Source organism: Giraffa tippelskirchi, chromosome 1 (genome assembly GCF_054371585.1).
Source record: "Giraffa tippelskirchi isolate mGirTip1 chromosome 1, T2T-mGirTip1v1.2.pri, whole genome shotgun sequence".
Taxonomy (NCBI): Eukaryota; Metazoa; Chordata; class Mammalia; order Artiodactyla; family Giraffidae; genus Giraffa; species Giraffa tippelskirchi.
The window spans coordinates 151,100,117-151,172,205 of NC_137275.1; the positions used below are offsets into that span (position 1 = coordinate 151,100,117).

The window sequence follows — 72,089 nt, forward strand, 5'->3', positions numbered from 1 at the left end:
TAATCCATTCCCAAAGCACAATTCTTCTCTATGATCAAACCTGTGAAACTCAAGAAATAAATTATATGCTCCCAAAATAAGTGGTGGGGCATTTATAGGATAGCAGTAGTTTTGATATCTCTGTTGCTTTCAGTCCAAGCTAACAAAGGATTTGCTGGTATAAGATTATCAAGAACGTTATGAGTCGCCTGTGTATGTCACAGAAATTCATTCATTCCATTAGATAAGAAGCCCTTCCACAGTCCTTTCTTAGAAAATTCCATCTCTATTTTTGGCTTTCGCTCACATAGTTAAGGGAATCCGTTAGTCAATCACATGTCTGATCTCGTCAAAGAGACATCACTGTGCTTGAAAACTCAGAACTTTGGATTTTCATAAAGCATTAGAAAAAGGTTGTCCAGACACAATCTTGGTTTTCCCTCCAGAATATTTTTTCTCAACAGTGACTCTCCTAACAGTAGTGTCTTTTGCAATCTAGATGGCTAAGAACTCTCTATTTCATCAAGTCCTGACTTCCTTTTGACTAAACTCTTTCCTCTTCCTTACCTTTTTCCTCTTGCATTTTACTATAAGAAGCAGTAAGAAACCAAGCCATATCTTCAACATCTTCAACACTTTCCTGGGTTCAGAAAAAATACCGAAGTTCATCACGTAAAAGTTCTGCTTTCCATGTAACTGTAGGACACAGTTCTGCTAAACTTTCCGCCTCCGTATAACCAGAATTTTCTTAATGCCAATTTCTGGTAATGTTTCTCATTTCCTTTTGAGCCTTTACCAACAATGCTTTTACATTCCTTTCAAGAGCCAGCTTATGATAACTAAGTATTCTCTAAGAAAATACAGCTTTTCTCTACTTTTCTTCTCACTTCCAAGTCTTTACTAGCAGAGTCATTAAAATCCATATTTTTACCAACAGTCTATTCAGAGCAATCTTGGCTTTTTCTATCATGCTCCTCAAAATTCATCCAGTATCTATCCAAAGCCACTTCCACATTTTTAGATACTTCTTTCAGCAGCATCTCACTTTTTGTTATAAAAATCTTAATAGTTTCCTATTGCTACTTTAACAAATTACTACAAGCTTCATGACTTTAGTGACTTAAAACAACACTAATTTATTGTTTTATAATTATGGAGGTCAGAAGACCACAAGACATCTTACTGGGCTAAAATCAAGGTGTCAGTAGAGTTCTAGGTGATATTTATTCCTTTGTCTTTTGAAGCTTCTAGAAGCTTTGCCTATGTGGATAATCCAAGGACATCTTCCCATTTCAAGATTCTTACCTTAGTCACATTTGTGAAGTTTCTTTTTTCCATGTAAGGCATTCACAGGTTCCAGGGATTAGGACATGACGTCTTTGGGTGGTGGGAGTGAGTATTATTATTTCCTACCATGAAAATATACTACACAAAAGAGTTTCTTGAGATCAGGGTTTGTACCTTCCTTTTTCCATCACAAATCCCTAGAACAGTCATTGCCTGTTACCTAGAAGGCACTCAGCAAATTAATAATTGTTTCAGTAAAAATAAAAATGTATTTGGTATCTATTAAGAGACAGATTTTCTAGCTGATGGGAGATACAGAGATAGATGAAACATAGTTCTTGTTTTCCTAGAACTTATATTCTAGTGTGAGAAAGCACAGAATATACACAAAAAATAGGTATCAGATGATAATATGAAGAAAAATAAACCAGGGTAAGAACAAAATGTTCTAGGTGTGCTTTGTAAGAAATCCCTTGCCATTTGATTGGAGGTTAGAAAGAACTGGGTAATCAAGACTTATGAACATTTGGCAGACAAACATTTCAGAAAGAGGATATAAGAAGTGCAAAGATTCTAAGGTAGGAACTTGTGTAGATTTTGAAATTTTTAAAGAATTGTAAGACACTAACCTTATGGCAGAAAGTGAAGAACTAAAAAGCCTCTTGATGAAAGTGAGAGAGGAGAGTGAAAAAGTTGGCTTAAAACTCAACATTCAGAAAACCCAGATCATGGCATCTGGTCCCATCACTTCATGGGAAATAGATGGGGAAACAGTGGAAACAGGGTCAGACTTTATTTTGGGGGGCTCCAAATCACTGCAGATGGTGATGGAAGCCATGAAATTAAAAGACGCTTACTCCTTGGAAGGAAGGTTATGACCAACCTAGATAGCGTATTAAAAAGCAGAGACATTACTTTGCCAACAAAGGTCTGTGTAGTCAAGGCTATGGTTTTTCCAGTGCTCATGTATGGATGTGAGAGTTGGATGGTGAAGAAAGCTGAGTGTGGAAGAATTGATGCTTTTGAACTGTGGTGTTGGAGAAGACTCTTGAGAGTCCCTTGGACTGCAAGGAGATCCAACCAGTCCATCCTAAAGGAGATCAGCCCTGGGTGTTCATTGGAAGGACTGATGTTGAAGCTGAAACACCAATACTTTGGCCACCTCATGTGAAGAGTTGACTCATTGGAAAAGACCCTGATGCTGGGAAGGATTGGGAGCAGGAGGAGAAGGGGACGACAGAGGATGAGATGGCTGGATGGCTTCACTGACTCTATGGACATGAGTTTGGGTAAACTCTGGGAGTTAGTGATGGACAGGGAGGGCTGGCGTGCTGCGGTTCATGGGGTCACAAAGAGCTGGACATGACTGAGAGACTGAACTGAACTGAAGGATGTAAATAAGGCTCACAATGAGAGAGAGTGGAAAATAGTATAACGTGAGTTCAGACACTAGAAAGGTTAAAGACTGCGTAGGATTTTGTAGCCTATGGTGAAGAGTGGACTTATATGTAGATATGAAGTATAAAAATATTACAGCATTGGAATTCAGTTCAGTTGCTCAGTCATGTCCAACTCCTTGCGACCCCATGAACTGCAGCACGCCAGGCCTCCCTGTCCATCACCAACTCCTGGAGTTTACTCAAACTCGTGTCCATTGAGTCAGTAATGCCATCCAACCATCTTATCCTCTGTCATCCCCTTCTCCTCCCACCTTCAATCTTTCCCAGCATCAGGGTCTTTTCCAGTGATCCAGTTCTTTGCATCAGGTGGCCAAAGGATTGGAGTTTCAGCTTCAGCATCAGTCCTTCCAATGAATATTCAGGACTGATTTCCTTTAGGATGGACTGGTTGGTTCTCCTTGCAGTCCAGGGGACTCTCAAAAGTCGTCTCCAACACCACAGTTCAAAAGGAATAGAGGCTGGCAAAAATCCAACTTGTTTCTTAATAGATTACTCTTGTTGCTGTGATGAAAATTAACTGTGGAGAGGTAAGGGTAGAAGCAGTAAGACAAGACAGGGCTATTTAAATTATCCCAGGGATAAGTGACACAGACTTGATTAGAGTCATAACAGGGACACAGATGTAGAAAACAAACATATGGACACCAGGGTGGGGAAGAGGAGGGTGCAATAAATTGGGAGATTGGCATTGACATATTTACACTACTATGTATAAAGTAGAGAACCAATGAGAACCTACTCTATACCACAGAGAACTCTATTCAGTGGTCTATGATGACCTAATTGGGAAGGAAATCCATAAAAAGAAAGGGATTTGTAGTTGTTTAGACATTAAGTCATGTCCAACTCTTTGTGACCCTGTGGACTGTAGCCTGCCAGGCTCCTCAGTTCATATAATTTCTGAGGCAAGAATACTGAAGTGGGTTGCCGTTTTCTTATCCAGGGGATCTTTCTGACCCAGGGATTAAATCCATGTCTCCTTCTTGGCAGGTCTTCACCACTGAGCCACCTGGAAATTCTACCTAAAATGAAGGGATATATGTATACATATAGCTGATTCACTTTGCTATATGAAGCTAATACAGAAACTAATACAACATTGTAAAATAAGTGTACTTGGTAAAAATTTGAAAAAATCTATAGCTCATTCTGGATAGATTTCTAAGGTGGCTCTTGTATGTTTTACATGACAGATTGCATGTGGTAGATGTGGTGTGAGAGAAAGAGAGCACTTTAAGAAATGACTTCAAGGATCTGGACTGAGCATTTGGTAATTAGAGGAAGCATTTACTGAACTGGGGAAGATTACAGAACAAGAGCACAATTTCAGTGTTGGTTATGTTTTGACTGAGATGCTTATCAGAGATCAAGTAGAGATGCTGTGGGATCAGATAGATGCGGGAGACTGGAGTTCAGAAGGCAGACTGGGGCTAGAGATAGACTTGGAGGAATCTCAGCATGTAGATGACATTTAAAGCTATAAAACTGGATGAAATCCCCAGGGGAACAATTTCAGAAAATAAATCTTGCCAGAACTGAGCCAAGAGACACTCTTGTGTGTGGAGGTCAGGAGAATGAAGAAAATCTCACAACAGAGTATTCCAACAAGCAGGCAGCAGCAATGAGGGAATGCATGAGATAGGGATGTTCTAGATGTCAGATGAAGACAGTCTTTCAAGAAAGGAGTGATCAAATTTGTCAGTTATTGCTGAGATGTCAATGAGATGAGAACCTCATAATAACCATTCATTTTGGCATCATGGAGGCAATGGTGTTTTGATGGACTCAGGAATAAGAATACATATTGACAACATTAATCGTGGAACCCCAAGTACCTTTACTCAGCAACAAAGAATCATATTACATTTCTTGTTGTTCAGTTGCTAAGTCATGTCTGACTCTTTAGCAACCCCATTGACTGTAGCCCACCAGGCTTCTAGGTCCATGGAATTCTCTAGGCAATACTGGAGTGGGTTGCCACTTCCTTCTTCAGTGTATCTTCCTAATTTAGGCATCGAACCCAAGTCTCCTGCCTTGGCAGGCAGATTTTTACCACTGAGCCGTCAGGAAAGCCCACATTGCATTTCTAATGGTTGATAAATACCTAGAACTAATTGATGCTGTGTACGCAGTTTGGGGCTGACATAGTATAAATACTGGAGTTTCTTTGAAATTAAGACTTCTTAGTTGGTTATCTTGAGTTTCTTTATTTGCAAAACTCCAAATATGTACTAGCTTTAAATTGCCTAAATTCCTTACCTCCAATTGTCTTCTTCCCAATATAAGACAGACAAATCCATAGAACATAGAGGCTACTGTAACTGAGCATAATTCCATTTTTCTGGGAGAACACAACTCAATGCAGGCGGAATAGTTTGAAGGCACTTTAACTTTTTACCCCGTTTCCTCATGGTGCTGACAGAGACCAAGTATCAAGTGTTCCAGCTCACAGATTGGTTATGGGAACTATTTATTTGAAAATGCATCCATTCACTTGAGACCAGTGAATATGTCAATAATTAGTGTTTAGCTGCATATTCCCCTCTTCTTAGTAAAATCAACTATCAAAACATTGTTGGCTTATATGTGACTCCATATGTCTAAATCATAGACTCTATATTTGGTATCTTCTACAAAAAATAGGAATTACAGTCAAGTACATAAAATAGTGAAACTTATATAGCCAAAACATTTTCAAGTTTTCTGCCAGTGTTCATTATAGATCCCTTAAAATAAGATGCATAAATGAAAACTGTTCTACACATTTCATTCATATTGTATTCAGGCTTTTTCATTCCCTTTCTATAGAGAGGAAATTTATAGAGGGCCTGGGATGGACGGATAGCAGGGGAAGATGATTGGAAAAAGGAGCATGCAAAAGAAATTGGTCAGATTGAATTTACAAAGTGAAACAGTGATCTGAGGACAGAATTCATCTTTCCTGTGCCTGGCTTATTCTAGACAAATCTCAGGTTTTGAAGAGGTTAGAATTTAGCCTTGATGCCTCTTAAAGTTTCGCTGTCTCCTCATTTCCCTCTTGTTGGACATGTTCTTGTAGTGCTGTAGATGTATAGTTACAAATGTCATTACTCTGTTTGAAATCCGTTAGTCTTAGTTCTATCTACTAGATCATAAAGCGTGTTCTTGGATTTTAATCTGGTAAAAAAAAAAAAAAAAAAAAAACCTGTGCTAAAAATTGCTTGGTTTAATTCTACATTAAAACCAAACAAAATAGCCAACCCACCAGCCTTTACTAAGTTTAAAATGAAAGCAAGTAGAAAGAGGTAAAAAGATGGGAAATAGCTGGCACATGGCCAACTCCCACTTCACCTATAAACACAACACTGACTGTGGAGACATGTGATTTCAGGAATGGACTCAAAAACCTCATGATTTGAGCATGTAGGTCCTACTAACTTAGAAGAAAAATGATAGGTCACTTTTTGTCATGGGTTAAGTTTGCTTTCTCATCTCCACTTTATTATTTAACTTCCATAGGTACCAAGGTTTATTGTTAGAATAAGACAGACTCAAGTTTAAATCCCAATTTTGACACTTACTGGGAGATCTGACCCAGTTACCTACCTTCTTTGTGTTTCATTTTCCTCAAACACAGAAGGGAGACAATCCTGACATCCTGAGATTCTTGTTGATGATTTTATCTACAATTTATGAAAAAAGTACCAGTGTAAAATATAGACCCTGTAGATCTTAATTGGAAATTGAATAATATATAACGTGGAAATAATAAATTCAACATGTGTGTAATACATATACTAACAAAGGAAATTTGGGGGAAATTATTTCTGGAGTATGCCCATTTTTTAGTTACAAGTAGAGTTTTTGGTTCACACTGTCAAGTGTTTAGTGCAGAAACATATATCATTATAGAGAACAGTGTGAAATCTCAATTAGATTTACTCACGAGGAATCATCAAGGTAAAAGAAATGTAGAAGATTAATATCACATTGAAATTTTCAGTACATGAATGATATTTTCAGACGTAATTCCAGAAAACAAAGAAATTACTTATTCTTCTCAGAATGAAAGGATCTATTAGGTTTTGTAAGTAAATAGTGATTCTACTTCCCACTCCATTCATCCGTCATCCATCCATTGTATGAATCTATGTTTTTATATATTCTATAATTGTAAAATGCTTATAGTAAACATCAACAAAATCTCAGAATACAATAAATCTAGGACACCTTGACCTTTAATCACCTTCTTACTTAATTTCAATTATTCTTTGAAATTTGGGAGAATCATATATTTAATTACACAAATTTGTCTACAGCTTGAGTTAGAATCACTGATGACAAAATGGTCATCTACAGTATGAACACAAAGTTGAACTGAATAGATTACATAGAGTTGGGGCTTCCTCATGGTTGTCATGAGGAGTGTGTGGCTAACGGTATTATTGACTTCACACTAGGAACTTGTGGCCTCAAAATAATGCCTAGCTTAGTCCCAAGCATGTTGTTCAATTTAATATAAAAACAGTAATAAACCTCAGTGTCTTCTGGAAAACAAACCTTTGAATCATTTAAGAATACAGACAACAAAATCAGCTATTATCAGACTTTGGTTTATTGTAAAATTTAGCGAAGTTTATCTTGTAATCCCTGACCCCTTGCTCTGAAAACAAAAGCAAAGATATAATTATTGCTTATTCTTTTCCCCCTACTTTATTTGTGCCACTGTGAAAGAAGGGAGAAAAATCATCGTAATAAATAGAGAGACTTAAGAGAGAAAGAGGAATCAGTCCAGATGAGAAATACTAGGAGCAACAGAAATACCATCAAGCCATTCAAAATAAGCTTCCTTTTAAAAGGTTGTCGTACTAAAAAAAAAAAAAAATCACACCAAAAATATAGCAGCGGAGGAGGAGGATAAATACAAGTTAATTGCACACCAATCCCATGCAAAAATCTGGGGCATTAGCCAAAGCAGTAGTATTCAGAATCCAATTTGGGACGCTTGTACAGTGCGTGTGAGTCCCCTATGACTGAACTGTCACTGAACTGGTCCAAGTCTGAGGGGGTCTGGTGGCCTGGGACATCATCTGCCAAAGTGTCCAGGTAGCTCCCCACGGAGATGCCATCTAGCCCGTCACTGCCATCATGGAGGCTGTTGCAGCTGCCATGTAAGGAGGTGCTCTGACTCTCCAGTAAGCTGCAGAGGCTGCCACTCAGACTGCTGCCTCGGCTGGTGATGGTGGCTTTCTCTTCAATCATCCACTTGATGGACTCGATGCTCTCATTGATGAGGAGCAACTGGCGCATGAGCTTCCCATCTGTGGCTCTGAGGTTAACCTGTGGAGGGCAGGGAGAAGGGAGAGACCTGCCAGTTATTCTGCGTTCTCGAAAGACCCCAGAGTCATTTAAATTCTGTCCCCTGCGGTCCATCATTTTACAGTCAGAGAATAAAATACAAATTTACTTGAGTGAGGATCTTTTTGAAAACTGCTGGCAAAGGGTAGGAGTCATAATCAAAGAACTCACTTCCTGCCAGCCCTAACAGGCTCTGAAAGGGACTATAAACTCTCACTGCATCTCTGACCCTCACCAAGCTGCCTGGAAATATCTTATTGAATGACAGATTCTGTCAAGAGACTTGTTCTCTCTATGGCCAGATTGTTTGTTGTTGTTGTTTTAGTTGCTTAGTTGTGTCTGACTCTTTTGTGACCCCATGCACTGTAGTCCTCTATCCATTGGATTTCCCAGGCAAGAATACTGGAGTGGGTTGCCATTTCCTTCTCCAGGGCATCTTCCTGACCCAGGGATTGAACCTGTGTCTCCTGCATTGGCAGGCAGAATTCTTTATCACTGAGCCACCAGGGAAGCTCGGATTTAATAGTTTATCCTTGTTAATTGAGAGTATGTGTGTGGATATTGAGAAAAGGGGGGGATGGAATCTGTAGAAATTAGGAATCATCATCATCATTGGAGAAGGAAATGGCAACCCACTCCAGTGTTCTTGCCTGGAAAATCCCATGGACCTAGGAGCCTGGTAGGCTACAGTCCATGGGGTCAAAAAGAATCGGACACGACTGAGGGACTTCACCTTCACCATCCTCATTGTATCAGCTCCTATTTTTTGAGTGATTATGTGACAAACACCATTAATAAAAACTCAACACACATTATATTGGATTGGCCAAAAAGTTTGTTCAGGTTTTTCGATGTTACAGAAAAACCTAAGCAAGCATTTGGTCAACTCAATAATAACCCTGTGCCTAAAGTATTGTTATTTTTATGCCTCTCTTATATATGTAGAAACTGAAATCTGCAAATAAAAAATTAAGAGTACAGAAAAGGTCTGCACCTTTTATGACTATACTGACACATATGTTGTGCTGAATAATGCTTTCATGTTTTACAACCAAATTGTTTCAATATTCCTGAATCCAAAAGGCTGATAAATGAGGCTGATCCACTTTACACAATGAAGTGTACAAGTATTTTCTGTAGATTTCAGTATTTCCTTCAGATTTGTCAAGAGCAGCTCCAATCAAAACTGGGATATGAGACTCTGGGAAGGTTCCCTTAAATGACTTCTAGGTATGTAGTCTTTCTGATGGTTTTACTTCAGAGAAATCTGTCTTCTTAGTCACAAAGCAGAATTTCTCTGTAGGCCCTACAGTTCAACAGGATTATCTGTTAACATCAAGGGTGTTTCTGAAGGAAGCAGGGGGAGAGATGCTGCAAGACAGCCCTTGTTCTGGTTGGAATTGAAGAGATAAGGCTCCTACAGAGATTCCAGTGGACTGGACTGTGAGGCACGGACAGATTTAGCCACCAGAGGTCCTAGTCACATTCATCATGGTTTAAATGAAATTCCAGTTTTTTTCACCTGAGGTCTTTTAACCCAAGAGACTGGGCCTTGCTTATTCTCTCTTGAACTCCTAGGACTAATTCAGATTTGCGTGTTTCTAGAATTATCCAAGGGACTCAATTGTGAGTGACTCAAGTCAGAAGAGAGAAAGAAGCTTATATATGCATTCATATTGTAAACATATTTCTAGGAATCAACCCATCTCTGAAGGGGAACTTTGGATTGAGTGAATGTGACAGACAGCTTATTAGGAGAGATGAAATTTCTAGGATGACTTCAGAGATTTAAGATTGCAGGTAAACTCCATGTGTATATGTACAAAAATGCTTACATATGTATGTATAAAGTATGAAGTATAATTTAAAAACCATTAATCTGCCTAGGATATTAAATAAAGTGACTTAAGAGACTACCTTATCTTCTCTGAGAAATATACCAAAAATTCTTAGGGAGTCAGCAACGAAAATCAATTTTCTCTGAGATATTCATGAACAGAACTTAGTAAGTCTTGAGATGGTTTTCTATTTGTGGTGTCTCAGTGACCTTGCTTTAAGGTTGTGTGGGCAAAGGAAGTTTTGTGGCAATTTTTTATATTTGAATTTATCCCCACACCCTATGAGTCATCAAAATACTGTTCAAATTACAAGTAATACAACAAATATTTACAAATCATCAACAATTTGCTTACGTCCACAGAGGAGCCAGGAAAATCAATAGGAGTCAAAGTCTTACAAAATTGTTCAGTTAAGCATCTGCAGCCAATAAAACATGCTGTGCCCATCGTAGGCACAGTGCAATGTAAGTGTGACCATTTCCCAACAGCTCCCCAAATGAACCACAGCTGCATTTGTTCACGTCCCCACCCTGCCCTGTCAGAATGTTCCTGCGCATGCCCAGATCTGGACGTATTCCCTGTTACTCCCTTCACGTGAAATACTTGACTGTTTTCCCCTCCAAATCCTCCCCATTATTGAAGTTCTAATTCTTCCATGAAGTATCTCTTCTGCTGCCCTGTTTACCCTCTACTGTGTAGTTTGTATCTGACAGTCTACCTTAATTTTGTACACTTATATTGCTACCTATTATTGTGTCTTTTAGCTGTTTCTTCAGCTAAGTTTTCAGTTCCTTAAAAAAGCCGTGTCTTATGTTTCGTCCATCGCTTATGGTCTGTTTGAAGGATGGATTGATTTTGCGGAGGGGAAATAGTCGTAATTTTAGGATCTGAGAAAGTTCAGCTCTTAAGACAATAATAATGCACATTCCCAGCAATTGTGTCACTGGAGGGTTAAAACATACTTACACTTTTTTCCCCTAGTTTTTGTCTGAGCTACACAGTGGCTGCATCACATAAGAAGTGTTCAGTTTTGTTGAGCAATATGAATGAGAGGGGAGTAGACTCTGAAGTAACAAAAGCTTCCTTTGACCATGAAATGATTTATTTAAATAAAAAAATTCTTTTCTTCTGAAAGCAAACATTCACAGGCCATTGAACCACTGTAGGGGAAAATATGACGAAAGCAAGTCCCTAAGAACGTGTTGGTCAGGCTGATAATGATTACACACTTAACTGCATCTAACCCTGTGTCCTCCTGGGGAGAGAGCAAACAGCTTCCCACCGTGGGAGCCCCGGGCCATTCGGTTCACACGGCTGTCTGCCTGTTACCTGGCACTCCACCTAATAGTGCTTTCTCCGGGAATTAAGGTGCAGTTATGCTACTCCCGGTGAACCTTCAAAGTAGGAACAATCCACCAGCATGACTGAATCACCATGTGGCTTCTGTCTCCAGCAGCTGCCCTGCCTTTCCTCACTGTTAAGCACGTCAGTCCTTAGGAAGTCTGGCCATCTATTCAGAAGACAGCAGTCTTGCCCAGTAGGCAGGAAACTGTGTGGTTCTCTCACTTGAGGTCTTGCAAGGTCCCAGGACGTTTCTCTGAGGACAGTGGTTGTTGGGAGGACTTCCTCATGGTCTGAGTTTAAGTGACCCCTTCTTGGAGAGCCCCTTCCTGATCAATCATAGTATCTAATTCCCATGCTTAGTTGTACACAGCGTTTCTATGGTTTTATATTCCCTTCATAATACTTATGACTAAATGGAAATCATCCTACTTATTACATGTTTACTTTTTATTTTCTGTCTCCCATATGAGCATATAAGCCGTCACAGAGGGCAGGGGACTTGGTCTGTCCTGTTCACCACTCTGTGCCCAAGACCTCCAAGAGTGCTTGACGCATAGTAGATATACAAGTCTTATTTGTCCAAGGCCTGAATGATTGCCGTAGGTTGAACCATCTATCAAGAATGCCCCTCCCTTGAGTGTTGCTATAAGTCAGTGATACAACAGGGCTTCCCTAGTGGCTTAGATGGTTAAGAATCTGCCTGCAATATGGGAGACCCAGGTTCGATCCCTGGGTTGGGAAGATCCCCTGGAGAAGGGAATGGCAACCCACTCCAGTGTTCTTGCCTGAAGAATCCCATGGGCAGAGGAGTCCATGGGGTCACAAATAGTCGGACACAAATGACCGACTAACACTTGCTAATGATACAGTGCTTGAGGGGAAAGAACAAGGTAGCAAGAAAGAGCTCTTCAGTATTAAAGCATTCCAAGCATGAAATCCCACTCCCACTGATTCACAGAGTTCGAACACTGAGTAACTAGGGCAAGGTTATTCCCAGCTTAAATGTACAGGTTACAAGATGATATCTCTGAAAGGAAGTGGACTTCACGACGTAAATCACACTCTAAGCATTATTCTGTTTGTCCTGAGGTGATAACTCATACTAATACAGCACCATTGTTCTGTAAACACTTGGTGAAAGAAATTAAACAAAAGGAACAAACAATAGGGTGCTACCAAAAAAGATTTTTTTGTAAGGTTTGCATTAATTGATCCAAAGAGATGTCAGTGTCCTTCCTCTTTTCCTCTTCACTTGCCACTCTGGCCCTTACAGTTATTGCAATGCAGCCCATCTTCATACTTAATAAGCCTCTCATGCTTCAGTATTGTAGCATAATAGGTCTCTCAATTCTAGACAGAATGAAGACTGAAATTTCATGTCAATTATGATCAATGAACTGGTCTATAGAAGAACTTAATGGGGGGGAGGGTCTTGAAAAGAGCAAATATTCTTAATAATAAACTTTTCCAGATCTATGTTTTTGTCCAATCTGTCACTTTAATACTACAAAGATAAAAAGGTTATGAACTGTCTCACTGGAATCCAAGAAAGAGAGAATATGGTCATGCTTTCACTTCATCATGAAATTGCCAAATAAATTGTCTTCTTTGGTGATGGTGTATAAGGAACACAGGCCAGAGCTCTGGCCTGTCACTGTCACAGACTACCTTTGGGCAAGGTGGCTTCTTATACAAGAAAAAGAATCCTGGGGATTAATTTTGAGCTCCCGTGAGCCCCTGGACTCAACAGACATAGTAAAGCAGTCTGTGAACAAAGTGTAATTTCTGCCCAATACTGAAAATTTAATTCAGTAGAGAAATCCATGTATCACCACTTCTCTGCTCTTTGTATTGAGGTTTCATTGAAAATGTTATAAGAAGATTCTGTAGATCAGATCATCTCAGGATTTCCCTTCATTCTAACACAGTGTCTGATTGTCATTCCTGTGGCCGTTTGATTACTAAATTGTTTCTGCTATGAGAGAATCATTCAAGCTATACAGGAGACAGAGCAATCAATTTACTGCTCCGTCTCTGGCAAATTACTTAGCTAGTAAAAGTTCATGGCTAGAGTTTGAGCTCTATGTGAATTTTAATCACCTTATCAGAAATTCTGTGGGGATAGTAATTTTAGCTCTTGCCATTTGGGTTTCACTGAAAGTAATATTTGTGTTCTGTGCCAAGATAAACATACATACCATGTTTAATGGGTCTATATATTAACTGAAATGTGCACATGGGCTGCTGAATATATCTGCCAAATAGGGACATTGCTCACTCCATCTTGTCATCCTGCAGGCTTGCACAGCACCAGTGTTCATATCTCTCACAAAGCTCTCCTGTACCATTTATCTTTTTATTTATGGGAATTGACTAATCAGATAAAAGCAGGCCATCTCCCAGTTATGCAACCTACTGTAAAATCCACAGTATCCATGACCTTAATCCCAAATGTCCAGCAAGCTGTATAGGAAGAAGACTACTTTGCAAGCAAGTTCATGATCATGTACATGAAGAAAGGAGAATAAATTAGATTTGCCTTTTAATGTGATGCCCTAATCCTAATGTCTAAGGTGAAGAAACCAATCAGCATTTTTTTTTTCAAATTTGTAATTGGTGAAAGGCCTCTTTTCTAGCCATATTTATTTCTAAATATCTAAAAAAAAAACAAAAAATAAAAAAAAAAACATCTAATGTACTAAATTAAAGGGCTGTTGTAAAGATACTTAGAATATTGTTTCTCCAATAGTTTATCCCAGTTTATCTGCATGTTCCCTTTTATAACCTCCTCTTGTCTAAATGTGCTCCCTGCTCAAATTCACCACATCTTCAATTTGAAGAATACAGATTTCCTATCTACTCATCCTTAAAATTTCCAGCAGTTTTATTAATAGCTGTATTTCTAAAGCACTCCTGTTTTGTCGAGAGGACCCTTAAGGATAGCACCGTCTTACTGCAATCTGAGAAGACATAGTACAATACTTGCATCCAATGCTTTGGGTTTAGAATGCTTCAGAAGAGCATGCAACATTTGCAAGTCAGAACTAGTCCGCCAAAGTTTTCCTCTGCTTTCTTAGCCAGTTCAAAATTTACAACGGAATTTGTTTTGAATTGGGCAACAGAGGATTCCATTTTTATATCAGTCAGCTTTGTCTTCCTCCATTTGAGTTGTTTTTATGTGGAACTGAACAATAACTAAAACAGTTCACTGTTTTCCCAAAGCCTCATAGAGGGGTAATTTCCCCAAAGACTAAATTACATACATAAAAACACTATCATCAGCACAGCTGACCAATTGATATTGTTTTGATAGATTAGATAGCTACATCTGGTTTATTTGAAAGGGGCACATGTGACTCTCCTGAATCTTAAACACAAATTCCTGCCATCAGGCCTGCTCATGAGATCTGTATAGTGTCTGCTGGTGAGTCTTCTGATTACAAAAGGAAGACGGAGAACTCTACAGCCTTATTCGGTCAGGTTTTAGCTCCAGTTGATACTTAGATGCCTGTGATGAAAACTCCTTTACCATAACCTAATACAGTGAAATTTTTTTCGTGAGAGATTTCAATACGTATATGCAAAGTATAATTCTGGCTAATGTATGAGACTATAAATCACCTGAGCTGAAATTCATTTGGAATGATGTCACTGAAACATGGACTCCCCATATTTGTAACAGAAGAGCTCCCACACAGAACACAGACCAGAAGAGTCTCTGCTAATTTATAATAAATGTTCTTTCAGCATGTTCATTTTTCTAATTTAGAATTTAAAGTGGGATTTTTACATGGAAGACTCGGATTTGGTAACGTGCCCCTCTGTGATTTGTAGTGGCTGTGTCTCCCTTGGGAGGGAAACAGGAGGCAGGGTGGTGTGCTGGGAAATGTTGAACGGTTGGCTCCCTGGAAAACTACACACACACAAACACGTATACATGCTCGTAATAAAAACTGTGCTGATACAAATACTAAAATATACAGTATCTTTTGTTGTAAATTTCATGTACTGTACTGATTCTCAGAGACTCCTTTTGTTCATTTTTGTTGAATTATTGTACGTACAGCAACTTCGAGTTTCAGTTCAACCATAATTGAACAAATAGAATTGATCCTAGTCCACAAACTCTTTTCTAAATAATTTTTCTTCCTTAAGTCTGATATGTGATCTGTTGTTTAACCATTTTCCACCCTGCTGCTGCTGCTGCTGCCGCTAAGTTGCTTCAGTCGTGTCCGACTCTGTGTGACCTCATAGATGGCAGCCCACCAGGCTCCCCCGTCCCTGGGATTCTCCAGGCAAGAACACTGGAGTGGGTTGCCAGTTCCTTCTCCAATGCGTGAAAGTGAAAAGTGAAAGTGAGGTCACTCAGTCATGTCTGACTCTTAGAGACCCTATGGACTGTAGCCTACCAGGCTCCTCCATCCATGGGATTTTCCAGGCAAGAGTACTGGAGTGGGTTGCCATTGCCTTCTCCAAGATTTTCCACCCTAGTGCAAATTATATTCATTAAACTGAAAACTGTTTCAGCCTCAGCATGAGTTACATCTGAGCTTTATCGATTTGTCAGTGATGGGAGCAATTTGGCTGAGTTGGATAAGTTTTTGACTGCATAGAGGGTATTTCCCAGTAATTTTTTGTGCTATGGATAATGTAATAGCTAAGGACATGACACAGTCTTAAATCGAATCTGTAGTATCAACATTTTCCCCATTAGATCATTTTCCCCTTAAGGTCATTGTCTTAAGATAATCAACAAAGTTAAGTTCTGGTTTATGAAGTTTTACAGTTTCTATGCTGTAAATACTCCTACAATGGCCAGTGTCAAGCTGCCAACATGATGTCACTAAACATACAGTTGGTATGGAATGGAATTTTATCTTTTCCCCTAAGTAGAATTTGAGGGAGATGTAAAACATTTATACCAAAGTTATTAATGGTCTTTTATGGAAAGGTTTCAAATACTGAATATAGATTATTCTTTAACCATCATTGAGATATAAAATCTATTTGGAAAGGGAATAATCAAGATACTTAGAACCCACTTAGTATTTACACTTATTTATTTTAATTTTTCATGGATTTATTTCTAAAATATGCTGTACACTTCTCTATCTCTGTAAATAGAACAAAGTAGTAGACCCAAACAGAATCAAGTAGTAAGAGGCCACCACTATGAACAGAGTATTTCTAATTCAGAGTTATTCAACAATGCATTTAGGGGTTATTGAGGTAATAGCATGTTAATCCTTTTTTCATACGGTCCCTTCTTATAAAAGTGCTCAATTTTCTCTTTCAGTAACTACTATATATTGATATTAGATTCATTTGCCACAGTTCTTATGCCCCTTTTTCTTCCTCAGTGCCTCAATTTTTTCTAATCTGCTATCTGCAGCCCAGCAGTACTTCAGTAATAATTCAGTAACTATAATTTTTCCTATTTGTTGAGTATGAGAGAACTGAGTTGCAAGGAAAATTAACCTTTGCAATTCTTAGAAACTGACTTTAAGCAGTGAGTAAAACTAGGTGAAGAAGCAGCCTCTGCAAAAAGTGTAAAGCACATAGGTCTTGCTCCCTGGGAGCAGTGCTTCTTGACATACACATAACCTTGGTGTCTTGTTGAAATTCAGATTCTCTTCACTAATTCTGTGATCCTGCATTTCTAACAAGTTCTCAGCAGATGCCAATACAGGTAGGCAGCCTCTAAGATGTCTCCCAATAAAACCCCCTCTTTCCTGGTATCTACATCCTGTGTAATTCCCTGCCCCTTAGTACAGACTGAACCTTTCGACTGGTTTCTTAGGAATACAATATGGCAAAAATGATGGGATGTCAGTTCTGAGAAAAGATTACAAAAAGACTTTTCTGTCTTGGGTACATTCTTCTACTTGCTGAGAGGAGAGGCATCTGCCAGGCTGTGAGGTGTCCTGTTGTGAGATCTCCGTGATAAGGAACTGATATCTCTGGACAATAGTTAGCAAGGGGCTAGGCCTTCCCGCTACTGCTGCCTGTGTGAGTGAGCATGAAGCAGTGAGGGGGCCGTGAAATGACTGCAGCTCCATCTGATGTGTTAATTGCAGACTTTGAAGAGACTCAAGCCAGAGACACTCAGTTTACCTGTGCCAGACTTCTGACTCACAGAAACTGAGATAACACATTTGTTTTTTGCCTTGCTAAATTTTGGAGTATTTGTTACACAGCATGAATAAATAATACATCAATGCCATTGGTATATGGGCTACACTTTGAGTAGCAAGGACCTATATATCTTTTCTATTTGTGGATAATTTGGGGTGATAGGTGCTGGACCACCGTGTCTGTGGAATGTTACTCTTTTGGCATATTGTTTTATAGCTTGAAAAAAGTAAAAAATTGAGTAAATAGTGAAATATACATTGATGGAGACAAGAAATGTTAGAGGGAAGTCATGGTCTTCTTTGAGGGGCCATCTGCATCACCCACAGGACAAATGTGTGGTTTATTACCCTGAAGGAGAAATGACAAATGATATCTCTGGTATTTAGTGACACAGCTGCTGCTACTGCTGCTAAGTCGCTTCAGTCGTGTCCGACTCTGTGCGACCCCATAGACGGCAGCCCACCAGGCTCCCCCGTTCCTGAGATTCTCCAGGCAAGAATACTGGAGTGGGTTGCCATTTCCTTCTCCAATGCATGAAAGTGAAAAGTGAAAGTGAAGTCGCTCAGTCGTGGCCAACTCTTAGCGACCCCACGGACTGCAGCCTACCAGGCCCCTCTGTCCATGGGATTTTCCAGGCAAAAGTACTAGAGTGGGGTAATGATGCTTTAAATAGAGATCACTTATAAATAATACTCTTTATAATTTGAGAGCCATAAAATGTAGGGTATACAATGATAAGATAATAAACTTAGATATTAACATTCAGATAGCTTAAGAACTTAGAATACACTAAGACTAGTGACATCTTTGAATTTTCAATACTGAAAAATTGACTAAATTTTAATCCTGCTTTTCTGAATTCATTTAATTTGAAGAATTCACTTTAATGTGTCCTCACTAGGGGAAGGGAAGGAGGAGATAAGGAAAGTGACAAATGTGTTTATTGTCTCCCATGAACCAGACTTTGTGTTTCATGTATTAACCCATGTTTTTAGAAAGGGCCTCTGTAGAATGGTCCTTGTGCATAGGGAATGTAACTGAGACACAAACCTTTTGTTAGAACCATTCATTTTTTAGCTAATGTTGATAATTTTATAATATTTGGAATGCTTCCTTTTATGATGAAGATTAGTTTTATTTTTCATATGATGCCTAAACACCAACTAAATATTGACATTTGGGAAAATTTGGGTGGGGCTCTCCAGATGACATGAGTTGCAATGCAGCAGTGATCTATCTTACTCTCTGAAGTATGGCCAGTGAGAAACAACTGCCATATTCCATCACTCACTGATAATACACTGACTTTCTTATTTAGTGATTTTGTCTGATTAAAAAAATCTTTAGGAATATTAATAAACATATCTTCCATTTATTAGTTGCTTCCTATATATCATGTCTTAAATATTAACTTATCTAATACATTTAATGCCATTATCATAATGAATCTGTAAAGCTGATTATGATTCTCATTGTGTTTCCAGTCTGACATATAAAGAGGTTGAAAGTTATCATTCCTGTTTCCCCAGCTAGAAAAAAATGGAATAAACTGAAGATCAACAACTCTTCTTACATCCATCAGAGACTTAAGGTCACAGGGTATACTGCTGCCCCCAGGAGATAAAGAAGTGGATACAGAGAATCTTTGCTTACCCAGAACAGATGCCCAGAAGCAGAAGGCCCCTGCTGGAGTTAGTAGGAAGACTTAAAACTATAATTGAAGAATTGCTGGAAATTCATTGTAGACTAGCTTGAGAGTTAAAAACTCCACATTAAAAACTTTAGGGGAAGCCCCACACTTTCATGAGTTTTACCTCCAGCAGCCCCACCAGGTCCCAACTTTCCTTGATGCTCTCTGATAGGGGCAGGAGCAAAGTAACCATTCTAAAATATGCCCAAAGCTCTCTGTTCTCCTTCTCAGGGCCTGCTGTCAAGGAAAACTATTTACCAGAGCCTCACTGACTGGGATTTTACCAAAGCCTAACTGACCTTTTTGTTGTTGTTTAGTCGCTAAGTCATATCCAATTCTTTTGTGACTCCATGGACTGTAGCCTGCCAGGCTTCTCTGTCCATGGGATTTCCCAGGCAAGAACACTGGAGTGGGTTGCCATTTCCTTCTCCAGGGGACCTTCCTGACCCAGGGATCAAACCCTCATCTCCTGCATTGGCAGGTGGTTTCTTTATTGAGCCACCGGAGAACCAACTAGGGGTGAATAGAAATGCCCATCTCAGGCTCACAAAAAGACTGAGACCTAACCATGGACTCTAGATTACTTCTCCTCCCTACACCATACACCACATCAGTAGGGTTCCTGAGAATAACAGGGACTGCAGCTAAAAGTCCCACAGGCCTCAGAATCTATTTAAGGAGTCTCTAGGAAAACCCAAAGACAAAAAAATAGACCAAAAAAGAAAAGATACTAGAGGAAATAGTCTCTGACACCTACAGCTAACAGTACACACAATTTAACTCCTATTAAGATAAATATAAAACCTCACATCTCAGGTCTATCTCAGTTCCTTTTATATCATACACAGCTTGCAACGAAAAATTACAAGACATTCTGAAAAGGCAAAAAGTCTGAAGAGACAAGTCATGCGTCATAACCAGACTCAGGTACAGATTTTGCTATTATTAGACTGGGAATTTTAAGTAACTATGATTAATTTGATAAGGAATCTAAAACAGAAAGTAGACAACATGCAAGAATAGGTGTGTCATGTGAGCAGACAGATAACATTTGTACAATCAAAAGGAAATGCTGTAAGTCAGAAACACTGCAATATAAATGATGAATGCTTTTGATGAATATATCAGTAGACTGGACACAGCTAAGGAAAGGATCCATGAGCTCAAAGAATTTAAAAATCTCTCCAGCAATGTGTTGAAGCATAGTCTAAGAGGCTTACCAAAGCATAATTTAATTACCTATGGAGAGATAGGCTTCTATGACCTGTAATTTACTACTAATTTGGCTCAGACTTATGAAGTTGTAAGTTGACTTGTAGCTTTGTGTTTTGAAGACCTGAAAATGATTTTGGCCCAGTGCAAAGAAAAACATCTCAAAGTTATCGTTTTATTGTCTTGTTTGATGTTAAACAGCTTTGTCTCTAAACAGATTATTTCATATGTCTTTCCTGAGAAATTACATAAACTCTAATTCTCTTTTGGGCCAGCTGTATCATCTTGCTGCTTTTTTCATTAAATAAGCTAAATAAATCTTCGGCAAGTACTCCCTCTATGTTTGTATGAGAACCATGTTTTCAACTACTTAAAAATTACACTTTGATAGGGTTGGAGGTTGCCGTCAAGATACATAGTATGCTTGCCTGCTGGAACTGGTGAAACAGTTCCAGAGAAGTGGCCTCTGGAGTGAAATTCTGACACTCCATTTTCTTCTGATTTGGTGCCTTTTATTCTGGTTTGCTTGCTTCATTATTATTGTTTTGGATCCTTGGCTAATAGTTACCAGTTTTGGTTAACTCATTGTTTAGGTAATGTTCATTTTCTTAACTGGGTACTGAACCCTCCTGTATTAAAAAAAAAAAAAAAAATATGCAAAACCAGCCCATTCCAGGTACTCGTGCACTGAACCAACAGGCCAGTCAAGGTCCCATAATCTATAAATGATTTCCTGTTTGCAGTAGCTCTAATTGGCAATCTAGTTTCATGATGTATTCACCTGGGATCTCTATAGGATAATAGGAATCTATTCTCTGTTGGGCAAGAGATGACACAGAGTATGGTCAGTTGGTCTATATTGTTTGTCTTTTGTTGTGCTCAAATCCATGTAGAAAATATTATTTCCACTGACCAGGAGACAAACACTTTGAGAATGTGTGTTTTGTGTTTTCTAGCGTCCTGTGCCTGGGGTGGTAGACCTGAAGGTTTAATTCCTGTTGATGGCTGTGTATTTGAGAAAAACCTTTTACTTCTCATAGATAAGAAAATGAAATATTTCCCTACTTCTAGAATAAATTAAGTTATAGTGTCTTAGGAAAAAAGAGAATTTTCTCATTAGAGATACTAATAAATATTTGGAAAATTTAATGTTCTCAGAATTTCAAGAATGTAAATTGAACTTTAACATTTTGAATGTACTGACATTTTTAAGGAAAAGAAAAATCCTTCACAATGTTAGCTTAGAAACATCAAAGTGAATCTTTAGACATGAATTTGTTTGGTAAATTTAGGTTATAAATAACTAAATGTCTTTTCCTTGCTTTTTTCAATATGGAGACTAAACATATAATTTAATTTTTCTTGTTTAAGATTTGGATTTCTTTTCTAATGAAGAGACTAGCTAACGCTAACTTCCTGAATGCCTTTAACTGGTTTACTGTTGAAATTAGCTAAGGTTTCTTCCATATATTGAGATTAAAAAAAATATGCAATTATGTTTTCAACTATATTTTCTTGGGCTCCAAAATCAACGAGGACAGTGACTGCAGCCATGAAATTAAAAGGTGCTTGCTCCTCGGAAGAATAGTTGTGACAAACCTAGATAGTATACTAAAAAGCAGAGACGTCACTTTGCCAACAAAGGTCCATATAGTCAAAGCTGTGGGTTTTCCAATAATCATGTATGGATGTAAGAGTTGGACCATAAAGAAGGCTGAGCGCCAAAGGATTGAGGCTTTGGAACTCTGGTGCTGGAGAAGTCTCTTGAGAGTCACTTGTACAGAAAGGATATCAAATCAGTCAATCCTAAAGGAAATCAATCCTGAATATTCATTGGAAGGGCTGATTCTGAAGCTCCAATACTTTGTCCCCTGATGCAAAGAGCTGACTCACTGGAAAAGACCCTGATGCTGGGAAAAACTGAGGGCAAGAAGAGGAGGGGGTGACAGAGGATGAGATGGTTGGATGGCATCACTGACTCAGTGGACATGAGTTTGAGCAAACTCAGGGAGATAGTGCTGGACAGAGAAGCCTGGTGTGCTACAATCCATGTGGTTGCAAAGAGTCGGAAACGACTTAGCAACTGAACAAAAACAATATTAAGTTATAATTCTTAATCTTTTTTATTCAACTGTAATTGTGTTCTGTTCTGTCAGTTCAAACATAATTTGGAGGATATTAATTGTAGAACTTAAACTAATATAAATCAAGTTAATAAAAATTTATGGCTATATATAATTTCTAAGGAAAATAGAATATTGAGATGTGTCACCAGTTGTTATGTATAGCATTGCCTTTTATTTAAGTAGTAACAGAGTGGCTGAATCTTTGGGTCATTTTAATAAACATATTTTTGCATCCACAAAAGTGTTAAAGGTGTGCACTTGGCTGTAAAGATCTTATAAAGTAGTTGTGTAAGCTTTGCTGGTCTCCTTAATGCTTGTATATGATAGTGGTTACTCTCCAGTTTTTCTCTGAAAGGTTTTGAAAGTTTGACTAAAAATTATGGCTTATATAGGTGGTTCGACTATACTAGAAATAATCATGGCAAAGAAGTATAGCTAAAATATGTTTTTGCTTGTCAAAAAAGAAGAGTATTTTTGTTTCCAGTAAAAGTGGTTTGTTCCAGAGTGTGAAAGGAGATAGTAAAGAACAGAGCTTGAATTGAAATCGAAAACTGACTAAATATACCAAAAAAATCCAAAATTATTTGCCTTTAAATATCATATCTACAAAGGCTTCCCTGGTGGTTCAGATAGTAGAGAATCCGCCTGCAATGCAGGAGACCCAGGTTCAGTCCCTGAGTCAGAAAGATCCTCTGGAGAAGGAAATGGCTAGCACTCCAGTATTCTTGCCTGGAGAATTCTAGGGACAGAGGAGCCTGGCGGGCATATATAGTCTATGGGGTTGCAAAGAGTCAGAAATGACTGAGTGAATTACACACAAAGAATTATATGGGAAAAAAGCAATGTAATGTATAAAAATGTTCGTAAAATTTGCTCAGTTTTGATGGCTTTATTAGGAGATAAATTTTTAAATCTAAATCTTTATTAAAAGAAAAATAGGTTTAAAATAATGAATAACAACAAATTTCATTAAATGTTAAACAGTTTAGTTATCAAAGACATTTAGTCAATATATTAGGAAACAATTTTTTAAAGAAGTTTATGGATAAAATACTACATTACCAATGCAAAGCTCAAAGTTGCTTTTTTCCTCTCTTCTGTTGGAATGAAAAATTGGTGTAGAAGAATTTAGTTTGCTCTTAGTAAGAGATAGTAAAAGGTTATTCTTCTGTGTTATCTGCCCAGATAGTAGAGATGCCTTATCTAACCTGAAAGTTTTTCATTCTTTGTGCTGATTTTGGCATGTCCTTGAAAAAAAAAAACAATTTACTTAAAGAATTACTTAAAATTGTGTTGCATTCTTAGTGCCAAACAATGACCATTCATTATTTCCAAGCACAAAATGCTAGTGTTTTAATCAAACAACTAAATCTATGCTAATAATACTTTAACACTTTTGATTTTACCTTCCTGAGATAAGACCCTAAATTAAGGGGGAAATTTTTTTAAATGTGTTTTACGCCCAAGCTGTTCTTTATGGTGTTTGCAAAGGTCCCCATTTGCTAGACAGCAGGCACAGCAAATGACTGAATATGCGTGTGTTCCAATAAAAGTATTTACAAAAACATGTGAACTGCATTTAGGCAGTGGCTGCCAGGGTCCTAGTCTTACAGGTATTAAAACAAACCAAAAAAAAAAAAAAAACCCCAAAACACATCCTAATGAATTTAACTCAGTATATCTTTTTACAGGGACTTATTTGACCTCTGCGCCTCTATCCTTCCTTTATCCACCTTTTCCATCTTTATAGTTTCCCCTCATTAAAGGGCTAAAGACACCTTAGCACATACTTCCTTTAGGTTTGTATGAGTCATTTTTTTTTTCCTTTTTTGTTTTTGGAATAATGTGCTTTGGTAGACTCAAACAGAGCCACAGCCAGAAATCTACTTAGAAAAGGCATAAATGCAGATGGGCCCAGGAAAGTGTATGTAACACAGATGATGTATGTGAAGGAACTGAAGAATGTGACTTTGCTGTGACGAAAGTTTCTGTTAAGTATGCGTCACTAAGTCTTTTACTCCTTTTTATCTTTAATCACTTTTAATCTCTAATTTATTCCATAAAAAGTTGCCTTTATTGTATAAAAGAACATGCATACTCTGATTTAATACTTCAAATAAGACTCGATAAGCCTTGTTTCTTCTGGGAGGGTCAAGGTGAATTCCAGGAGGAAGGAATGGATTAGCCCTTCATTTTGGTTGGCTTCCTCTCTCTCTGATTATCTGTGATTCAGCATATATCTAGTATTGTGATGATCCAGTGCTCTTCATTTTACTGAGTGCTTTACATTTTCCACAAATAGCTTAATGATATCTCTGTCCCCAAAGATTATCAATAACTAAATTTATATGCTTCTATCTTTAGTGTTTTAGAAACTCAAATGTTTAAACTGCCCCTTTGCATGATATGATTTTGAAAAATTGCGTTTGCTTTATTTTAAATGAAATTTGTTAGCTCTTTAACATTGCCTCAAATGCTGTATTCATTTTTCCAATTTAGTACTCTCCTAGAATTTTACTTTAATTAGATGATTTCACCTGGATGTGTAAGAATTTGTTCTTCTTAGAATGTGATGTAGTTTGTCATATTTATATCTACACTGATCTATTTCTGGAATAAATAACATGCAATGCTTTTAAAACAGAGGTGATGGCTGAGTTGTTACTTATTGATGCTAGTGATGTCCTGTGATTCAATTACCCATTGCTAGTGGAGTTCAGTGAGGATGGCAAAAAAACCTAAAACTTTGAGTCTAGTCTTGGTTCCATTAGTAACTTAACTTGTAACAAGTCACCTAATCTTCCCGTGCCTCCATTTCCCTATTACATAAGAATATTGGAGATCATCTTTAAGATTCCTTTCAGTCCTAAATTGCCTTGATTCTCAAATATAACACGTTAATAGTATATGACCAGTGTACAGTTTGCAAAGGAAATTGGAAGATCCCTCATTTGGCCAATAGAACGCTGTCGAGATAATCCCAGAGTTTGATTCTGGTAGATGACTGCATTGGTAGACAGAGTTTACATAGGAATGTGGGGATCTTTCAAGATAGAGAATTTTTCAGGATGGCAGCAACAAACTTAGTGGTAACAGTCGAATGATAGAGACAAATGAAATGGAAGCAGTAAGCAGGGCCTCCTCCAGTGCAGTGGGTCTGTCCTGACCATTCTTCCTAGTTTCTTACTGGGGTTATTAGTACATGCCAAATCTACAAAGGTATGTTGAATGAAGAAATGACTGGGGATGGAAAAAAAAAAGGTCCATATGTATATGGTAATGTAGCAGAGAATAAGTATGTATTAATTTTCTTTGGGAAAAGAGGATGTATTTCAGTTGCTTAATGAAAAAAAAGATGGATTTGGATAGAGAGAGATGGGTACGGGTGGCCAGTATCAAGAAGGACATTATACTTTGAGCCTGTAATGAGGAAAATAGGCAAAGGCCTAGAAATGTATAAGTTCACTTCCTGCTCAGGCAGTGGAAAGCCAACCAGAGGACCTGAGGATCAAGAATGTGGTTGGAGGTGGGAATGTAGTTTGAAAGCATATCATGAAGGGGGTCTGGAGTGCTGAGCAAAGATAAGATGCTGTGACAGTCCATGCCATAGACGAGTTCAGCACATTCTCTTAAATAGAAGTTCTCAATCAGAGTCTCGCCACACTGCTGTGCCGTGGGTTACTGAATCTAAGCTGCCCTCAAGGGAGCTTCAGAGGGCTTCATTAGTATCTCAGGCCTATTTTTAGTACAGGTAAAATTTTACTAGTTGCAGCAACAAAAGATATTACAGAAAACGATTTGGCTGTGTAGGGACATTAGCTAGGACTGGAGCATAAACGGACACCAGAAAGCTTTATTATGTGCATCTTTTTCTTCTTGTTCAGTTGCTCAGTCATGCCCAACTCCTTGCGACCCCATGGGCTGCAGCATGCCAGGCTTCCCTTGTCCTTCACCATGTCCCAGAGCTTGCTCAAACTCATGTCCATTGAGTTGGTGATGCCATCCAACCATCTCATCCTCTGTTGTCCCCTTCTCCTCCTGCCTTCAATCTTTCCCAGAATCAGAGTCTTTTCTAATGAGTTGGCTCTTCGCATCAGATGGCCAAAATATTGGAGTTTCAACTTCAGCATCAGTCCTTCCAATGAATATTCAGGACTGATTTCATTTAGGATTGACTGGTTTGATCTCCTTACAGTCCAAGGGACTCAAGAGTCTTTTTCAACACCACAGTTTGAAAGCATTAATTTGTTGGTGCTTATCTTTCTTTATGATCCAACTCTCACATACATACATGACCACTGGAAAAACCATAGCTTTGCCTATACAGACTTTTGTTGGTAAAGTAATATCTCTGCTTTTTAATATGCTGTCTAGTTTGGTCATATGTTTTCTTCCAAGGAGCACATGTCTTTTAATTTCATTGCTGCAATCACCATCTGCAGTGATTTTGGAGCCCCCCAAAATAAAGTCTGTCACTGTTTCCATTGTTTCCCCATCTATTTGCCATGAAGTGATGGGATCAGATGCCATGATCATCATTTCTTAAATGTTGAGTTTTAAGCCAGCTTTTTCTCTCTCCTCTTTCACCTTCATCAAGAGGCTCTTTAGTTTCTCTTTGCTTTCTGCCATAAGGGTGGTTGTCATCTGCATATCTGAGGTTATTGATATTTCTCCTGGCAATCTTGATTCCAGCTTGAGCTTCATCCAGCCTGGCATTTCATATGATGTACTCTGTACAGAAGTTAAATAAGAAGAGTGACAGTATACAACCTTGACGTACTCCTTTCCCGATTTTGAACCAGTCCCTTGTTCCGTGTCCGGTTCTAGCTATTGCTTCTTGACCTGCATACAGGTTTCTCAGGAGCCAGGTGAGGTGGTCGGGTATTCCCATCTCTTTAAGAAGTCTCCACAGTTTGTTGTGATCCACACAGTCAAAGGTTTCAGCATAGTCAATAAAGCAGATGTTTTTATGGAACTCTCTTGCTTTTTCAATGATCCAGCGGATGTTGACAATTTGATTTCTGGTTCTTCTGCATTTTCTAAATCCAGCTTGAACGTCTGGATGTTCACGGTTCATGTACTGTTGAAACTTAGCTTGGAGAATCTTGAGCGTTTCTTTGCTAGCGTGTGAGATGAGTACAATTGTACGGTAGATGAATAATCTTTGGCATTGCCTTTCTTAGGAATTGGAATGAAAACTGACATTTTCCAGTCCTGTCACCATTGCTGAGTTTTCCAAATTTGCTGGCATACTGAGTACAACACTTTCACAGCATCATGTTTTAGGATTTGATATAGCTCAGCTGGAATTCCATCACCTCCACTAGCTTTGTTCATAGTGATGCTTCCTAAATCCCACTTGACTTTGCACTTCAGGATATCTGGCTCTACATGAGTGATCATACCATCATGGTTATCTGGGTCATTAAGATCTTTTTTGTATAGTTCTGTGTATTCTTGCCACCTCTTCTTAATATCTTCTGCTTCTGTTTGGTCCATACCATTTCTGTCCTTTATTGCACCCATCTTTGCATGAAATGTTCCTTTGGTATCTCTAATTTTTTCTTGAAGAGATCTCTAATCTTTCTGATACTATTGTTTTCCTATATTTCTTTGTATTGTTCACTTAGGAGGGCTTTGTATGTATTCTTTGGAACTCTGCATTCAGATGGGTGTATCTTTCCTTTTCTCCTTTGCCTTCCACTTCTCTTCTTTCTCAGCTATTTGTAAGGCCTCCTCAGACAACCGTTTTTGCCTATTTGCATTTCATTTTCTTTTTCTGGATGGATGCAAACTCTTTTAGGACTAATTTGCCAAACTAAATAACCTACTAGCTCATGCTCCTGAATGCAAAATGATAGATTCATTAAAAACATAAATAAATAAAAGTCTGTCTGTATATGTGAAGCAAGGCTGTTTTCTGTTTTTCAATCAGAAGCAAAGATCTGGGTGAAGTGACAGAGAAAGGCCCAGAGGTCTTGACTCCAAATTCTTATTCTGATCTCCGATTTCCTCCCCATAAACCCAGTCTTACTGTTCTTAAAATTCTCATAAGAAATATGCATTTCCTCTTGAGTTTTGACTTGTTCTCCCTATTGACGGACATATTTAAATTTCTCTGAAGTCTGTGTTTATGCTGCCTTTTTTTGTGTGAATACAAAGGAAGTTTGTTACATGCCTTTCAAATGCAATAACATTGTTTCTAACTTAATTACTAAACAAACTTGTTTTAAATTGCTAAACAAACTTTATATTTTAAATGAGTGCATTTAAAGTGTTCTCAAGAGAACAAACAAGATTTCCTTTTGAAATTGCATCCTTACAGCAGTTTAATGAAGTTAATGCAGTAAATATTTCTTAAAAGGAGTGATGATTGAGAATCTCACATTTCCCTTTAGAAGAAGAAATGTCTGATACTCCATCCTATGAACAAGGATATAGATTCCTCAGATATACAGTGGCACCTGGTTCATTTCATTGTGAGCCAATTTCTTGACAGCTTTAGCTATCTTTTACATATTTAACCACTTCCAAAATAATATCCTGAGGCTACCTTAGAGACTCTGCTAGCTGGTAGAGTTGTTAGATGTTCTTGGAAAAAAGTGCTGTGTGGAATAGCAATGTGATTATCATAATTAAGAAATCACATTCTCAGCTTATGCAACTCACTGTGGAAATTTTTTGTACCAAGGGTAAGAATTTGATCCTTATCTCTATGTATTAATAAAAGACCTAATTAGATTCAGTTGCTTTTACGCCTTAATTTTATGATTAGTCCAAATTAAGAGGTATCAGTTTCTGTTTGAACTTCTCAAGAGAGACTGCCGTTCAGAAATAATTTCTTTTTCAATGTGAAAATTACAAAGATACCAGACATTCAAATGATCTTAACAGATTCTTGCTCACACATTGACAATACCATTTTACAGAAAGACTTTACCTCTTTCCTCTAAATAAACTCTAAGAGTAATAGACATTTTTGCTTTATTTTGTCTTTTCTTTTTTAACTTAGTATATTTGGGCATTTCTTTTCTTTATGAAGTTCCAGTCTCAAACAGGTAAGAAAATGGTATCCCAAGCAGATTGGTATCCTGGAAAGAACTAGGGTTTGGATATTGAAAGTTCAGGTATAAAATCCAGTTATTCCATTCATTAACTCTTAGGTTTTGTCAGTGAAATATGCTATTTAATATTTTCTCTGCACCAAAGTTTTAATCCATAAAATGGTATATGTTACCCACTAGAATACTGTATTAGTATGGTTGGAAGAACTGCATGAAATAATATATACACGTAACATAGAGCCTGGTCCAATGGTGCTCAACAAAGTGTAACTAACTCCTGAAGTTTGCAACAGTAAATGCCTACTTGGAAAAGAAAAAAATAGTCTCAAATCAACAACCTGATGTTATATACCTAAAGGAACTATAGAAAGAACAAACTAAACTGAAAACTAGCAAAATGAAGGAAATTTAAAAAAATAGAACAGAAATAAATAGAAAAGAGAATAGCAAAATGATAAAATTAGATAAATCAATGAAGCTAAGAGTTGCTCTTTTAAAAGATTTAAAAAATTGACAAACCCTTAGCTAGACTAAGGAAAAAAGAGAGAAAACTTAAATAAGAAAATTTAGAAATAAAAGAGGAGACATGAAAACTGAAGCCACAGAAACAAAAAGATTATAAGAGACTACTATAAACAATTATACACAAATTGGACACCTAGTTGAAATGGCTACATTTCTAGAAAACCTAGCAAGACTGAATCATAAATAAATAAGACAACCTAAACAGACCTATTCATGACAAGCTACCTCTAAAAAAAACGCACCTTGGTATATTGAATATTTCAAGCTGAAGGAGTTTGAGAAGATAGCAGAAGCAGGAAAGTCACTCTGACCATTTTCCCACATTCTTCTCCTGAAACACATGCTAAAACTCTCAGGTGAGAAGTACCTTCCCTTTCTTCAGAGGAAAGATGCATCCCTATCTTTAAAGACCAAGGGTATGCTAAAAAGAATCTGAAGAAATAGGCCTTGTTAAATATCCTCCAGTTCACTATACTGAGCTCATACTCTTCAGCCTATGCTATTTCTCCATGAATGTCTACTCTTTAGCAAACCTAACATAAAATATTGTTTTAATTTTTTTCAGATGTTTATTTCCTTATGCAGATTCCTATGTTATATAAACCTTATATTAAGTAAATTTGCATGCTTTCCTCTGTTAATTTGTCTTTGTCAGTTTAATTTTCAGGCCCAGTTAGGGCACCTAAGTGGGTCAGGAAATTTTTTTCTCTCATAAATTAGTAGGAAAGCTGGATTATCAGTCAAAAACCTCCTTACAAAGAAAAGACTAGAACCAGACAGCTTCACTGGAGAATTCTACCAAACATTTAAAGAATTAAGTACAATCCTTCTCAAACTTTTCCAAAAAACTTGAAAAGGAGGAAGTACTTCCTTAGTCATTTTATGAGGCAGCATTACCCTGATATCAAAATCAGAGACACTATATAATGTGAAAACTATAGCCCTAATAGCCCTGATTAACACTGGTGCAAAAATCCGCAACAAAATGCTAGCAAATAGAATTAAAATATAAATTAAAAGGGCCTATGACCAAGTAGAATTTATTCCTGGAATGCAAAGATGATTCAACATAGGAAAATCAATTAAGTATACCACAGTAGCAGACTGAAGGACAAAAGCCACAAGATCATCTCAATTGATGCAGAAAAAGCATTTGACAAAATTTGACATCCTGAATTGTTTCTAAAAAGTCTACCACATTTGAGGATGCTGAAATTCAAGGTAATTTAGCAGGTCAATGAAAGTGATTTTATTTGTTTCCAATAAAAATCTGGTTGTTCCCTTGCTCAAAAAGATTATACTGTGGTTTCAGGATAGAAAATCTGCATGATATGCATGAGTTAAGTCATTTTTATTTTCATTTTTAAAGTCATCGCTATTTGAATCAAAATATCTAATATCATTGATACCTATTATACTTCAGAATTACATGTACACAATGAAAAATTAGATGAATTGATGAATGCATGCATGATTAATTCCATGCAACCAAAAAGTATATACCTTAAAGACAGGAATAAGAATCTCAGATTGCTAGTGGTAAAAGAAACCACAGTTAATAATTAAATCAGGCTACCATATTCTATGAGACCTGTATGTCAACTTAAGATTGATGACTTGCCCCACACTGTATCACCACTTAGTGGCAGAAATAGTACCGACACCTCTATCTTCTACTTTCAATTCATTGATATTTCCACAATACTAAGAAGTTGAGATATGTTAAATTATGGTCTGGTCTGTAGTATTAGCCTTTAATAGACCATCCACAACTTTTGATGATAGTTTAGGATTGGACAAAATTGAATCTTTTTTTTTTTTAAAGAAATCTACTACTTGGATTAAACAGGCACTGATTTGAATAAGGATTCATGAACTATTCGATCCTATTATATTTGATGTTATATTTCTTTGATCTAAATTTAATATGTATTTTAGAATCAAGAATCCCCTCTCACATTTTGCTGTTGAAAAAGTGGAGCCATGGAAGTATTATAATTATCTAAAACTTACACACCTATTCAAAAACGTAACTGAGAATAAAAATGTATTGTTGATTTCTATTCTTATCCTTGCATATTCTGTTCCACCTGAAAAATCACTGAGGCCAGCTTAAATGGTTTGCAAATAACTGTTCTCCTACAGTAGAAAAATTAGCATAAATTCAATGTTAATTCATCACTTCTAGCTTTGAAAGATCACAAATGAGGGTGATAAAAACAGATGCCTGGCATATGGCAACAGATGGGTCACCACATTTAAAAAGAGCTACTGGGAACAGGATGGTTCACTTTACTTAAGTCTTATCACATAAGATGAAAAGGATGGAAAAGAAAACAGTCAAGGCAATGCAGGCTTAATTGGGTCCAATTTTCCTATAGTTTTAAAATGTGTTTTTAAAATACAGGACTTGTAGTTTGCGCCTATGTTTTGCATCATAGTATTGTCCATAACCATGTAAAAAATCAATGATAGAGTCAAACAAATATGGATAGAAACCTACAATACCTATTGGCAAAAAATAAGGCTGCTGGTGGCAAGAATTATTGGAACAGATGGCACATGATGAATTCATCAGGACATGTCTAGACACCCAGATTCATAATAATATGAAGTGTTACTATTTTTACTCAGATGATGCCTTATCCTAATATTACACTGAAAATTTCATCTATGAAGCATTTACAGTTTTATAATTATATATGCCCCTTTTTATAAATTTGAAATAAGAATGATGCCTGTGATAAAACTTACTTAATACCTGTAAACCACCACAGAGATACCCTAAGATGCGATGCTTGCCTAATGTACTAGCCTCTAAACTACTGTTCATTTTTAAGAAATAGTCTATGATCTATTTGGATTTGGTTCTATAAATACAACTATAAACTCAGGTGATAAAAAAGAAAAATATTTGCATTCACACATGTTATATTGGCTTCCCTGGTAGCTCGGACAGTAGTCTGCCAGCAATGTTGAAGACCCAGGTTTGATCCCTGGGTTGGGAAGATCCGCTGGAGAAGGAAACAGCAACCCATTCCAGTATTCTTGCCTGGGAAATTCCATGGATGGAGGAGCCTGGTAGGCTACAGTCCATGGAGTTGGAAAGAATTGGACATGACTGAGCGACCTCACTTTCACTTTTCATGTTATACTACATAATAGCTGGATTTTATATAAGTATGTGCCACATAATTATTAGCAAAGATGATGCCAAATCATTTGTTTTCCTTTGGATGTGAATATTCTTAATAAAGCTGTCTATTAATATCTATCGATATCTCTCTATTAAAGAAAATACATAATTCCACCGAAATAAAAACCTTGAAGAATTTTCTAAAGTTAAAAGTCAAAAGCTTATCCTATTATTGTTGTTGTCGTTGTTTAGCTGCCAAGTCTATCTGACTCTTTTGCAACCCCATGGACTGTGTGTAGTCCACCAAGCTCCTCTGTTCATGTGATTTCCCAAGCAAGAACATGGGACTGGGTTGCCATTTCCTTCTCAAGGGGATCTTCCTGACCCAGTGATAGAACCTGAGTCTCATGCATTGGCAAGTGGATTCTTTACCACTAAGCCATCAGGAAAGTCCCATTCTATATTGTTGTTGTTGAGTCGCTAAGTCGTGTCCAACTCTTTGTGACCCCATGAACCGCAGCATGCCAGGCTTCCCTGTCCTTCACAACAATCAGGGAAGCCCCATCCCATATTGTGCTGGTGGTGGTTTAGTCACTAAGTCATGGTGATTCTTGAGATCCCATGAACTATAGCCTGCCAGGCTCCTCTATCCATGTGATTCTCCAGGCAAGAATACTGGAGTTGGTTGCCATTTCCTTCTCCAGAGGATCTTCCTGACCCAGGAACAGAACCAGGTCTCCTGCATTGCAGGTAGATTCTTTACCAACTGAGCTATGAGGGAAGTCCTTATCCCATATTTTAATACAGAATAAAAGCAAAACTACTATAATGAAAGTTCAAACTTACATTCAAATATCACTAGAATTTATAGTTATTGTCTAGAAGTTAAAATTTTGTTGGATGCAATTTAAAACATAACCAATGTTGTGCCTAAGTTCCTCTAAAACTAGGGAAAAATTTTTTTTTTTTCTTTTCCCATTGTCCATCTTCTGATTTCAGAGATGTAACTCTTGCAATCAGCTAAAACTTGAAATTGGTCCCACCTAACAGTCTGTATATATGGCTTCTCTAAACTTATCAGAGTGATTTCCATTACAATTCTTCAGTAATAGCATCTTTCTAGGCTGGTTATACAATGTCAGAATTTTCTGCTCAGATAAAGAGCAGCTGGAGCTTATGTATTGAATTCTGGGAAATAAGCATAGGTACCATAAGTAAAGCCCTGTGACCGATGTCAGAAATAGGAGGAATCCTGGTAGCAATGCTTTTTAAAGGTAGTGTAGGTTTTATTTTGATAACAGTATTCACAGTTTTAATTTTTGTTGTATTGTTTATGTAATCCCACTTAGAAAATTTTAATAAGTTTAATAATAAGTTTTAATAAGTTCAGAATAACTTTCAAAGTGACAACAAAAAATTCCAACAATAATCATATTGCATACAAAATAATGGCTAGTTTTTAGTAAAGCACTAGTTCATGATGTGTGTGTGTGTGTGTATTTCACCTAATTTTCACAAAAAACTTTGATGGATATCATCATCTTCAAATTTCAGCTCAAAGAGGATCTGTAACTTGCTAGCTTCATACAATTGGAAACTGATGGAGCTGGGATTCAGTCTGAGATCTATAACGTGTGGTCACCCAGGTGCTTACCTACTGTTTTCCCTTCTGCAAGAGATCAGAAAACAGTATTCATGCACCCTTTAAAGAAAAACTACTCAAATATTGATTATGACCAAAGAAAAAGGAATGAAGAGTTGGAAAATCATGTTGCAAGAGGAATGACAATTATTCTACCTGCCTAGGAATTATTAAGGAAATATTACACCATTACAACAAAAATATAGGAAACAAGTTAACTATCCAGTATTAGGAAAATGCACACAAAACTGAGTATTTTTCAGGCAATACAAATTAAGTTTAGAAAAATCATATAGGAAAAGGCTTATGATACAATGTCCAGCAAAAAAAAAAAAAAGAGCTACAAAAAGTAAAATATAAGGTGTAACTTCAACAATGCAAAGGAAAAATTACAGGAGAAAAATACTGTAAGACAAAAATGTTACACCAGTGGCCTCATGGTAATGTAATAATTTTTTGGTCCCTCCATGTTTTCCTTGTATTTTATGTACTTTCTAAAATATGTATCAAGAATGTATAGTACATTTTAATCAGAAAACCACTTTAATTTCAAAATAAATCAAGCAGTCATAAAGAGAATTATATAATTAGTTCATAGATAAATGTCATTTGGATAATTAAAACAATTTTTTTGCTTAGAAAATATCAACATACTAATAAAGGCAACTTAAATTTATTGAGGGCGTGTATTGTAATCATATAATCTGTAATTATGAAATTATACCTAGTAGGAAGAAACCAAAAATTTTTGACATATTTATATTTTGAATAAGTATAATCTTTTCTCTTTCCTTGTTCCAAAAACATTTTTGTCATTTTTTTATTCTGCTGCATATTTTCATTGCTCAGTAATAAACAACATGCTTTCTTGTTTATGAGTATTTCAAAAGGACAGCATACTTTAAGGATCCGGTAATATAAAACACATGGAAACCATTTAGTTCTCAAGAAGAAAACTTAAGAGAAAAATTATATAGTAAAAAATATAACACGGCTTTTGTTACATGGTCTTTAGTGAAAAAAGTGAAAGTGTTAGTTGCTTGGTTGTGTCCAACCGTTTGTGACCCCATGGACTATATATAATCCACAAGGCTCCTCTGCCCATGAAATTCTCTAGGCAAGAATACTGGAGTGGGTAGCCACTATTGGTCCTTATTGCCAGTCTAATCATATTCAAACTTCTTAGATTAGTATTTTCTATTCATTTGGGTAATTTTACCTTTCCAATATTGTTTTCATTGACTCCAGCATAATCTTCCCATCCACCTCAATCATTCTCATTACAGTTGAATAGGCAGTCAGTGCTTTATACTCTCCCAAATTTGCTCAAGCTGTTATTTCTACTGACAGTTACTCCCTTAATTACTTTCTAGACAGCTTTATTCATTTATTCCTCCAATACTGAGCTCTTATACTCTGCTGAATTCTAGAAATGAAATAACTGAATGAGATTCTGGCTTTGAGAGAACTTATAGTCTTATGAGGGATATAAAAAAAAAACAACAAAATACAGTATTATCCATGATATGACTGAAGGATAAAAAATCAGAGTTAACAGGATGTGGGAAGGATAAGGATGGGAGAGGAAAAAAGATGCAGACAAAAGGAATGGCATGTACAAATGTTGAGACAAGAGTATACACTGAGTGCATTGGAGAAGTTGAGGTGGGGTGATATATATATTAAGGTGTAAAAGATAAGTGTGTATGCACAGTATTAAATAGTTAGATATAATTTGTTTCCAATAAAAATTACATTTTATTATGGATCAGAACCTTTTGGCATTAGGCCAGAATTTTCAATAATGTGGAGGTTAAATATTGCTATTGTTTTAGTAACAACCTCATGCCTTATCTGATTAATTTGCAAGTTACCTGAAATTCTTGTCTCAAATTCATTTGTATTTTTCCTGGCATTTATATGGGAGTGGGATAAAGATGATGTTTAGAATGTGTTTTATTTACTTGATCTCTATTCTAGAAAACATTTCTAGAAGCAGAGATGGGGAATAGTGTCCAGGGTGGACATTTACATAGTTAAATGATTTGCAACTGAGAGTTTCCATCTGTCTTTAAGGGCCAACAAAGAGTGAGAATTTGGAAAGATGTATATTTACTATAGATATTGGAACAACTAAAATTTTTGGCTGAGGCAAAGTTAATTTCATGTGTAAGGTCAAGAGAGAGAAAATAGATTCACACACTTGGAAATGAGTCTAACAAGAATCAACTTGACATTCTTAGTATATACTCATTTTATTTGTTCTCAAAGGAGTTAGTGTCCTTCAGTAGCACAGAATTCTGCTTACAAAAAGGCACTGGGTTTCACATAGATAAAATTTTCAAATTATTTGATCCTATTGACAAGAAATCAACTCAAAGATGTAAAAAAAAACAAACAAAAAAAACTAAAAAGGAACAGTGTATCTCTCCTTAAGGAATACTGGGTGAAATCCAAACAGAATCAGTTTGTCTTAAGACTGAAAGCAAACAAACATAACACAACACTTAGTATTAAATTACTGAGCATTCCTGTAATGATATCTGGACTTTGGGAATTAACATATAAATGGAAATGCATCTCCTCTATTTATGTTGGCTGTTCCACAGCATCCGGAACAACTAGTTTGGAAAGTGGGAAGTCTGGCCTTGTCTCAGTCTACTGTAAATCACACTGTCTCCATATCTCCATTTCCGACTCAGCAATGTAAGCATTTGATAGCGCTCCTAGGAAACTTAATTAGTGGTTCGTGGTTTTAAGTAAAAGTGTTACAGACTCTTAACAGTAATCATTTTAACCCACTTGCTTGTTAATGCCAATAAGGTAAGATAGTTGTGCTGTGATTATTTAAGAGTATCCAACACAGAAAGTAGTATCCTTTTGTGAGTTTAGCCTTGTTTTTTAATTTATTGACTGCTAATGACGATATTCTGGACTCATTTTGTTTATTAATTAAATCAAAATGTTTGGGCAATTCCATTTTGTGCTGGCACCACCCTTCAAAGCCCGTTGATTTTCCTTGTCTATTGCCAAGTAAGGTTATGGCTCACTAAAAAGATTGCTTTGTATTGTGACTGGAAGGAATACTGTTTAAAGAAATTGCTTCACTGTCTTCTTAAATTTCCTTTAAAGCTATAGTATATGTTAATATTGGAGAAGGAAATGGCAACTCACTCCAGTATTCTTGCCTGGAAAATCCCATGAACAGAGGAGCTTGACATGCTACAGTCCATGGGATCACAAAAGAGATGGACACAACCTAATGACTAAACAACAATACTACATTAATATAATACTTGACAACCATTAAGATCTCTTGATCTTAAAAATTCCTCCAAAATTCCTAATCTCATCATGCCTGCAAATGCAGGAGACCAGGGTTTGATCCCTGGGTCAGGGACATCCTCCGAAGAAAGGAAGGGCTACTCACTACAGCATTCTTGCCTGGAGAATTTTATGGACAGAAGAGTCTGGTGGGCTATAGTCCTTGGGGTCTCAAAGAGTTGAACATGACTGAGTGACTAACACTTTTTATCATGTATGAATCTAGATGACATTTCAACTGCAACAGAATAGAAGTAGTCAGTTGTTTCACTGAATAAGTTTCCCATCTTCTGTGAAATTGGTGTTTTTTAATCCCACTTACAAATGTAAGTCATAACTTGGTTGGAAAGGAGGGCCATTAAACATTACTGCCAGTGAGCAACTAAACAAGTTCAAAAAATGCTTACCAGGACCCACAGGATATTCACCAGACTCCGCTTTGAAGTACAGATCAAGGTAATGGGCAATACTATGCTGATAAAAATCAACTCAAATAATAACCCAAAGAAATTATACCAATACGGACATCTAAGAAAATAGTTTCATTACGCATTAAGCATACTGATATGGTAAGTTTGAATTTCATTTCCCTGTGGTACCAGATTATCTTGAAGCAGGACACATGATGGTAGACATGGCAGTTTAATTTCTGTATAATTTCATAGGCTGAAGGATGGTGGTTAGAGGAGGGGGAGTGGACAGAGTGGAGGAAATTTCAAAATCCATTTCTAAGTCCTTATCTAAGCTTGGTCCCCATGAAAACTTGTGGGTTCATCATCATGGGTCCAGTGTCTACCAAAATAATCCTTGTCATATTCTAGTTCATTTTTTCCCACTGACAAAAATACACATAGAGAGAAAACTATAAATCTCAGCTCTTCATTACCCTGACTTTCTTCTCACATATTTATTCTGGCTTTTCCAAACTAACTTTTAAAAACTTCCAAATAAGGAATAATTGGAACAAGTATTACTTTATAAAGGAAACAGAAATTTTAAAATTGATGTAGTAAACTCAAAATTAACAAGCAGAATATAAAAGTTAAAATTCTCTTTCATCAAGCTTGTCAGAGCCGTAGTTCCTGGCAAACTCTGAACATAGCCAGATTAAAGATTAAAGCCACTAAACAAGTGGGTATTTTTCAAGACTTGATTCAACATATGGACTTAACTATTAAATATAATCCCCAAAAGGAGTTTGTCTGAATTTTAAACACTAAATTTAATATAACACGATAGCAAAGCTTGATATATTACTTTTTTAGCCAAGTGAGTATAATATCAGGCAGAAAGCTATTATTATTAGTCACATTTACTAGGCAGATACTATATTCTAACAAATGAATGCTATAAACATTGTAAAACAGCATATGCTGCAAACATTACATTCATTGTCTAATTGTTGTAACCTCATAACCCCATGACTGAGAAAAGAAGATAGCATATGTGAAAATGCTTTGTAAACTATGGTGTACAGTGCAAAATAACAACTCACAGGAGAAATATTTTCTTAGACAAAAAAATGCGAAAAGATTATTTCCTTTTCCCGCGTAGTCTTCTGTACTCTTCCTCACTTAACAAAACTAACTTCCAGCATCCTTGCCCCCATACAGCTTAACTATCAGTAGTAGAAAGTGTCTAACATTCAAAATGTATTTACTGAATACCGCCTAGGGTCCAAAATCTTCCAGTTACCCTTTCATTTTTTCATATGGAGCCCAAACTCTGACTGAAAAGATGATTTTGTAAGAACAGGGTTTCTGGCATTAAGTCAATAGAAAGGTAGGAAATTGAGAGCATATTCTTCCAATTGTCCCAAATACGCTTCAGGTAGACACGCTTGCATAATTTAACTGAGTGCTGGCCTGAGGTGTGCTTCTGACTGATGCGAGGTAGTCACCTGTGGTGCTCTGTTGAAAAGTATTCTTAGGACAGGTCCAAATTCAGCAGGAAAAAGTGATGTAAGTCATTAATTATGAATATACTATATATAGGAGGGAGGAAGGACCATATTTATAACTTCTTGTGCTGAAATGTTCACTGAAGTATCTAGAGGGAAACTTTTAAGTGGAAGAAGTTTAAGGAAAAGTGTGTTTTTGTGTGTGTGGATATGTGTGTAGGAGGGAGAGAAAGAGGAAGAGGAGGGGGAAAGAATGAAAAGGTAAAGGTAACATGTGGGAGAGCCTGGGAGGGTGGTATAGCAGGATTTCAGTACTGTTTTTATAGCTTTTATGTAAAGTCCAAAATTATTTTAAAATACAGTTTAAAAAAAACTCCCCACATATTTGTAAATTTTTCCTGTTGGTAATACAGACAAGAAGTAGGAAGATTAAAAGCAGCAAAAGACCATGCAGTGTAGCTTCTTGGAAGGGGGTAAAACCAATGCTTTTGGGAAAGTGAGTAGTATTTAAAAGTTCACATAGGGACAAAAAAAATTCTGAAGGAAACCCATGCAGTTGCTAGTTTAGTAGTGATACTAACATATCTGATAGCCATTTTGCATCTTTGAAATCTAGTTACAAATTAAAAACAGAAAACTTGGTTCATTCTTTGAAACAGTCTCCAGTTCTAGAATCTTAAAATAAATACTGAAGAAACCTAACTTTTCTCATTCTGTCAATCTCATTTACCCATCTGGACATTGCTGATGATGTTCACTGCGAGTTTGCAGACTGCCTTAAACATCTCAGACACAGTGTTCCCAAGTCTGTATTGAGGATGTGCCAAGGAGAGTCAGAGAAGGATGCCCAAGAAGTCAGTGCTCTCTGAGTACCAAGGTAGACTACAAAATAAATGATCATTTTCAACCAAAACCCCAGCAACTGTGTTATATATCAATATGTATTCTACATAATATTATAAATGATGTCTCTCTTTCTTATAAGTTCCTTTTTTTTTTAACTCTGGAACTTCAGAACCTCATTCCAGAATAGGAAAAGAAGATGGCAGAAACTAAAATGTGCATTTCTTTGTGCACCTAATAGAGATGAAAAACAATCCTTTCATTCCTATGTGGCCAGTAACAGATTCTGAAACTGACCATATGTAAGAATAAACTAGGTCCTGAAACCAAGAAGAATTCTTCTGTATCACTTCACAGAGGAAAAAAGGTTCTTTTCCTTCCTTCTTTCTTCAACCTCCTTCCCCCACTTCCTCTCTCTTCTCCCCACCCTCACTCCTGTTTCTCTCTCTCTCTCTTAAGTCAAGTGTCACAGTAACAGATAATAGGAAGAAAAACGTCTGTCTTTCTTAACCAAGAACCTAAGTTCCAGGTGACTGGGCATGGCTTGTGGGTAGCAGTGGAGGGATTGTGGTTCTATGTTCGAGTCCCAAAAGGCAATGTTGTATATGCCTTCCAAAGCCAAAAATTAGAACCAGGACTAAGATGTACTTTGATTTACACATTAAACAAATGCTGAGTCCCTAAATGATTGCTTGGGCATTAGAGAAACACAAGCAGTGTTTAATAATAACTTCTGCCCTTAGGATTATTATAGAGAGGGAGAAAAAGACAGTAGTTTTCTTAACCAAACTGAAATATACAGCCAAAATTTGGCCGTAATATAAAGTGACAAATGAAGTCATGTACATATAGATGGGGAAACAGTGGCTGACTTTATTTTGGGGGGCTCCAAAATCACTGCAGATGGTGATTGCAGCCATGAAATTAAAAGACGCTTACTCCTTGGAAGGAAAGTTATGACCAACCTAGACAGCATATTAAAAAGCAGAGACATTACTTTGTCAACAAAGGTCCCCCTAGTCAAGGCTGTGGTTTTGCCAGTAGTCATGTATGGATGTGAGAGCTGGACTATAAAGAAAGCTGAGCGTAGAAGAATTGATGCTTTTGAACTGTGGTGTTGGAGAAGACTCTTGAGAGTCCCTTGGACTGCAAGGAGATCCAACCAGTCCATCCTAAAGGAGATCAGTCCTGGGTGTTCATTGGAAGGACTGATGTTGAAGCTGAAACTCCAATACTTTGGCCACCTGATGCAAAGAGCTGACTCATTGGAAAAGACCCTGATGCTGGGTCCTTCCCCTGGGAAGGATTGCGGTCAGGAGGAGAAGGGGACAACAGAGGATGAGATGGCTGGATGGCATCACCAACTCAATGGACATGAGTTTGGGTAAACTCCAGGAGTTGGTGATGGACAGGGAGGCCTAGCGTGCTGCGGTTCATGGGGTCACAAAGAGTTGGACACGACTGAGTGACTGAACTGAACTGAACATAGGATTTTATCAGACTTTCACCTTACGGAACTCTTCAGCTCTAGAGATTTATAAATATATCTTAAAAAATCATGTGCTTTTTCTGCAGAAAAATTGTGTCAATGAACAATATTTAAAATACCATTAAATCATTAAGTTTTATAGTGTGATTATAAAATCGCTGATTTAAGTGATAAAACTGGTGGCCTTCTGACACTACTATTTTATCATCACCTTGTAAGATGGTAAGTGGCTTCCCTGGTGGCTCAGCTGGTAAAGAATCCGCCTGCAATGCGGGAGACCCAGCTTTGATCTCTGGGTCGGGAAGATCCCCTGGAGAAGGAAATGGCAACCCACTCCAGTACTCTTACCTGGAAAATCCCATGGACGGAGGAGCCTGGTAAGCTACAGTCCATGGGGTCGCAGAGTCGGACCTGACTGAACGACTTCACTTTCCTTTCCTTTCCTGTGTAAAATGCTAAGAGGCTAGAGTATGGTTTCAGATGCTTATCCATGAAATCCTATAAAGGGCTTTGTCTGTCTATAATCAGTTACTTTTTGTTCTTTTCTGCATTCCGCAATGGCAACCCACTCCAGTACTCTTGCCTGAGGGTCCCATGGATGGAGGAGCCTGTAGGCTGCAGTCCATGGGGTTGCGAAGAGTCGGACATAACTGAGCAACTTCACTTTCACTTTTCACTTTCATGCATTGGAGAAGGAAATGGCAACCCACTCCAGTGTTCTTGCCTGGAGAATCCCAGGGATAGGGGAGTCTGGTGGGCTGCCATCTATGGGGTCACACAGAGTCGGACACGACTGAAGCGACTTAACAGCAGCAGCAGCAGCATTCTGAGCAGTGACTGCTTTTCTCACTAAAATCCTATGTAAAATCTATCAGAGTCAATATTTTCTACCCACCTATTTCTGGCAGGAGGCATGGGCTCATAGGAGGAAACTGTGGAATGCTTGGTAAATATTCTCAAAGTAGTCGTCCAATCCATTACCTTCCTTGTGGTGGTCTTGTTCATGATTACCATCAGCCACTGCAACTAAGATCCTAAGGATTCAGTTGATTTGTAATTCACCTTACTCAATAGAAAGGACTTGTCAGTGTTGAAACGATCATTTCCTACTTGGGCAATAATCATTTCAGATGTTGCTTTTGTGAAAGTATGTTCCAGGCCTATTGAGCAACCTTGATATAGTTCATGCAGGGCAAGAAGTTATTTTGTGTGTGTGCATGCTAAGTTGCTTCAGTCATGTCTGACTCTTTGCAACCTCATGGACTGTAGCCCTCCAGGCTCATCTGTCCATGGGATTTTCCAGGCAAGAGTACTGGAGTGGGTTGCCATGCCCTCCTCCAGAGGATCTTCCTGACCCAGGAATTGAACCTGCATCTCTTATGTCTCCTGCCTTGGCAGGCAGTTTCTTTACCACTTGTGCCACGTGGGAAGCCCTTTAATATCTCACTCTTCTGATTTTTTGCTTTGTAATCTTCCAACTGTCCATAAGATGTGCCTTCAGGGAGAGGGCAAATTGGTCAGTAATATAGTTCCACTTTTACACATCACTTCCATGTAAGAATCAGTTTGAAGGATATTAGTTATTTCTTCAAATAAAGAATCCAGTGTTGTGATTATGTCTGACTTCTGGAGTAGAATCTGTTTTGTCCTCATGAGCCTTCCAAAGTCTGAACAAATCTAAGATGGTTTCGAGCCATGACCACAGAGGGAACTTTAGTTTCAAGAAAGCCATTCTGGTTCCTCCATGTGGCATGAATCATCTTGTGTCATGTTAGCTTTCTGACCCAACTTTTAAAAGTTTTGTTGATATTATTATTAAAAAACTCAACATGGAGATTATGTTAAATGGCACGTGACTGATGAGAAGTGCATTCCAGTTTGAAGACTTAGTTACTTTCTTCAAAGGAGGGATGAAGTGGTCTGATTAAGTCAGATATCTATGGGTGGAATTTGATTCTAAAAGAACTACTGAATATGTGGATAATCATTTATTATTAAAAGCAAACTAATGGCTTTTTCATTTTAATGAGTGACTAGTTGAGATTCATATAACTTAAGTTGACAGAATAAGATACAAATTGACTAGGTAAATATTTCTTAAACTCTTATCAGTAATCTGTTTAGATTACCTAACACCCCATAGGTCTTACCTCACAAGTGGGTTAGAAGTGAGAATGAAATGGCACAATTCATGAAACCTGTTTACAGTTCCAACTGGTACATGGTCCAATAAACGCCAGGTGACATAATAAAATATTATGTGTAAAATAAGAAAAATGAAATCCACACATGTTAAATTCTGTAAGTTGTATATATGCCTATATATGCAGGCAAAGACATAGAAAAAGACCCAAGAGGATTCACACCAAATTGCCAGTCGTGGTTTCCTTTGGGGTAAGGAGTAACAGGGAAGATGTGTTGAGGGTAGGTGAAAAGGGACTTTTGTTTTCCTTTATATAATATTTCTGAAAGTTTTATAATAAGAGAGCATATATTTAAGTTCAAAAGGAAACAATAATATTTTAAAGAGATACCAAAAGATCCACTGGTAGTTGTGTGATGAAATTATTGTAAAAATCCCCATTCACAATAAATGCACACTTCATGGTGCTGAGATATAACACTGTTTGGGAATAATTTGGATCCAGCAGAACCCAGTGGTTCTTGTTTGAATGAATGGCTAGGAAACCACTTATGGTGACCTAGTCAAATTATTAACCCCTGTGAGCCATAGTTTCCTTATATGTAAAATTAACATAATAAATATTGAGCACAGTATTTATCCCATTTTTTAAAAGGAGAGTTACTTGAGTTTTATTTTAAAGACTGAGACTTTTTGTATGTTTGAAAATATAATTTTTCCTCATGAAATTCTATGACTAGTTTACAATGAGCACAGTTTGGATCAAGGTGTTTTGAGCACACATCTGTAAAGTCCTGGCAGGTGTAAGGATTTCTCATTTCTACTATTTTCTGGTGAGTTATCTAAGAGCCAAGCTTAATTTCAGAGAATGTCTCAGGGAACTAAAATGCTACCAGTGGTAAGTTTTTAAAACTCCAAGTCATGAACACAATTGAGCTCCAGTATTAAACTCAGGATTTCCCTGGTGGCTCAGACTGTAAAGCGTCTGCCTACAATGTGGAAGACCTGGGTTTGATACCTGGGTTGGGAAGATCCTCTGGAGAAGGAAATGGCAACCCACTCCAGTACTCTGGCCTGGAAAATCCCGTAGACAGAGGAGCCTGGTAATCTACAGTCCATGGGGTCGCAAAGAGTCGGACACGACTGAGTGACTAAACTATGTAAACTATTGAACTCTGAGCCTTGAACTAGTCAGGGTAGGGCATTATTCACCAGCAGCTTTTGTGGAAAAGTATTTATGGAAGAAGTATTTATGGAGATGGTTATGGTGGCAAAAAGAAAGGGTACAATTCCTGGAAACAAGCTGATTTTAAATATGTTCGTCCAAATCTTGGTTGTTCCTAAGACAGATGTCTTTAGTTCTTGTTCCTCCTTGGAGGGTTTATGGTAAGTGACCACACAGTTTAACTCATTTTGTAAATTCTAGAAGACAATCATACATGTACATTTAAACCTAAGTGTCAACATGGGCAACAGGGTTCTCTAAAGGGTGAAATGTTGCAACACAGGTTTAAAGCTCAGATTCTAACCCCAACCTAGCTTATCCCCACTCTCTCAGTAGTTTTGAGCATTAACAGCAAGCCTCAATGCTTTATCTATAAAAAATATTTGTGAATAATATATTTAGTTATGATTATTATAAGAATGGGATAGTACATATAATTGTTAAACTAACACAGTGCCTTCTACATAGAAAAATCTCACGATAATTAACCAAATACTAGTCTCAATTCTTCGGATTTCCTAAACTACCAGAAATTAAGTTCTACAATTCTTTATGCCACTATATTTTGCTTGCACTAAAGCTAGGGAAAGACTTCACAGGTTTCTTTTTTGCTTTTTATGGAAAGGCGGTCTCTATGGAAGATCTGATGCATGAGAAGTGCTATGATGGTCAGTCTGAGAGAAGAGGTGCCCACACTTTCATCAGTCCCATCAGGGACTCTCTGTGTAGGATCAACAGAACAGCCATGTAATTGATAGAACACCTATTACTATCAGCATTCTTACTGCTTTTGGATGCATCAATGATAGCTGATTCTTTTTTTATATTATTTCATTGGATTCTTACAATGCCTTATGAGAGATGCTTTAATCACTATGTTAACAGAAAGCAGAGTCCTAGAGTAGTTATATAACTTGCAGATGCCACATAGCATTGAGTGAAAGAGCCAAGATTAGAATAAGGGTTGCTGAGAACTGGTCAGGTCCTCTCACCAGGGAAGATGGACTAAAAGTCTCTGCAAGAACAGAGTTCAGGGCCTTGGCAGCCTGCTGGGCCCTGTGGTTTGTCTGCACCCTGACTTGCTCTAGGCTTGACTGGGAATCCCAGCTTGTCCGATTCCAAAGTTTATGAAGGTTCCACTAAACCAGAGGTTGACCGCTTGAGAAGGGACTGAACAAGCTTTAAAAGACGATCAAAAATCAAAAAGGAATGTTCTTCAAAGAACTGCCCCCGACCACCCCCCCAAAAAATAAAAATAACAACTTCTCAGGGATGCCAGAGATTCTAGCCATGATCATAGTTTCAGAAGTAATATCTTCAAAAACTAAAGTCTTATGTTAGAAAGTGTTTTAATTATGATTCATTACCATAAAATGGAAGGTAAACTGAATATTTTTATGCTACCAAGGAAGTAAACATAATCTTTTATGGGAAGTTAAAAAATTCTCATAAAGTTGTGGTCTCTCAAGGCTGAAGCAGTATGGTTGTACAACTTGAATGGAAGGTAATTCTTTCCATTTGATGTACATTCCTGGGGACAGGGCAGGGCTCATCAGTTCTTTGATATGTTACTTTTTTTTAAGTTATGCATAAATCCTCTGAATTCTCTGTGTTTCTAGCAAAGAAAAATTACTACCTTTGCCTACACTGCTGTCAGTTTTAAGCCACTGTGTAAGGAAACACATACCAACATAATTTATTAGATTAAGTATAACATTCCATGTGCAAAATAACAGAAGAAGCTACTGTTTAGGAATCAGATTTTCTCATATCTTTGATGTCTTTATCACTAATATTTAGCCCTTAATTTGCATGGTTATCAGCACTTTTAATTCCTTGTACAAGACACATTTGCCACGAGAAATCTCCTGAGCTTTATTTTTTAATCTCAGCAGTTATGTCTGACTTCCACTATGGCATGCTGACATATTGGTTTGTAATCTTTCTCTGGCTAAATTACATCCCCGTTTTATCTTTTCAGCTGTCTCATGAACTCATCAAGGAAAATGCCTTCCATGTTATGACTTCTCAAGTATATACCCAAGAGTTTTACATAAAGTTTTGTCCAATTAAAAAAGAAAACAAACTACATGATAAAACAGTAAAAATACTACTGAAACAGTATTATGGAACAAATGATAGAAATCTCCTAGCCTACTTTGAAACATCTCCAAAGCAATTGTAAAATTAATTTAATGAAATTATGATCACTTTTTGAGGAAATATAAAGTAACTTTATTTTTTATTACAAAATAGACAGACCATTTTTTATGAGAAGGGGCATGGAAAAGAAAGGTAAGAGAAAGTATTGATAAAAACCAAATAAAATTCTATCCTTTTCAAAAATTTTCAGTTTATGTTCTAGTATCATTATGTGCCTTATATTTATGTGTGTTTGTGTCTAGCCCTGGGTATTATCTAGAAAACTTTATTAAAGCAAGAGTTGAAGAATTAGGTGGGGTATTTGAATGCTTTAATAGTAAGACAAGTAACTAACTTGAAATTGTTTGTCCCTGACTATTACACAGCTGCAAAAGTAGTTGCAAATATGTAGTTGCTAAAATATGGGATGAGGAAACAATATTTTCAGATTAGTCATTCTTAATGGCACAGCATTAACCATTCCAGCATGACACAGAATTGACTAAAATTCCAAAAATCTGGAATGTGGCATAAATAGGTGGTATATACTTCATTCAGCATACTTTGTTGTTCTGAACAGTAATTATCTAGGAAAGCAAACTTGGGTGGGCCCATTAGATCCCTTCTAACTCCAGACTCTGATTCTTGAGTGATTACCATTAATAATCTTACACATTTCAAAATTTTTCCAGAGTAAATCAACACACATAATGTTCACTCTTAAAACTAGAGGTATGGTACAGATGTTATTGAGATAACACTAAAATTCCTGGAACATCTTGTTAAAGAAAACTGCAATATAAAATTTACTACTAACTGGTAAACACAGATTTTGACAGAGATTATTTACATTTATTTATTAGAAAAATATTTCAGATATTATGTGACATTCTAAAACTCAGAACACTATTTGATAAGCAATATTTAAAGTCTTATTCTTAAGACACCTTTGCAAGTGGAGTCTGCATAGATAGTAGAATGAAAAGTCCAAATATAGGACAGGGCCTCCAAAGACTGACTTTTTAAAGTAAGCATTTTGTACTAAATCCCCAATGTCTCAAGGCAGGCCTGGTACATTGTTGGCAGTTAATAAATATTTGTTGGTTATTGAATGAACCAATATCTGAAACTACCTGTGACATGACATCATGATGATTTCTTTTTGTTGGTCCTTTAAGTACTGTAGGGGTTGTGACTTACCACAGATTTATAAAAACTATTCTGTATTTTGAAGAGAAATTATTGGGATGCAGACTAGAATGGGGGAAAAGCATAGTACGTGGAGTCAGATGATAGGCATTCAAATTGTGATTCTGTTTACTAATTAGCTGTGTGACCCTGGCCTGTTTTCTCAACTACCTCTAAGCCACAATGATCTCATTCCCAAAATGTGAAGATACTTCTTTCTCAATTATAACCTGAGGCTCAAATAATATGACAGACAATAAAACACTCTGTGAACAGAACAGCAGTGAACGAATATTACTGGGCAGACTTTGCACAAGACATCAGACATCTATTTCCAATTTTGTTATAAATTTCCTATATATATCCCTGCATTTGCTTATTGTATTGTCAAATTTCCTTATCTCTAAATTAAAAAATATTTACCCATTGGGAAAATGTGCTCCCTCTCAAAAATATCCTGATGGTTACATTGAATTGGCCTACAGTATCAAATATATGGGCTTCCCTGGTGGCTCAGTGGTAAAGAATCCACCTGCCAATGCAGGAGACATGGGTTCCATCCCGGCATCAGGAAGATGCCCTGGAGAAGGAAATGGCAACCTGCTCTGGTATTCTAGCCTGGGAGATCCAATGGACAGAGGAACCTGGTGGGCTACAGTCTATGGGGCCACAGAAGAGTCAGACATGACTTAGTGACTAAAACAAAAACAGCAGCAATCAAATAGATGCCTAAAAATTTTCTTTTCCAATATTTTCCTTCCCACACTCTTCCTTCCCACTTGAACATGTGCTATTCCTGTTGCTAACAAGAGTTTCAAGTTTAAGAAATTTGGCCATAGAAACAGCTCCTCCCCACTTCAATCTCTTTCATCTTCCTTCCTTTACACCTGAGTCTCACAGACCTCTAAGAGCTTTGATTGTAATATTTACAGATAAGAGTTAAGGTAATGATTCACAAAACCATAAAAGGAGATGAGAGAGAGACAATGAGAAAACCAGGTGCGGTAAAAAACTTAAAGTGTTGAGATTCTATCTTAGAAAAGTCTATGGTGCTTTTTGTCAGTGGTTAGCACATACATTTTAATAAGAAAAGAAGGAAGTCTTAATTCCTGCAAGTGTCCAGAGAATCTTGTACAAGGCTAAGGTGTTTCATAGGAAGGAGTTCTGAGGGCAGGACCCAAGCCTGATAATTCCAGATCATCCAGAAGAAAAATCTGTGAACACAAAGTAATGAGCATAAAATGTGGGTCAGGCATAAGTCCAAACAGGCTGACTCAGTGCTCACAGGAGAGGGCAGAAAAGAACATACAACTTACAGAGGCCTCACCCCAATTTCTCTCCAGGAGGATGCTAGAAGGAGACAGAAAGAACTGTACAACTACATCTGTTCCACATTTATAACAAAACTGCCAAGTCTACATGAAAACAAATATGTTGCTTTGCAATTATGCTGAAGCTGGAGGTTTTAGCACCCACAAGAGTTCCATAAAATGGGGGAAAATTGTCTCATTGGCAGGGGAATATACCTGTTTTTGATTCCTTCCCTCTAAACTCCCATGGCCAGTGTCAGTGTTATCGTTTGCTCAGTGGAGACCTTTATTAGAGGACAAAGTTGAAGACAAAAACATCTGCTCTGGCATAAATTCTCCCAGATCCATAGATAACTATGTTTCACGTAGAAAATATAGTTAATTTAATAATCTGCCCCTGCTGTTGTTGGCGTTTCTGTTTGTTATTTTTTTAATGTATTTATTTATATAACATAGTCATCATATATAGCAAGATCTGGCTTGGGAAAACAGATTTTTATTAATTCTATGACATTTTCATGGAGAAAAATAAGGCTAGAAAATACCTTTCATTGAAAAATAACAATTTTCTAAAACTCTTACAAAATTCTTCAGTACACTTGGCTTGATATACTATTAATATAAATAATAAATGGTGAGTGCAAGAGATTTGAGAGCCCTAAATGGCAACCCACTCCAGTGTTCTTGCCTGGAGAATCCCAGGGATGGGGGAGCCCGGTGGAATGCCGTCTATGGGGTCGCACAGAGTCGGACACGACTGAAGTGACTTAGCAGTAGCAGCAGCAGCAGCAAATAGGCTCTTTGAACTTTTATATTGTATATTTTCAGTACTTGGTTAATTACCAGATATAGTAAATGGCTTACTGAATACTTATTGAGTAATATGTATAACCTGTGGTGTGTGTATATATTTAGTGAAATATAGTAATAGGGGTAATGATATCTTTGCATTACATATATATACATGCGTACATAGAACTATGTATGTATGAATCTCTACATGTTTGCTTTCAACATCTGGTGCATTCCAGTTGGGAAGAAAATGGATACTTGAGACATAAAAAGTAAAGTTCTTAAGTAGACCAGTCTAAGAGATCTTAAGAGAGGTTTTTGGAGCCCTTGTGTTGATAGTGTGGTAAAAATTCTGAACATAGGACATGATCTCTGAAGAATGCCTTTTTGTACTAATATGTTTGCCAAGATTACTTTATGCTGTGGAATTTATTCCCTCCCAGTGTTCCAACTGCAAAAAGAGAGGAGGTAGGGTAACACTACCGGTTACTTCTTTTTCATGCCAAACCCCTATAGATAGGATCACTTATGTAGAAGTGGCTGAGGCTCTGGTTGTTACTTTCCTCCTTTCCAAGCTGGTGGGAAATGCGGTTTTGTTGTGTGGTCATCTTAAAAGGATTTAGGAAGGAATCATTTCCTCCAACCAGTTCATTGTAAAAAATAAACAGAGGTCCCAGAGAGGTTAAGTAATTTGCCCGAGTTCACGGCAAGTAAATAGAGTGTCTCTAAGTACATCCGGAATAACAAGTATTCTGGGACCCTTGCTAGCCCCATTGTCCTATTCTTAGGCTAACGTTTGCAAACAGCACAGAAAACAATTGCAGATTGAGGACTGAGGGGGATGGGTAGGAAGTGGTTATTAGCAAATCCCTGGGCCTGGGGATCACCTGCTCTTTTGGATCAACCGTGAAACATGCTATTCATAAGGACATCGAGGACGACTGAGCCATTGTTTTCAGAACCAGCAGTGGAGAATCAGCTCCACGGTGGCTTGGGGGTTGCACCAAAGGGCGGGAGCAGTAGTGGTGTAAGAGGAGTGAGCCAGGAGGAAGGGCTGCAGGGACCCCGCCACGCCACCTCTCGGCAAACCAGGAAGTGTTTTTGCAATAAGCGCAACGGACCGACCCACGACCCACGTTTGGAAACGAAAGTGTGAATGGCAGACAGCAGGCCCCAGATGGGTGCAGTAACTGCAGACCCTGGGAGGCTGTGGACCGGCAGCTGAATGGTCAGAGCCGGTAGCAGCAAGTTGGATCCAGAAAGGACACAGAGCAGGGCGGGCTTTCCCGTCTTAGCAAACTGCGACCGAGCAAAGTCTCTGGTAAACAAGCTGCCTGCAGCTACATCCATCTGCGCACCCGCTGTGCACCCCTCTCACCAGTGTTTCCCATGCACCCAGCCCTCTGCTCGGCCGCCCCAGTCGCCCTCTCTCCCCTGCCCCACCTCCCGGGTCTTGCTGCCCGGGTTCCCACTCCCACAGCCGGCGCACCACACTCACCATCTCTTGCCTGAGGAGGTGAAGCTTGGTTTCCAGCCTCTCCAGGGTACTATTGGAGTGGCTGGGTCGTGGGGAGCCAGAGGTTGGGGAGGATGAAGAGGAGGACGACAAGGAGAGAGGGAAACTGCAGCTGCTGCTGCTGCTGCAACCGCTGCCGCCGCCCCCGCTCCCCCCTCCGGGGTCTCTGTCCCTCTCCGGGGGAACCGGCTCCTCCCCACGGAGCGAGCGCACTAGGCTCTCGGGCACTTTGCGTCCCAGCTTCAGCTCGATGTCTCTGAGGTCGGGCAGCGGGCCGTCTTCCATGACTTTTCAAGAACGATGAAAATGGTAATAAAATGCTACCGATGAGAGTCAGCAGCGGCCTCCAAGTCTGCCTGGAGATCGGCACAACCCTCCCGAGCCCGGGTGTCTATCCTCCGCGGTTCAAATGCACTGTCCACTCCATAACCGCCTGCGCGCGGTGGAAGTCCTGAAATCCGCACAGGACGCGGCGGCTCGCAGCCGCGGTTCCCGGGGCGCTGTGACTCGCCCAGCACTTATAAGATTATAAAGCCCTCTCCATCCTCTTCCTTTTTGGCCACCCCACTGCAAAATTGAGTTAACTGATACTGCAGAGAGGGGGAAATTCCGAGCACTAGAGACCAAAAGACCAGAGAGGGAAATGTCTTGTTTCAGCTCTATGGGGGGAAAAATTCACGTTATAAAACTGTCCATTCACATCCCAGCGCCATTCACCAACTGCCCGTCTGGTACCGTGCGACACAAAATAATGATGTGGCCACACTCCAGGGTTGTTTCATGTCCCAGCCATATGTCTTCAAGCTTTTGGTATATCCTGGATTATCAGAAATAATTTCTGGCCCGTGAGACAGGAGGTCTGTCGTGTGCATAGACACATTAAAAAAAAAAAAAAAAGTTTGCTTAACAGGAGTTTAATGGCTTCCTCAACGTTGCAGAAATTCCCATCTTCCCATTTAGGCTGTTAGATCCAAGTCCTTGTGTTCCTCCAAGCCTCGGAAACTTTAAACTCTGCTGGCAGGTGGACCAAACCAGGGCCAACCCTTGTACCGTAAAGCATAGGCAAGAAGAGCAACAGAAAATTTCCCACCCCTGCTGCTCCCTGTAGTTTCAGCGTCCAGTGTTAGTTGAAAGCACCTAGGCTTTGATTAGACTTTCAGTTCAGTTTTTCAAAATTGCCGGGTAACTACAACTTCTAGAACTGGTAACAAACTACTAGAGGCAGAAAAATGTCTTTAGCTGTAGTATCATTCCCCACCCCTCATCTTCCTATATGGCAAAAATTTAGCTCCAGAAGCCTTTCCTAATAATTTTGTACTAATGTAAGGTGTTAGAATTCCATCAAAAGTTCAGTGAGAGTGTGCAACCAAAGTTGATTGTCTTATCAAATGTTACACTATGGCAGCACAAGCAGATGTGAAAAATTAAATAGCCAGAATAATCTATATGATTACTGAGGACAGTGGTAGATTTTAAAAGTGGAAAGTTGCTGAGATACTTTAACCTTAATTATGGAGGAAGAATATTGAATATAACTAGTAAAAAGTTGGCTTTGGTAATTTATCTTATTTTTTTTTCAGCTATTTAAAAGAAACCCAAAGCCTGCCGTCTATGGATCTGAGACACTTCTACCAAGTAAGTTATTATGAACTCTGTGGATTATAGTTTTGATTTACCATTGAATTTGGGTTAAGAATCTTCAAGCAGAGGGTATTATTTTTCAGTCTACTAAACTAATATTTGGGATTCCATTAGGATTTTTCAAAATAGGGACCCCTCTCTTTCTGGGGTACTTCTGTTCTTGGTCTTTCCCAGAGACATCACTCAGGTTTTACACTTATGAGAACATGGGCAGGTACATCTCAGAGTATGTTTTTAGCAGAGCCACATCCAAGAGGCCTAAGGATAGGAAATAGGCCTTCTAAGTGAAATATTTCATTATCGGGGAGAAAGTTGCTAAAGTTCTCTTGTCAGCATGTCAGAAATTATAGGTTATTTCTTCTCTTAAAAAGAAATGAAAAAAAAAGGCTGTAAATTAAGTGACCCAATCAAAGGAGAACAAAACTAAATCTCAACTCACTGATAAAACTTCATGCTTTGTCCTAAATTTGGAAAGCCACAAGCTCATTGGGTAAGAATTATAATGAAGAGGTTTTTTTTTGTGTGTGTGTGCTTTTTTTTGTCATAAAGCCCTTAATAGTGGTCGAGAAAAGTAGCATACAAACACTATCTAACTTGAACTTGGTCCATAAAAATAGTTTATTTTTAAATTATCATAGATATAACTATACAAAAGAGGAACACCTCTTTGCTGTGAGTCACAGACAGTAAAATGTGTGTTTGATACTGAAGGTAATTAAAAAAGAGAAAATGGTTTTTTTCTGTTTTAGATTTCTGCAGAGAAAGCATCGCCAAAAGTAAACATATGATATATATGTAAATTAATATTTTGTGCCAGTACAATATAAAACAAACATAAACTTTTTAGGAAAAGTTTAGTTATGTTATAACTTTAAAATTTCTCAACTTAATGCTTTATGACATTTTAATTTAAAATAGAGGTGTTTTGAATGCCAAAATGATCATTTTCAAAACATGTTAGAATCACAGTAGTCTTAGCAGGCTGCTAATAGATTGTATGAACCCTGTCACTACTGCTTTATTTGGTTTGATCTGAGGACATTTTTTACCCAAAATGTTCAAAAATAAGAGTCTTTTTTACTTTTGGGTTTTGAGAATATTTTGTTTTCAAGATTTTTCTATGATGAAAAAAAAATGTGTGAGAGCTTTAATTGCTGTTAGCTCTGTATCACAGATTGATTTGGGGGATTAGTTGACAAGAACTGCAGTAATGGGTCTAGGATGCGGGCTGAGGAGGAAGTAAGGTCATCAACAAGAAGAGGGCACATGGGGAGTAAAGAGAAAAAAAATAGGAGGGAAAAACTCTTCAGAGCAAATTTTTTTTTTTCTGTATTTCGCTAAGCCCTCAGTCTTAGCAGTGCTGCCTTCTTACTCCTGCTTTTCTCATCCATCCCCAACCACTTCTTATTTCCATAATTGATTGCATCTTCCAGCAACAACCTAAATTCAGGATGTTTCCCCAACCCTAATATATTGAAAAGTAAAATCCTAAAAGTTAAAGTTAGGGTTACTGTATTATTTGTATTTGTTATATAATTTTCCAGATGCAGACTACTTTATTATATGCATCCATTATCTGACTGCATTATATATGAGCTCTATTTGCCTTTTGTCCGTTTAAATGCCTAAGGAATCTAGGACTTCCCTGGTGGTTCAGATGGTAAAGAATCTGCCTGCAACACAGGAGACCTGAGTTTGATCCTTGGGTCAAGAAGATCCCCTGGAGAAGGGAATGGGGAAACACTTGGTATTCTTGCCTAAAGAATTTCATGGACAGAGGAGTCTGGTAGGCTCTAGTCTATGGGGTCACAAAGAGTCAGACACGACTGAGAGACTAGCAAGGAATCTAAGAATGGTCATTAAACTATGGGGAACTTTAAGAGACTGGTTTTCTTCCCCAGTTGGATTGTGTTCACAGAGAAAGAAAGAGAGTCTCTTATTTATTATCATTTAAAACAATCCAGTAGCTAATGAAATGGGAACATTGTTGGACTCAGATGACAAGTTTTACAAGAATGCCTCAGTCACAAAAACAGAGTGATGTGATGTAAGTTCCACCCTTAGAACACTTCCTGGTATGAGACAGTGTTTAGAGCAAAAGTACACTCTCTAAGACTGTGTATGTTGTGAGTAATGTCACTCTTTAATCTGCTGCTGGCCTTGTGGTGAAAGGGGAAAAAACAACAACAACAACAACAACAGGTCTTTTACCTTCTCTCTGTCACTGATTGGACGTTTTCAGCTTTCCCAGCTCTGCTAGCACAGAGTTCAAGGGTTAGGACAAAGTCTCTAACCTGAGATTTCACTCCCCACAGTTCAGAGGAATATCAAGCAGTTAACAGCCTCAGGTTACCTTTAATAATTTCAGGAAATATCTGTTATATTTAATGGGTATGGGGTTCTTTAAATTTTTGTTTTAAATGTGTAGAGGTGTTGTTCCTCTTTTTTGTTGTTGTTCAGCTGATGATGTGTTTAACAAGGAAGGTTAAAACTGAAAACTGTTTTTAGTTTTAGCAAAAACTGAAGACTGTTGATCTTATTCATACATAGTGGAATTACATATCTGCTAAAGCTGCAAAGATTTTTCCCTGCCTGTTTATTGTCAGGGAATATGCAATTTGTGTATAATTTTGTAGCTGAGTTGGGTCTGTTTTACTAAGTAAAATCATCTGGTTTGTTACCAACTTGAACAACTTATACATGTGTATGCTCTATATATCCATCTAATATATATCTGAAATATCTCTTCCTAAGAAGCACTGATCCTTTAAATAGTACTCTGATTGGAATCTAATTAATATTTATAACCAGAGCTAAATACTTTCCTGAGAGGTTCACTAGACAATACTAAAAGTAGGTCACTAGCATTTAAGTCTGTCTTATCCCTTTTCATAATCCCTGTCAAATCTCTCTGCCTTCATTGTTTGTAATAGAGTCTTTTACTTCCTTTTACTTGATGTCCTAAACTCTGAATTTCTACTAAAGGCCCAGAAAAAGCTATCTTTAATAAACCTAACTTGCTCTTTTCTTCTGTAGCCATCCCACTTTGGCTTATTGAATGGACTTAAAGGTTGTTTGAATGGAGTGCTGGTAAATGTTTACAATTAGCGTTTGAAAATATAGAAATAGCTGACTTGTAGCTTTTGACAGTTTTCATGGTATAAATATTTTCACCATAGCTGACTTCGAGCTTCCCTTGTGAGTTGGAAAAAAATGGGCAGTAGTACATTTTTTTCCCTACTGTTTCCACTGAACAGATAAATTGACATAAATAGCATCAAGAGCACAGATTGTGGTAAAATGTAGTCAAATAATTAGAAAGTGATGAGTTTTGATATTCATTACCTTTGTCTTAGTATAATTCACCTAATTTAAAGCTTATACAATGTAATTTAAAAAATCATGGCTGTGTTTAGCAATTGGCTTACAAAATTCCAATTGGTTGCTATAAACTGGTATGGGCTGGCTCCAGTGTACCTGTGTCTCCTAAAATCTTGGGGGATGATCATTAATTATATTTAAGAGATAAAAACTCAAAACCAGAGAGAGCAGTGCAGCTTTAAATCTAAGGACTGGATAAAGTGATAATGGGAAAGTGAGTCCTGAAGTTGGAGCCAAAAGTTTAGAGGACTCATAAAACTGTGTTGCTTTACTGGAGCTGCTTAACAACACAGATGGAGTGGCTTGCAACAAAATTGTCTTACAGTTCTGAGAATAAGAAGTCCAAAATCAAGGTTGACAGAGCCGTAATACCTCTGGAGAGTTTAGAAAATGATCCTTCCTCACCTCTTCCAGCTTCTGGTAGCCCTGCACATTCCTTGGATAGCATAACTCCAATCTCTGCCTCAGTCATTACATGGCTATCTTCCTTCTGTGTCTGTGTCTCAATTTCTCTCTGCTTGTAGGAGGTCAGTCATTTTGGGTTAAGGACACACCCTACTCAAGTATATCTTCACTTAGCAAATTAAAACTATAACAACTGTATCCCCAAATAAAGTCACATTCTGAGGGATGATTGTGCCAACTCCCGGAGATAGTGAAGGGCAGGGGAACCTGGTGTGCTGCAGTCCATGGGGTTGCAAAGAGTTGAAAATGACTACATGACTAAACAATAGCAACGGGGGTGTGATAGGGCTAGGATTTCAACATAGCTTTTCCAGAGACACAATTCAACCCATAACACTGCGAAATAATGTCTGGTCTTGCAGATTTGCTTCAGGCATCAGGCTGTGAATCATATGAAAGAACTGGAAATTTATTTTTATTTGGTACTTTTTTATATTTGATAGTGATGTATAGAGGTCGCCTTAAAGGCTGAAAGCCACAGAAAGGAAATAGTTAACAGACTCTTTCCCCTCTATTAATAATCACTTATGAGTTAGATAATAACAGCTATTAGCTTTTATAGACTAGGAAACTTTGATCACCGAAACATCCTGATCTTGAAATGGCATAGTCTTTGACATAATTCATACAATCCACTTTTGATATCTTTCATCCAATACCTTGACAATTTCTGAAACTGAATTCGAGGTGGGCTCTAATAGTGTATAGTATAGCACTAAAACATAAAGGTGGCACTAGTGGTAAAGAACCCACTTGCCAATGCAGGAGACTTAAGAGACTTGGGTTAGATCCCTGGGTCAGGAAGATCTCCTGGAGAATGAATTGGCAACCCACTCCAGTATTTTTGCCTGAAGAATCCCATGGACAGAGGAGTCTGGTAGCCTACAGTCCTTGGGGTCGCAAAGGGTTGGACACAACTAAGCAACTTAGCGCCAGCAAAACATAAAAGGACTGAAGAAATATCATCTTTCTATGTCCTAGCTTAGAGGCAAACTTATAAATTTGATTTGAAAATGATTTGACAAATTTTATTTGAAGTATTGATTTTATAGAACATGGAAGCTAAGGATATCGAGCTAGAACCTTAATCACGGTAGTAAAAAGCAATGGTGAATGCTCACAGAGAGGAGGCTGTCCAGGAAGTTTACAGAGAGCTATGCTTTTCCACAAAGATTTCGACCTGTAGATGTGGCTCATGCCATAGAATTTGAACATGGATGCATGGCTTCAGGGTCAATGCCCATTTCTGGCAATGTCCTATGAATATCTCAATTCCTATTTGTATTTTAGGCTTCTCATTTCTCCTTATTCTTAGGATTATAGGTACAGATGGAGAAACAAAAATGCCTTTCAAAAGCATGGGAGGAAGAAAATGAGGAAAACAAGTTTTATGCATTTTTTAATTTCAAAAAGGATCATAAAGATTCTATATAGAGACACACATAAGGTTAGTTAGTATTATTTGGGAGTGAAAACTCAAGAGCTCCCCATAGTAGAGTTATAGATCTTTGGACTTAAGAGCATTACTCAACAGTTGAAAAAAAAAACCTTGTTGCATGGAGAGTCAGAGAGAGAGAAAATGTGATTTTCTTTCAGAAGTCTGTATGATTCAATGAGAATACTTACGTGACCATAATGAGACATATTGAGCATATGCATCATATATAAAAGATAAATACTGTACTTACATCTTCAAATATTAAAGCTGAAAGTTACTGGTTATAACACCCATTTAATGAATCAAGCAAGAACCTTTTTGGAGTTTTAAAAAGCACTTTTAAATCAGAGCAGCACAAATCACAGTGACAAAGTGGAGAATGTGTCTGTTCTATATGTCTGCATCTACAGCAGAAACTAACACAACATTGTAAAGCAATTATATCCCAATAAAAAAGTAATTAAAAATAATTTAAAAATAAAGAGGAGACTCTGAAAAAGAACTGGCTAAAGGAGTAAATGTTATATGTTAGACATTATTTTGTGACAGATAGATTCTTTACATATTCTGTATCGTTTAATCCTCAAAACAACTCAGAGAAGCAAATGTATTAACTCTGATCTCATAAGATTCATTTGAAGCTCCAAGAGATGAAACCACTCACCTAATGTTCCAAGAACATAACTGGGAAAGCTGGGATTTGCCCTCAGCTCTACTGACTTCCAGGGCTTCCCTGGTGGCTCAGCTGGTAAGGAATCTGCCTGCAATGTGGGAGACCTGAGTTTGATCCCTGGGTTGGCAGGATCCCCTGGAGAAGGGGACGGCTACCCACTCCATTATTCTGTCCTGTAGAACTCCATGGACTGTTCCATGGTGTCACAGAGTCAGACACGACTGAGCAACTTTCACTTTCATTTTCCTACTGACTCCCAAACTCCTACTGCTTCCATGTTTTATTTTTTGAAGATAGGCATTAGCCCTCTTTCAGAACTGTTATGGAGAAGGCAATGGCACCCCACTCCAGTACTCTTGCCTGGAAAATCCCATGGACGGAGGAGCCTGGTAGGCTGCGTCCACAGGTCGTGAAGGGTCGGACACGAATGAGCGACTTCACTTTCACTTTTCACTTTCATGCATTGGAGAAGGAAATGACAACCCACTCCAGTGTTCTTGCCTGGAGAATCCCAGGGACCGGGGAGCCTGGTGGGCTGCCGTCTATGGGGTCGCACAGAGTCGGACACGACTGAAGCGACTTAGCAGCAGAACTATTATGGGTTCCATTGCTACACATATATTTTTAAGAAACCAACATTGAATTAGTGCTTCCTGTGTTCTTAGAGAAACTCATATTCCAAATGAGGTAGAGTTAGAAAGTAAAATAGATTAGAAAAAGTAGAAGTGCATTCATGGGAGATTCATTTACAGTGCATCATTAGGGGGCATTAGGATGTTCTAGAATGCTGTTCCTGTTCTTCACCTTTGATTTCAAATGGATTATCACTCTCTCCTCTAGAATGGAGCTTCCCTGGTGGCTCAGTGCTGAATCTGGCACTTCATGGAGCCCAGATTTGAATAGATGTGGGAGTTAATTATTTGGTTCACAAAATGATGGCCCTATAAGAAGTGATAGACAGGGGCAAGCAGAGAGGTCATAAAAAGGTGCTGTCTGAAAGCTTGTGCAATAGTCAGCACTGGGCAGAAGGGTTTACGACCTTTTCCCAGGGAGTCTGTCTGCTCTTTTCCAGTGTGATGTGACAACCACCTAGGGCAATGTGAACTCACAGGGGAAAGAAAAAGCCCAAGGCCCCCAGCTATTCCAGAAGATGAAAGGCAACTGAGATGGCCGGGCTCAATCTCTTCTTTTTGCACTCATTTTATACCCAACCCACGTGATGTAGCTGGTTTTGCAGTAGCTGATCCTCCTTTCCATAACCTTTGGCTTATTGCCTGAGGTTATACTTTGGTACTTCAAACATGCCCAGGTTTGATTTAAGAACATTGCTCAATTCTATGTAAATTTCAGTATGCTGTATGAGAAACACTTCATATTTGAATTGAGTTTGCATCAGTGCTGGTCCTTAGGAGTCGGTGGAAATGTTGTGATCCTAAATATCTGAGATGCTGTAGGACAAGATGTGGTCTCAGAAAGAGAGAAGGAAGGAGGGAAAGAAGGAAGGGGGAAAAAAAAAGGATGGGTGGTGGAAATTGGGAGAGAGGAATAGGAATAGAGGGAGCCAGAGAGCGCTTCTGACAGGTGCACACCTAGCAATTTCACGCAAACAGTGAATGTCAGTCTTGCAACAGCAACCAATTTCATCTGACAGCTGTGGAGAAATGGGGAGCAGAAACACCTCTCCTTTCATTCTCATCCTCTCAGTTTTGGTTTTGTGCTACAAATGATTTAAGGGGATAATGAGATTCTGAAAAGACACATTTTGATTAGGATTATTGCCTGGTATAACCTGGAATGCCATAGTTTAAAGCAGACTGCATGTGACATAAAATAATGGCTGCTCTATATTTTTAGTAAATGATCTAGCAAAGTTATATTCCAACAGCACTATAACTGAACTTTATTATTTTCTTTTTCACATTCCCATTCAAATATGTTAACTAAAAAGGAATTCATCTATGAATGTTCAGGAGCCCTGTAGCCTGGTTTGTTTGTGCCATGTTGGGTAGCAAATAACTTGGTAGGGGTACTTGAGAGATGGGATAATATTATGGGAAGGGTCTAAAGCCATAAATGGAGTAGAGGAACTTGGTTTGGAGTCCAATGTCTGGAGGAGAGATAGATGAGTGTCTGGGTACGTGTATCTGGATATATGGGAGGAAAAGAGAATTGAGAGGAGATGGGTCATCAGATACAAGTGCCGATGCTACAGTTTTCCCTGTGGTCATCCATGAATGTACATGCCTTACACGTGAAAGTCTCTTGGACATCGAATCTGTAATTCTGTTTATATGAATGATTTCTCAACTCACAAGAAAACTGCATGTTTTATCTCAGTGAACTTGTCTCACTTATTTGTCTTCATTTCCTTAGTGTAATATGAGCATTGTAAATTGAATTATTTTTGGTTCTTGTGTGAGAACTGGAGTAATCCATAATACATAGTTATGCCATAGAGTTTATTCATTTCTTCAACATGCCATCAACTCCAGACAGGCTCCTAGGCATTTGGGTCAAAGATTCATTGAAAGAATGGCTTAGTTGATATATAACCTGGCATTACATCATTCTGAATTGTGTATGAATAGGGATTATAAAAAAAACATTTGCTAGTTGGCCAGAATGTAGATTCCCTTTTACAGAACTTAAGTTTCCTGGTGTAACGTAATATCTGCACTTTGTATTATGGTACCTTTCCTAATTATATCTGTACTTCGTTTAAAAGAGTGTATAAGGGCCAAACCATATTTGACTAAGAAGGCTTGCAGTGCACATTATTTAAACAAGCATTTTTATGTATCTATAGAAATATGAAAAAGAACAGAAAATAATTAGATGAAACTATATTCTTCTAATCAATTCCCACTTGCAGAACACTAAGGTTTTTTTCTTCCCTTATGTTTCTACTCTCCAACTAAGCTTTCCTCTGCCATCAAATTTTTTTCCAGTTTCGTTCATAATTTTATTGTGTTCTGCTTCTATTTCAATGACAAAGGAATGATATGTGGAAATGTCAACTTTGACTCCTTCTGAAATCCAAAAGAGAGGGGATGTATGTGTATGTGTAGATGATTCACCTTACTGTACAGTAGAAACTAACACAACATTATAAAGCAAATATACTCCAGTAAAATTCATTTGTTAAAATATGTAAATAAATAAGACTCCCTCCCTTGTCGCCTTTCCCCACAGCTCTTTTCAGTTCTTCCCTGTCACTTTTTTCCCCATTCTTCCTCATTTTTATCTCATTTCTCCTTCCCCTATCCTGGCGGCTAGCACTTTTCTCTCTTCCACTTGCTGTCCTTTCTTCCATTTTCTCTTTTTAATTCTTAGATTTAAAGACTAAAAACAATTAGTGGTGTCTCATGCTGATTCAGGCTGATCCAACACTGTTTCTTTTTAATAATGTTAGCTAGTGTTTATTGAGTACTTGCTTATATGTCATCTTATCTTCACAACTCTGGGAGGTGGGTGTTCTTACGGTGCCCATGTTACAAGGTGTGGCTTAGTTAACTGCAGCAGTTTTCCTGTGGTCACACAGCCAGGAGCTGTGTTTTATCTCAAGATAAACGGTTTTCTGATTCCAGAGTCCATGCACTTAACTTAATCATTATTGAATGCTTTCTTCCCTTTTCATCAAAGGCCTGTGATCAGGTCCCTTCCTTTTGCTTGATGCTATCTCCTTGTAGACTGCTGTAACTCAGCTGTGTACACCTGTTACTCATAACTACTTTCTCCCTCTTCTACCCTCCCAGTGTACCTGTCCTTGTGTTTGCTGAAACTTGTAGAACAAATCAGTTAAATGAGTTGGGGTGTCTTGTTCTTACTTTATAGTTAGGAAAATAGGGGTAGGTACTTCGTTGACAAGAGAAAGTTCAGTCTACCCTAGGATATGGTTTTTTTTTAGAAAATTACTCCTATGTTCACTGCAGTTTTATCGTCCATCTCTTTGAAAGTAGATATGGGTGAGTAACAACCTCTGTAAGACCCTAGAAAGAACAGATAAACTACTTCTATGTGAATCACGTAAACACTTATACCTCTGCCTTAGATCTTGAATTTATAACTTACCTAAGATTTGACAATAACCAAGAAATCAAACTATCACCATCTATTTTATCCTAACAGCATTGTAATTATAACAGGAATTTATGTGCTTTTAAAAATATTTTAGGAAACATAAATACCCAGAGATGTTAAGTGACCTAATGAAAACACTAGTTCAACAAGTACCTTCTTCATGTTCTGCACAGAGCCAGGGTCTTTGCTTATTTTATCTCAGCTATGATGTTCTTTCTACTACATCATGCTACATAAAATCATCATGTCTCAAATTTGTCATATTCTTCAAGCTAGCTATTTCTGTACTTCCTTATTTTAATTTGTGCTGTGTTGTACTCAGTCGCTCAGTCGTGTCCGACTCCTTGTGACCCCATAGACTGTAGCCCACTAGGCTTTTCTGTCCATGGGGATTCTCCAGGCAAGAATACTAGAGTGGGTTGTCATGCTCCTCCAGGTGATCTTCCCAACCCAGGGATCAAACCCAGGTCTCCCACATTGCAGGCAGATTCTTTACTGTCTGAGCCACCAGGGAAGCCCAATGTACCACAGTTTGTGAACTAAACCTCTTTCATCATTTACAAGTTTGAGAATATTTACTATGTCTTTATCTCTTTTACTCTTATATTCAGTTAATCATCAAACCCTACAGATATTTTTTAATAAAAAGATTTTCTATTTTGGTGACTCTGCTATAGTTCAGGTTCATCACTCCATGATTACATTATCACAATTAGATCTAAACGGATTTTCCACTTTTAATGTTTCCTCTCATGTACTTTGCATACTGCTATTTCTAAGTAGTTTTCCTAAAAAGGCTTTTCATCATTTTAAGAACCTGAAATGGCTCCATTGCCTCTGGTCCCAGTTCTAAATTATTCATTCTAACTTTCACAGTATGACCTCTACAGCATGAAAAATATCTTACCTATTCAACACAATATCCCATGTCCTCACAAAGAAAATTGCCTGTTCCAGCTGGAATGCCTTCCACATAGTTTCACATACATGTACACATCACACACTGCCGATTTAAACCACTTTGCCTTTCCCAATGATGTCCTTCTTGTCTAGGATTTCCTACCTTTTTTCATGAGTCCATTCTTTGGTAAGCAGACTTATTCTTCTCTTCTTCCAGTTCTTCTCCCCTTCTTACTTTCCTTCCTTTGTCAAATATTACCATTTCTACTATGTCAGGAATCACACTAGGATGAAAATAAAGGACCTGTGTGAAAAAGACCTAATCATTGTGCTTAAGAAACTCAAGATCAAGTGAATCCAATATGTTTGTAACATAACCTCATTCATATGTGTTGTTCCTGTGGTGGCTCCATTCTGTGAATTGATACTTCTCACTAGTAGTTATCATTGTTTTCATGGTAATCAGGAAAAAGAATCAGGAGTACATCCAGTGTGCAAAACAAAGTATGTGGTTTTGAAGATATAATAAAGAATCATATGTGGTTTTTGATCAAGAGACTTAAGATCTAGTGGAGAAAGCAGGTTGTATATTAACAAATTCACAGATATGTATTATATTTGACAAAAGTTGATTAAAATTGTGGCTCAAATAAAAAGTGATCAAGGAAGGAATCTATGAATCAGAAAATTTGGGAAAGACTTCCCAGAGTAAATGGAGCTTTAGTTGTTTGGGGGGATAATATGACTAACAATAGTCGCTAGACGGGGGCAACATGTTTCATACCATTTGATTCTATTAATATATTGTCTTCTAGGGCATATTAATTCTTTCATGTCTGGAAATTCTATCTCACTAACTACCTGATAGGCTTCTACAGGAGACTATGTGTTTTCATATGTTTATTTTTGTCTCCTAGAGCATCTAGATCTGATGTGGGCAATAAAGGACCATCCATTGATTGTGTATAAGCATTAAATTATACAAGCCATAATATTGTGAATTTCAGTTTACCACCATCTAGTTATTCATTGTTTTACAACTCACCCAAGTTGTATAATTTTTATTTTATAGTTGGTAAAAACCCATACATAAAAGAATTAAACAATTTATCCAGTGTCTTCCAGTAGTAGAAAAATCCTCAATGTGACCTGGGATTAAAACATTCACATCTTCCCATTTTACACTAAAATTCTTAGGAGTTATCTATGAGAGAAGATTATTATTTGCTTTTAAAATGCATCTATTGACTTTCAAAAGTGTTCACTGATTTTTTTTTTTTTTTTTTACTTTTTCGTATGTACCCACATACCTAATGGAGACTGATGACAATAAACACTATTGTTAGTTGTATTGTTTGTCCTCATTAAATATTTCTTAGACAAAGATGTTCCCAAAACATTATTTCCTGAGCCATGCTCATGAATGCAGTACAAGACATAGAAAAGTCCAAATTAGGAAGAATCAAATAGGGCTTCAGAGTAACTGTTTTAATCTAGGATTTTTTATTTTCAGACTGTGGCTTTGGTGCAAATTGATTTACCCCTCTAAATTCAACTTTTATCATTCATAAAAGAAACCTGCTAATACTTAAAGCGCAGAATTCTTTGGATGGTTAAATTAATTTTATCTAATGATCTTGTTTTAAAAAGATGACTTCTTTCATATCAGAATATTTTTCTCCATGGAAGAAAAGATGATAGTGCTTAAAACTCACATGGTCTGAAATTAAGAATTATGTGCTAATTTTAAAAAGGTTGGCCAGTCCAGACTTAGCTACTGTAGTTTCTCCATAGCCTATGGGAAAATGAGAAGAACTCTGGGTTCTCTTTGAGTGTGTCTTCTGAAGTGGTTCAGACTTGAGCATGACTCACTTGTTGTGGCCTTATTTCTGTATGCTTAGAAGCACACAGAATGAGTGAAATTTCTAAGGCCTATAGAGCTGTTAATATGATAGAAAGTACTGGAGCAAACACTCAAAATGAAAACCAGCTGTCCCAAATGTTCCTGGAAACCATGACATGTACTCTGTTGTCATAGTAATCCAGCCATTGTGTTTTAATTTTCCTCACAGAACACCATCTACTGTGCTATGGGTTTCCATGTGTGTGTGTGTGTGTGTGTGTGTGTGACAGAGAGAGATGATAATACACTGAGTATTGTGTTTCTGCCACTGTTTCTGATGCGTTGCATCAGAGAGATTTTTGTGCCATTTCATTGCTACGAAGAGAAGTTGAATAAAAGAAGAGTAAACGTGAAGGTTTTCTACTTTATGTTTTAGTCACACATTTTGTTTTGTTTTGTTTTAGGTCACATAGAGAGTATTTGAGAGGTGAAAAATTGATATGAAAATTAAAAAAAAAAACTTGTATTTGGGGAAATGGATATATGGGTGTGATTTTATTTTTCTTTCCACATTGGTCATTGCTGTAAATAATTCATAATTTTATCTAATATTCATTTTCTTTACTAAAAAAATAGAGTGTTGACCTACATAGAAGTAAGAAGAAAGTTGTTGTCCAAGCATCTATTCAAAGAAAAAGACTAATTCCTGAAGAAATAAAACATATGGAGATATATGTAAAATTAGTGTCCTATTAGTCTCTACTCAGAAAAAAAAAACTGGTACAGAAAGGTTGTTTGCTCCCAGAATTGGGTCAAATAATATTGCTTTCTCTATGTAGGGCAGGAAGAGTGTCCAAATAGATGGTTATTGAATTTTAACATGGCATAAACCTGAATTAGCTTGCAAAAGGTGTTGAGAAAATCAGGGCTCTCTTAGCTTTGATTGCTGTACACATGGTCACACATGTAACCTTTAAAGACTTAGGTTTTAATGACTTGTCAGCCATGAAGACTATTCCTTACATAATTACTACTACGTTTGGAAGACTTACTGGGTGCTGTGTATTTCCATCTTATGTCAGTTAGTCTTCAAATAAATATTATAATCCCACTTAACAAATGAAGATAGCACATCCCATAAAGTAACTTACTGAAGGTATCTGGAATCCACCCTGTTCTGTTTGACTCCAAAACCATCTCAAATGTAATACCAACATTCCCCCCAAATTCCTGTATTATGGGTATGTCATTATGGGTTAAGGGATAAGGTTGATTATATATATTTGCTTATGAATTTTTTTCTGCTTATTTAATATAGTACCTTGCAAGCTTAGGTCACAATTACTTTTTACTACTCCACAGAATGGGAATTCTTAATGGCTCAGTGGTAAAGAATCTGCCTCAATGCAGGAGACAGGGTTTGATCCCTGGGTTGGGAAGATCCCCTGGAAAAGGAAATGGCAACCCACTCCAGTATTCTTGCCTGGGGAATCCCATGGACAGAGGAGCCTGGTAGGCTACAGTCCATAGGTTTACAGAGTCGGACCCAACTTAGTGACTAAGCCATCACCACCTCTCCACAGAGAATAAAATAAAACAAGAACATGAAGGACTTCCCTGGTGGTCCAGTGGCTAAGAATCTATGCTGTCACTGCAGAAGGGTATGTATTTGACCCATGGTCAGGCAACTACAATCCCACATGCCACGTGGCGTTGCCTTAAAAAAAAAAAAAAAAGCATGAAAATTGTGTCTGTACATTTGGCGCTAGTGGTTAAGAACCTGCCTGCCAATGCAGGAGACATAAGAGATGAGAATTTGATCCTTGGGTCAGGAAGATCCCCTGGAGAAGGGCATAGCAACCCACTCCAGTATTCTTGCCTGGAGAATCCCATGAACAGAGGAGCCTGGTGGGCTACAGTCTATAGGGTTGCACAGAGTTGGACACAACTGAAGTGACTTACCACACACGCATACGTGTGTATGGAGGCAGGAGGCAGAGTAAGAGACAAAAATTATTCCCCAAATGATCCTTTGCTAATCCTTATGGTGGAATTTTTAAAAAGTGGTGTTTCTAACAAAAGAAGCTTTGGATCAGTGTAGAGATAAATGCCTAATTGAGTGGAAGGTAGTGGAATTGAAGACATTATTGAATCGACCGTGTACCCCTCACAGGAACAGGAAAAACAATTCGACAAACTGTTTCAGTAAGAATCAATTTTAATTTAATTTATGGTGGAAATTATGTACTACAGAGTTGTTCATGACTTTGGGGATTTGTAAAACCTGAAGAATATATCCCTATGAAATGCCAAGAATCTACTGGAATGTTCCCCTCAGTGTGCTATGCAGTACACTGGCTCAGGATGTTAATGAGCATCATGTGAAGAGAAGAGTTCGGTAGTCTAATCAATTTAAGAAAAGTTTGGCCAAAAATGTTAGATTTCTAAAGTCTAAGTAGAAATATATAACACACATATGTTGTCAGCTATACTATTATAGCTATTTGTGAGTGAACTAGTTCTTTTCTCTGTACTTATGAGCCTTTGACTGAAGAATATGAAGTATTTTACAATCATTGCAGATCTTTATTATCACCACATATAGCTTGTGAAGCTGTTTGTTTTGCATTCAGTTTGAGTAGGAGAATCAAGAGATGAATTTTAAGGGAAGTTGCTACATTTCTGTCACTCATTTCTACATCTGATCTTATAAGTATTTTGAAATTTAGAATATTGTGGACAATAAATTGTAAAAATTATCCTTCTCATAAACTCATACAGACACCTCCCCTCTCCAGTCAAACTAAACAAAATGCTCATCTCATTTTTAATCCTTTGTATTAGCAGAAGGATTTTTAAAAATTAGGGGCATCTCTGCCTCACACCAACCCACCATTTCAGGTGTCAGCATGCTAGAAAATCCAGAATTGAGTGAGTAACCTGTCTTGACAAGCTTATTTAAAATGCAAATGCTCTCTGGAGGAGTATGACTTGAGCAGTTCAGTATGATTTCATTTATCTGATAATTTCCCATCTTATACAAGAGGGCAGACAAGCCTGGAAATTTTGGCCAGTTAACTAGCTTGAGCTAAGTGCTGAGAGGACAAAAAGAACTGCAAGCAGCGACAGAGAGCAGCAGGCAACTCAAGACACATCTCCTACTTAAACATTTGGTTTAGGACTAGTTCTGGTATTCAGATGGTGGGTTCTCAGTGTTAATATGCAAAAAGACCAATATAATTCACTGTCTGTGAAAAGAAGAGAGGCTGTTCAATGAATGTTGATGTGCTTTTTCCCTCATGCATTTGATCTGAGAAAGTAAGATTAAGGCATAGGCAGACAATAGTCAGTATTGCCAGGGGATAGATGATATACATGATAAGTCACTGGGCCAGGTAGACTATATTCTGGTGGACATTTCCATAGAGAGAGAGAGACAAGAAGGAAAGCTGAGTAAGGGAACATTGAATAAATCCTTATGAGGCATTTAGGGTGGAATTGAATGAAAGACCGTGAAACGTGGATAGAAAAGTTTGGGCGACTTTATCTCACAGCTTCAAAAACTTGAGTTGAATGAAGAACATGAATGGTTACTAATTTGATAAAATTAGTTTTTTTTAAATGAATGTTAGTTGGGTGGAGACAGCCTGTGAAAATGATCCCATAAAATGCATTTGAATTCTTGGGCTCACCCCTGAGCCAGGAATGGATATGATGCTGCAGAATGTTTTAAATGCTTTGAGAATTGAACTGTGGGGTAGACACAGCCCAGGTCCCAGACTGGCCACTGGTTGGGGGACTCATGGGGAAGTTGTAAATGGCCTAGCAAAGACTTTGGATAATTAATTTATATTGGAACCACAGTCCATAGAATGTGAATCAGAGTATGTGGAGAGTCTAACTAGCCTTCTAAAACAACACCAGAAAAAAACAACTACAGTGGGACTTCCCTGATGGTCCAGTGGCTAAGACTCCATGCTCCTATTGCAGGGGGCTGGGTTCAATCTTTAGTCAGGGAACTGGATCCCACATACCACAACTAAGAGTTCTCATGCTGCAACTAAGACCTGGTGTAGCGGTTGGTCAGTCAGTCAGTTCAGTCGCTCAGTCGTGTCCAACTCTTTGAGACCCCATGTACTGCAGCATGCCAGGCCCCCTTGTCCATTGCTAACTCCCAGACTTTACTCAGACTCATGTCCATTGAGTCAGTGATGCCATCCAACTAGCTCATCCTCTGTTGTCCCCTTCTCCTCCTGCCTTCAATCTTTCCCAGCATCAGGGTCTTTTCAAATAAGCCAGTTCTTTGTATAAGGTGGCCAAAGTATTGGAGTTTCAGCTTCAGCATCAGTCCTTCCAATGAATATTCAGGACTGATTTCCTTTAGGATGGACTGGTTGGATCTCCTTGTAGTCCAAGGAACTCTGAAGAGTCTTCTCTAACACCACAGTGCAAAAGCATCAATTCTTCAGTGCTCAGCTTTTTTTATAGTCCAACTCTCACATCCACTCATGACTACTGGAAAAACCATAGCTTTGACTAGAGGGACCTTTGTTGGCAAAGTAATGTCTCTGCTTTTTAATATGTTATCTAGGTTGGTCATAACTTTTCTTCCAAGGAGCAAGAATCTTTTAATTTCATGGCTGCAGTCACCATCTGCAGTGATTTTGGAGCCCCCCAAAATGAAGTCTGACACTGTTTCCACTGTTTCCCCATCTATTTGCCATGAAATGATGGGATCAGATGCTGTGATCTTGGTTTCCACTCTCCTCTTTCACTTTCACCAAGAGGCTCTTTAGTTCTTCTTTGCTTTCTGCCAGGAGGGTGGTGTCATCTGCATATCTGAGATTATTGATATTTCTCCTGGAAATCTTGATTCCAGCTTGTGCTTCATCCAGCCCAGTGTTTCTCATGATGTACTCTGCATATAAGCAGGGTGACAATATACAGCCTTGACATACTCCTTTCCCTACTTGGAACCAGTCTGTTGTTCCATGTCCAGTTCTAATTGGTGCTTCCTGACC

The 72,089-nt window shown here is 37.8% G+C and overlaps 1 protein-coding gene across 1 annotated transcript; it reads right to left on the reverse strand.

Moving 5' to 3' along the window:
* Positions 1-6,166: 6,166 nt before the first annotated feature.
* LURAP1L (leucine rich adaptor protein 1 like) lies at positions 6,167-53,660 on the reverse strand. The gene is made up of 2 exons (XM_081570325.1): positions 52,630-53,660; positions 6,167-8,045 (listed from the first exon to the last, which is right to left on the reverse strand). Exons 1-2 carry the CDS (start codon positions 52,930-52,932, stop codon positions 7,671-7,673), a joined length of 678 nt encoding a protein of 225 aa, XP_081426451.1. The 5' UTR covers positions 52,933-53,660; the 3' UTR covers positions 6,167-7,670.
* Between the last annotated feature and the right edge of the window lie 18,429 nt (positions 53,661-72,089).

Coding starts and splice junctions, on each gene's coding strand:
- LURAP1L (XM_081570325.1), bottom strand. CDS start 52,932: ATGGAAGACGGCCCGCTGCCCGACCTCAGAGACATCGAGCTGAAGCTG. Junction 8,046..52,629: donor ACCTCCTCAGGCAAGAGATG/GTGAGTGTGGTG, acceptor TGCCCTCCACAG/GTTAACCTCAGAGCCACAGA.